Below are 56,509 nucleotides of genomic sequence, written 5' to 3' on the forward strand. Positions count from 1 at the left end.
CTTGGCCAAAACCATTCAGTGATTTGTAGACTAGTAGCAGCACTTTAAACTCTATTTTGTAACTATCCAGAAGCCAGTGTAAAAATGTTAAAACTAGAGTCATAGGCGCTGTTCTTTTAGTCCTAGTTTAAAACTCTAGCAGCAGCATTCTGAATGAGCTGTAGCTGTAGCTTTAGCTGGTATTTTTGCTCAGTCCAGTTAGAAGACAATACTAAAAGAAGTTACAATACTTCACACTACTGGAGATAAAAGTGTGGATGAGCTTCTCTAGAGCTTGCTGGGATACCAGGCCTTTAATTGCGGCTATATTTTTGACATGATGGAAGGCCGCTTTCGCGATGACTTTGAAAGGGAGATCTGAATTCTATTAGAACATCAAGGATTTCTAACATGGTTTTTGGTTTTTAGAGCCAGAGAATTGAGGTGTTTATTAAGGCAAATTGTCTTCTTCTTGTTGCCAAACACAATAGTCTCTGTTTTGACCTTATTAATTGTAGGAATTGTTGGCTTATTCAATTATTTATGTGATCCAGACATTGACACAGTGAGTATATTGAGCTGTAATCATCTGGTGAGAAAGCCAGACAAATCTGTGTGTCATCTGTGTAACTGTCATAATGCTGTTCTGTAGAATTGTTCCCAAAGGCAGCATGTAGAGATTAAAGAGAAAAGGTCAGAGGATGATCGCTGGGGAATCCCATGTCATAGCCACTGTCACAGCTGCCAATAGTGACAAAGTAACTCCGGCCTTCTAAATAAGACATGAACCAATTAAGGGCTGTTCTGGAATGTCCTGCCCAATTTTCTAACCTGTCCAGGGTTATTGTATGATCTACAGTGTCAAATGCCAAACTACGATCAAGTAAAACCAGAACTGATCTTAGCTAGAAAAGACAGACAGGTCAGTTGTTTAACGGAGAAGCATCCAGAGTTCACTTTTTTTGAGAGTGGCTTAATAGCAGCTGTTTTAGTGACTTTGGGAAAATGCCTGATAGTAGTGAACCATTTTCTGCAAGGCCGTTGCTACAGAGTTGAAAATAGTCTTAAAAAATTCAGATGGTGGTGTGTCGAGACATGTCGATGATATATTATGCTGCACTGTTTATTCTCTAGAGTATTTTGGTTATTGTATTAAATTGTTACATAATAATCAAGTTTTTTCTAGGTAGCTGTAGAAATGGCATAGATTCATAGTTTGTCTGTGTGGTGTTGATGGTCAGTCTAATAGTTTTGTTTTTTTCACTAAAAAATTGCAAATTCATTACATTTCTCCATGGAAACTATCAACCATGACGAACAGCACGCAGTTGTTGTTGCTGTTCCTGTTAATAATCTTAGAGAAGTGCAACTGTCTATCCCTGCCTACCTCAGAATTAACACTAAAGTCTTTGTCTCTTTTCAGAGTTCTTCCCATCATTTTGTTTCAGCATGGTGCTTTCTGTTTGCTCAAAGTTTTCTTGGGTTTTACTGTTACAAGAACATCCATGACAGTCAAATTTTCAAGTTAAAATTATCCAGGAGTACATCAACTAACTCATCAACTAGCACTTACGGTGGGCAACATAGCTATGGTTTCCATAAACTGAACACCAATTCTTTCATTTATGTACCTTTTCTTAACAGTAGCAGATCTTGTTTGAGCATCCAGAATGATCAGTAAATCAAAGCAGACACAGAAGTGTTCAGAAAGGGCCACGTCCTTGATCACACCAAATTACATGTCAAGACCTTTACAAGTAACTAGATCCAAAGTGTGGCCTCCAGTATGTATTGACTCTTTCACATGTTGCGCGAGACCAAAAATATCAAATAGTGCAATTCTTTAGTATTGCTACCCATGTTATTATCTATGTGAATGTTAAAATTCCAAGTTATGATGAAAAAGTACTCAGTGGAGATAACTGACAGTAGTTATAATAGAATTTCTGGATACCCTTCAAAAGCAAACAGAGGTATTCAAAAGAAATATAATCACCAAGTTCCCCCCCTGTGCCTATGGCAACATTTACCTGACGCTTTTATCCAAAGCAACCTACAATTATAACTGAGTACAACTTGAGGGTTAAGGGTCTTGCTCGGGTGCCCAAGAGTGGCAACTCAGTAGTGGTGGGTTTGAATCAGCAACCTTCCAATTACAAGTCAAGTACCTCAACCACTGAGCTACCACTGCTGAGTATAGGTTTGTCCACCGCCTTACTTACCAGCTTTGCACATGTTCATAAACCTGAAGTTACCTGCTACTGCCTTGTTGACAACAGTTGCACTGCTGCCGTCTGTTAACCCAGTTTCAGTAATAAACAATCTAATTTGTAGGATATTATAATGTCATTAATTAAAAGCGATTTGTTGACTAGAGATCTAATATTAATGTAGAGCTAGCTTTATAGAGATCATAGGATCCCCTGAGACAATCTGGGGTTGTCATGACATAGATAACAGATTAGACTGGTTTACCTCATATGCTGAATGCACTTGATTCAGTCTATTCTATTCTAATCAACACAGGACTAGAGAAGATTACAGGCATACTAGTTCCCATCTTATTCTCAGAACAGTTTTCAGTACCATCTCTATCTCTAAAGAGAATATTAAAACTATTAACAGATTTTTAATAAAGACTAATCAGTTAAAATATATGTTATGAAGACAAACAGTTGTGCTGTTTTCCAACCTGCAGATACAGTAGTTAATAATTTTGTCAAAGAATAAAAATGACAAAAATAAAAATGTCTCATTTATAGATACATTTTCCATTCTTTTGGTTCCTTATGAATTTTAAAGATGGAACACAAACATCTGGTAACAGTGTCATGCCTTTCTCAAGGTTAATTATATAACATTTATATCATTATATCATTTAAATCATGGATTCATAATACCAATAATTTTCTTTCTTTCAGTTTTAGAGCGGGTCATATGCTGAGCAGCCTTATTGTGGTGTAATTATTCCTCATAAAACATTATCACATTATGATTATATATCACATATCACACCTCTTCTGCTGCTTATAATCAAATGTGTCACATTGAATAAAATAACTTGGTTTATGATTTAGACTGTAGACAATGGCGTTTTTGACCTTACCCTAAAACATTTTTACTCAATTTATAATGTTTGCTTCAACAGAACTCCAAAGGTCAATTGTTAGTAACCTAAAGAAACATTTGTACATTTGCAGCTTTGCAGCTTATCAGCATTTGCACTCATAATGTTTATTGAGCATGTAACCACAGGATCATCATGGGTTTTTTTATTTATTTTTTTTTTACTCTAATGGGGTTAAAACATAGCTTTGTGCTCCTTAAAACATCTTTTAAAGATTGCTGGCAAAATGCGTGTATTATCTGATGTAAGGCTCATGTAAACAAAAGGCTTTAAAAGTCCCAGCGGGGAAAGGAAACTAAGTTCTCTCATCATTGTTAATTGTTCATCCACTGTCTCGGTCTGTGTGTGTGTGTGTGTGTGTGTGTGTGTGTGTGTGTGTGTGTGTGTGTGAGAGAGAGAGAGAGGGAGTGGGTGAGTGACTGACGTCAAACAATGGTAAACAAAATGATGGAGGGTTCAAAGAAACCTATATTGACTATCCTCCTGCTTATTCTCTCATCACTACCTTTTTATTCCATTCACTGTGAGATGAGTTGCTCATCCCTCTCTCTCTCTCTCTCTTTCTCTCTCTCTCTCTCTCTCTCGCTTTCCCTTCTCTCTGTCTCTCCCGTACACATGCATGCAGTCACATGCCATATCAGATGTGCTTGTTCTTTAGGTTTTTTCCATCACCTCCCACCTCAAATATTTTTATATTTTTTTAATGAATAGCCAGTGTTTACTTGTAATGAGACAAGACAATAAAAATTAGAAGTCACTTTATAGTTCTGTTTAGAGACAAAGCTCTCGAAGTCTGCACAAATTCAGGATGCAATTCAGCTCGTATTGGCCTTGAAAATCAGGTGATGTGGTCAATTATTCATATTAGAACAAGGAAAGCCAGGAATGCAGGGTGATTAATCCCTACTAGAATAGAAACCCCTAATTTAGAAAACCTAGTCTTGAAAGTTACTTGGTGAACAAAGATCAAGTGTGTTCATTGTATTGCTTTGCCATGTTGCAGTGCTTCCTGGCCAAGACTGTCCAGAAGAAAATGACAAGTGTTCTCAGTTTATTTGACCAGTGTAACACAGGGAAGCTAGGCAGGATGCAGAAATGAGCCATATAAAACAAAGTGATGTTTGTTTACACACAACAAAAGACAATGTAGCACACAGGCTAATGTATAATTAAACAGACAACCAGCCACAACTACACAAGACTTTATATACATAAACTGTAATGACAAGTAGCAAAGAACAGCTGTGGTACATGGGGAGGGCATGGCCTTGCAGACGAACACACACGTCTTGGAGGAGGGGGCCATACTGTGACAACCAGTTGCAACTTTGATGTTGTAATTGGATATCCTTCATTTTGCATAAATAATTTCCTTGAGGTTAAAATGTAATCTTAGTTATTTTCCCATGCACTTTACCAATCCAAATCCACAAAACAAGTGCCATCAGAAGCATAAACACTCTTCAAGCTGGTTTGTAATAAAGTTGATTTTGTTTTTAGTGTGACTGGACTGCACTTGAAACAAATTTCTATATCTCACCAAAATTTGTACAACTTACAGCAAGCGAAATGTCTTTAGATTTAGGATGAATGACATCATAAGAATGATATGAATGGGAAACCTGGCACAAGATCTATTCCTAAATAGGTGTTATTTTCGAATGAGTTTGGTTGTGCTTTCTTATGAATTTGCAGTTGTGAGAACTTGTTGCTGTAAGCCCCTTTTTCAAGAATACATGTGTGTATACTGTTTACGAATGCAGTAATTAATCCTATTGTAAAAGTTATTTTCCCCTGCTCATGTATATAACCTGTTCATTTTACATAGCAGGGCATTTGACATTTAACTAGCCATCTGAATAGTCATTTTAGCAAGGAGGCTTAACCTGCCATGAAACTCCATTTTGCTGAATGCATTGTTGATATTCTCTAGTTATGGAAATCTCATGTGAGGTGTGGCAATTATGGAGTCTGTCTTCAAACTTGGATGCCACCTGTGTGACTGTTGTGACAGCTCACAGGTACAAACTCATTCATATGTTAAACTGAGTCCAGGAAAAGTTGGTCGTAAAGCATGAGCTTCCCTTTAGAACACGCGCAAAGCTCCTCGAAGAGTGCAGGCTTAGATTAGGAGCAGCAGGCTGAAATGGCGAGATAAGAGCTGTTTGCTTGAGGCTCTCCCTTGCTCTGGCCATTTGACAGACGGCTATGGATCAGCTTGAATAGAGTGAAAGCTACACTTTCGCTACCATTTACTGCTCAGCTGGAGAGACACTCTGGACTTTTTAAAGGTCCACTTGGACAAGAATAAGACATATGGAGAATGTGAGGTTAACCTATTATTTTATAGTTTAAAGTTCTCTGTGTTTATGCGGTTGTGTGAAGTCTTGTTTAACTTTCCCCACTGCCTATATTCCAATATATTTGCCCTTTATTCACATAATACCTACAAACTTACACCTCCTTTTTGAACTTGTGATACAGAACTCACTAAAGTACAGGCTTATGTAAAAAAAAAAAACAAAAAAAAAAACATTTAGCAAGTTTAATGAGGCATACAGAACTTGCTAGCCATTTTTGGGATTTATTGACGCCGATTTATCTACAAAGACCTACTTTATTACACAGAGATTTTCTGTTTGGCTTCAGCATGAGTTGGACAAGGAAAACAAAAAGGGTAAGATTAAATATTTTCTACTGATAATTTATTTTTGAAGATGTCATTGATCAGTTCTTTTTTTTGGGGTGGGTTTTTTTGGTTACAATACCTAACTAGCTAAATAAATAAGTTTTGAATTACTGTAGAGGCTGCTGACTAATCCATGATCCAAACTTTAATGAAATAATGATCCCCATAGTTACACAGTATGTCTTGTATGCATGTAGATGCTATAATTTGACCCAATATGATCAGTTTTGTTTGTTTTGTCTTCATGCTTGTGGAATAAGGGAACACTTCTCACATTCCTTATATTTTAACTAAACTGGCAGGAGCACCACGCTGTTCACACTTTTCAAAGCCCGGGTTACACCTATCTGAGCTGTAGCTTCATTTAACATTGCACAATTAGGAAAATTCCAAAAGAAATTTTATATTTTTTAATTCAGATTTATTTGTTGTACTTTGCACACCAACATTACTCACAAAGAGGGGATCCAGTCACTAAGAGGGGATCCAAACCCACATCCAATCTCTCTGTCAGTTCAAAATACAATCTGCCTTATCTAAATACTTTGTAGATGCTGTTTTCATGGACAAAGAAACAGAACTGTTCCTGAATATATTCTTCATTTATTTTTCAGCAGATGCAAACACAACACATGCTGTGTAGCTTCACAGATTTCTTTATGTGCACAAGAGGGAAAAAACAGCATACATTTCAACTATGCCTTGATAACTGTTAAGGGTCCAGATATGAATATTTTCTTGTCCCTTTGTTACCTGGAACACATTATCTATATCTGTCTTTCTATATCCAGATAAATAATTAAGTAATTTCCTTCCTTCCTGATGGTACAAGAGGTAAAGATTAGCAGTGTATAGGTATGTACTTCATTTGGAAGGAGGAACATGGCTTGCAGCCTCATGTACTGCTTCATAATCTTGAATGAAATGTAAGTGAGAATCACCCTTACGTATCCTGAACTGTCAGAGCAATAAAAAACATTTTTCAATCATAAATTGTTATGTACAGCTAGGCCGTTCTTGTCATAATTGAAATCAGAAGATCTGTTGTTTGAAATGCCTGAGCACATTTGACCCAGAAGTTCATGTTTTGTCACAGAAATGCCTTTTAAGTAGTTTCTATCAACAGAGGTTATAGTAATGTCATCAACAAGTACTATAAAGAATGCCAAAGTGCCTACTGAGTCTGTGTTTACAAAGCACTTCAAATACTTACATTCTGTGGTGTATATATGCTTTACATTATGATACATCACAGCATTTTCTGTTCTTTTCACCAAAGGTGAAGCCTTTGTAAGAAGTATGTATTTGTACAAATTTGTAAGCATTCTCTTTATTTCAGAATGTCTGTAATGTAACAGCAGCAATAAGACCAAGAAGAACATAATGTTAAAATATAATTCACCTGCAGTCAAATATTACAGTGACAAGAAAGTAATATTGGTGCTAATAGAACTTCCAATTGCAGCTTCAGCTGCATTTTCAGAACTGTCTTCATCATGTTCGGTCAAGCTCCCATGGTTGTTTTCACAAGAGTGTGTGGAATGGAAGGACACATGGAGCTCTAGTCAGGGAAGGTTCTCTGCCTGTTTGTGTGACGTCACTTCTCAAGTCTTTGTCAAGACCCCCTTCTTTTCATGATGAAATCTACAGGCTAAGTTTAGAATTGTTTCCCCATGACTGGTATTTTAGCAGTGTCATGTTAAAGGTGATGCGCACACATACACACACACATCTTTGAAACTTCTTTTCGATTATTTGCTGATTTGTATGCCTACATTTTATTATAGGCCTTGAGTACAGACTGGCTGTACAGACCAGTACATTCGCTTTTCTCATGTATTTCACAGAGCAATGCCTAAGAAGGCCACCTCGGGTTCGCTCCAGTCCATTAAAATTTAATGCAGTCATCCCCTCTCCTGATAAGCATAATCTCTCCCACGCAGGTGTGCTAAAGGGCACTCATGTATTCACCCCTCAAACTTACTAGGCCACTATCATTTGAGTGTATTAGTCAGAGGGAAGGATTAAAACTGAGCTGTTCGGTGCGTATTTATTGAGTTCTTGTGCAATTCAAATTGTTCAGAATGTAAAAGGTCACAAATGCTAATTGAGGACTGTTTTTATGACGACAGCAAGGATCAGCAAAGATCTTGTGAAAACACGTTTTGCCGTCTCCTGTTTTATAAAGTTCCACTCTGCCCAAGGGGTGTTAATGGAGTTCAAGTGTTTTGATGTTGGTAGGTAGGCTAGATAGAGAAAGCATAGGCCAGCTTGTGACAAAGTACATATGTCATGATGGTCAAGCCCTCTGATGATGATAGAAAGCTAGCTCATAGGGGTGGTATTGGCCTGACATTTAGCTTGTCATGGCTTCAGTATGAGCTTTGCAGAAAGCACAATGACTTCCCACACCCTAACATTTTTTAGCCCTTTGGATAAAGGCAGGTGGTCAATTATCTTTTTTTTCCACATGCATACCATGGTTATGAGAGGAGTTTATGTTCTTGAGCCATGAAAAACAGACTTCTGAAATGCCCCATCACTGGGAAAATTAGTGTTGCTATGGTATATGTCATTGTGCACATGGTGTTATCTCAGTGATGCAGTTCAACAGTGTCCTTTTCCTTAGTTACATATGAGCTGGATACATATATCCTCCTAAATCCAATTTACTTTTGATCCCAGTAGTATGATTAGCCAGGCAGAATCTACTACTCTTAACAAGGTATTCTGCCATAAACAAGTAATCATGTTGCACCAAAGTCCAATATAAAGATAGCTAGTGTGGTGAGACCTCACTCAGCCCTGAACAGGTTCACTGTGAGGGCTAATCCTGCAAATAGCCTCATCAGAAAATACTTCATGTAACTGGTAGTTAGGCTAGAGAATCTGCAGTACAGTTACTTTCAAGTTAAAAACATGAAGCAGTGACCTGGTCATGGGAATTGTCCCCTTTAATGTAGCACCCACAATAGCTGTGCACTGCATAGTGCTGCGTTACTATGACAATCAGACCTGGTCATACAAGTGATCACACAAGTAATCACTGCATGTTGCTTACCCAGTGGAGATCCAGTGGAGTCTCTTAAAATTGTCTTGTAAACAAACATAAATGCAGTCATAGGCATATGGTGCATTTTCTCAAAGCTTTATTCACTAAGTGGCAACATTAGAAATTAGAAAACCAACATTTGAAGGCAGTGTGTATGCACAATGTGTAGTGTATTGTGTATATAACATATGGATTATCACCACAGTATGTGTCTAGCAGTCAAAAACAAAAAGAGCCTTTTTTAGTTTCTCAGATTATCAGTAAAGCTTTGGTGAGTTTTTGAGCTGTTTGTGCTTTGCACTTTTTGTTCTGTTTAAGTGTTGGGGGGGAGTGTTGTGAAAGACTGAGTGCTCTTTTCTCTACAGTGTGCTCAGAGTATCCATTAAGAGTGTCAGGATGAAAGGAGTCCACTGGGTTATTATAACATTTGCCCAAAGAGACTGTGCCACTCTGAATCCATCTCTGCCAGAGAACAAGCCTTTAGACTGGTCAAGCAACCATGTTCAGGAAGACAGCCATCAGTCTGCCGTGATGGGAGAAGACACCTGCACTAACCCCCACAATGATATATCTACTTGAAAATAAAGTTAATGCAGTTATCCACAACATCAGCTTCATCTTCCAATGTGATCATGACACTTAAGCAGGTTTTGTGTGTATACTGTGCAAGATGTATATAAAAAAAATAATCCTTTGTTTTTAAACTGGCTTACAGTCTAACACAAAAATGATACTTTATGATGCATTACTTTATATTAGGCATTGTCATGCTGCCCTACTTCACCCAGCTGGACACCAATTGCCATCAAATTGTCTTGAACAATTTGAGTTAGGCTATCTGGTATTAATGCATCATCAGTAATTACTTGTGTAGTTAAATAGCCATGTCTTCTTCAAGGAATAATCCATAACATATTTACTGTAATAAATCATAATACGACCACGATATATCAACAGAGATCAAGGAAATATGATGATTTGACATCCAGGATTCCCCAAGTGCTATAGCCAGTGTGTTCTCCTTTGTCATTTCCATTCCGGTGTGGAATGTCTGTGTTTTGCCTGTGATCCCGGACACTGCCCAGTTCCCACTATCATTTTGACAGCCCTGGTTGCCACAGCGTGCTGCAGCTTTAAGCAAGCCAACGAACGGGATCAAGAGAGTTGGTATTATATTCTAGCCAAAAAAAAAAGCCTCCGCCTCTTTCTAAACAGCTCCATGAACAGAGACGTAGTACAATGTGAGTAAATATCGGCAAAGCATTTGAAAGTTGAAGACAGCTTAGAGCCGAGAGGACTTTAAAACGGATGCCAAGTTGACTTACCTAGCCAGCTCATTTCCACCTGAACAGGTAGCTAATCATTGAGCCTCAGCTAAGGTTTGCTAACCTTAACTAATTTATCATGACTGCTAGTGTTGTGAATTTAACGGTTTTCAACATTTCGTTACTCCCGTACTCTTTACTCAGTGTTTAACTGTTATCAAGAAAGAAATGTTTGAGACTGCCGGTGAAGTGATCCCGACTAGTGCTAACAGACATTAGCTATAACTGCTAATTTAACCGTTAACTGCTATAACTAACAAACGTCAGCTAGCTATATAACTGTAACTGCTATACGTTAACCTACGTCTATGGCTGTTTACCACCTCAGCCACAACCAGCGTGTCACGAATAGTCCCTCCCAGCTTCCATGTTCCATGTTTTCCCAGTCGTGTGTCTTTTAGCTCCATGCCGTAGTTTCGTTTTCTCCGCCCCTCGTTTCTAGTTAAGTTCATGTATTTAAACCCAGTTGTGTGCCCTGTGTTTTGGCTGGTCATTGTTTATTTGAGTGGTTGTGTTTCTGTGTTTGGTTTAATGTTTGAATGTCAGAATACCTGAAAGCCTGTATCTAAGTTTATACTCCGTGCCTTTGTGTTTCTCCTAGCCTTCGTGTTTGTTAGCCTCTGAGTTCTTTCTAGCGTCTTTTGTTATAGCCTGACTCCCCTGTTTGCCTTCGTGTGTTTTTGTTTGTTGGATCATGTATCCTCGAACGCTCCGTGTTTGCTCTATGACCCTGGACTATTCTGACTACAACTCTGGATCTGGAAATCTCGCTCTTCTCCGCACATGCGTCCGCCCCCTTACCGCTCACCGTTACACAGCGTGACAGAAACTACATGTTTGACTCCAGATTACGAATGCGATCACTCTTTACGTTGAACGAATCCCTTGACAGGAAAGATGCATAATTCACTCTGTCATCTGATGCTGCAACAAGGAAGAGCGCTAGGCTACTACTAGCTGTACTAACTAGCTGCTTCAAAACACGTGCGAAATGATTTATTGCTGGCTGCATTAGCTGTTAAACTGAGCTGTTAATGTGATCAGTTCCTGGGAAATATGAACTCCAACTCCAGAGTGTGTACTTTTGAAGCAGTAGATTACTTCGAGCTAACACTGACGGTTCTAAAAAAAACATGAGATGGTTTATAATTTTTAAAAAACAAAAACACATAAACATACATTGGCTGATGAACTGATTTATGGTTGTTGCAATGTCAGGATATCACAATATGTACTCACAAACACAGATGTGTGTTAGTACACAATATAAGTACGCAAAATGTATGTACTGTAGGATTAAGTAACATGAAGTGTATAACCTGTAAATAGCTCATTGTACTCAGGTGTTATAGACATTTAATATAATGCAGAACCTATTTTAGAGATATGAAATGCTTTTTAGAGGCTCACATGGTATTCTCCAATCCATGGGCACAGCTAAAGAATAAAAATGTATAACCCAATTCATATTAGAATGCAGCATGTTGCCCAACCTTTTGTAATGCATTGCACGTACGCTGCATGTGTGAAGATCAAAGAGTGTACTGACCTTTTGCTAAAACACTTAGGAAAATTAACTCTTCTTGTAGTAATGTGAAAAACTCCATTAGGCACAGAGCATGATCATTGTTGAGTGCACTTGAGCTGATATTCTCTGAGGGTAGGGAGCACTGTTGAACTTGGTGTTACCTGTCTGGAAGACGGTGCATACTCACATTGTGGAATATAGGGAATGCTAAGGTTTAACGCTGTCATATACTTTGCTCATCATCTTATGAATATTATATGAGAAAACAAATAATTTACTAATGTTCAATTTGGCACGCCAGCCTATCTGGAGTAGCCTGAGGACTGAGGGCCTGACGTGGGCCAATGTGGACAGGACAGAGGGGAGGAAGACAGGAATCATAACAATGACAGACACAGGGACAGGCACAACAGGAGACAAAGGGGCTGACACGGTAACAGTGACGGGGATAGGGACAGTAATGGGAACAGCTACATGTGAAAGGGGATCAAACAAGGAAGCAGGAAGGAGTGCAATGAGACTGGAAGAAAGACCAGCCAGTCCTCCAATCTCCAGTTGAGGTGAGGGCCAGTTAGTCCAGGAAGAGGTGCTTGCCATTGGCTTGGGTGGTGCCGGCATCTCCGCTTTTTTGGCAGACAAGCCTGAATGCATGTCAGATGATATGCCTGCCTTGGGATCAATTGCTGGTGATGCTTCCACCTTTCCTGATTTTGGCTGACGGGCAGGCACACAGGCTTTGGGGTCTTGTGTTCTGGGTAAGGAAACATCCCATAACAACTCAGGTGCCGCGGTGAAGCCTCTCCGAAGGACACATGGAAATGCTTGCAGGCTCTAGAGTGGCATGCTCTGGGTGTAGCTTTAGCCACTGGGGGCATCCTCATTGTCTGAGTCCCCTGACCCTGTTTCTGACCTGGAAGTAGGATCCTTATGGAGGTCCTCCTTCTTTCCTTTCTTCCCTTTCAATTTAGCTCACAACATCCCTTAATGGTGGGTGTTTCTTTAATGATGGGGAAGTGTGGCAGGATGTAGGAAGGAGCCTTGTTGCAGATGCACAGATGTTTATTATAACGTAATAAAAAAAAATGAAAGCTAAACACAAATAAGGATGCTGAATGTAAACAAGACAAAAATGTAACAAGCGATAAACAAGTCTAAAAGCATGAAAAGTGGCTAACAGCATCTTACATGAGATCAAACACAGTCAGAGACTAACAACTAAACAGGACTTTAAATACACATGTTAACATGGGAAGTGACAAGGGACTGGTGTGACACAGGGGAGGGGTGTAGCAACAAACACACACATACACACACAAACAGGACATCACTAAAACTTAGAGAAAAGTCTAGGAGGATGGGGCTGTGCTGTGGCATTTTTAAACACTAGTATTTATTCAGGTATTTATTACCTATTTGCTATGTATGTATTTTTTTTACAAAATAGCATCCTTTTTTAACATATTAGCTATTGACCACTACGTTACTGATGTGATGAAGGGTAGTGCTGAAGGATAGCATTATTTTTGTTTACTAAGTACACTACACCACAATTGAATGGGTAAGTCTTTGGTGACTTTCATGACTTTTGGGAATTAAAGTTGCATAGGCCAATGTGGCAGAGAGAGCAGACCCCAGGGACTGACCTCAGATCATCCCCAAGGCACATTGGGTGTCTGCCTACTGTCACAGCTGTCACTGAAGCGTTTACTGGGATAAGAGTCTCTGTGGCTTGTCTTATGGGGGGAATGGCAAGACAGGTGTCTGAGTGCTGCATCAAAATGGTTACTTATTGTCATTCACCATCTTGAGAAGCATGCTGAAGTGCCATTCAAGGGCTATTTCCTAACCTCAATTCTTCTAATTTATAGGGTGGTCCTTTGCTGTAGCAGCTTCCAAGGGTGTTTCCTGGGCAGTGATAAAAAGAGCATAAAATTTGAGTCATATGGTCTAATCAATGAGAGAAATAATAACATTGTCAGCTTTGGTTTGGCAACATGCCAGTCATGGAATGATATCATTACCTGCATACACTAGCAGAAGGAGAAATTTGTTTTTTTTTTCATTGATGGACTTGTAGTTTCAATTTTCTCTAAATCATCCTCTTGATTGGTTTGACCCTAGTATTTTGACATCTGAATAAAAATAAAAACTCACAGGTGACATGAGCAGGGAGCTGCTACAGGATGTGCAGATCTCCACAGAAAACTGTTCAGTCCAATCCCACAAGGTCTTCTGTTTTTTTTGGGTTTTTTTGAAGATAAGTATAAGTGAAGTGCTTTCCTTTCCCTGTTTGGCCTGGGGCTGATGGGAGCATCACTGAGCAGGGCTGCAAAGAATAGCATCTCCCTGGGAACCCTGTGCTCTGGTGCTTGCACGCACTTGTCTAATCCCAAGCTCCATGTGTATGAATGTGAACATTTGTTGTTGTTTTTTTGTTTAAAAATGACAGATATATGCCCCTTCCTTACACTTAGGATGACTTCACATGAAAGTGAGCAGTAACTGAGATGTACACAAGTATGGTGTCAGATCAGAGTACTAAGACTGGCTTGTGTAATAATCATGTTTTCATATGATTTTTTTTTTTATTTTCTAATATGCTAAACACTGATCTGGCTCCATTTCTCATGCAGCAGTCCCTGTTGTTCAGAATGGATGAAAGATACACCAGCAAATGCCAGTAGGTTATTAAAGAGAACAGTGAAAGATAAGATAGTCAATGCAAGTAGGTTATAAATGAGAATGCATTGTTTCTTGCTTAATGAATATTATGTCAGTATGACAAAGCACCAGTAGAGTTAAATGCCTACTATTTGTCTCTTGATGATTGGTAAAGCTTATTACAACGCATGGGGCTATTAAAATATCAAGTCAGTAATACAGTGATTCATTTAAAGGGTTAATTGAAAATGAAGCTGGAATCAATATTTACTACTAACTGGTATCATTTAATTTTGGCACTCTGTCTTATGTGGTGACGTGATGTATTCTGTGCACAGATTTAGCACTTGGAACGAAAACCTCATCACATCGAAGGTGTCAGCCTTCTGAGACAAATCTCCTTATATTCTCATCTTTCCAAATGTATAACTTCACTGATCCACAAAATCAATTCCACCGTCAGCAGTTTGTCCAGTTTTATATTTATTTACTGTGAAATATTTCATTAGCAATAATAATAATTACTTTAAACAGAATTAAATGCACTTATAAAGTTAAGCTAAATGTGTACTTACAAGCCGAAGTTTCTCTCATGCAGTTATTTATCATTTAAATCCATATTTGTTTTGTCTGTTTAGTGTGCATACATTGACGGGATGTCCCATAAGTCAGTCTGTCTGCCTGAGTACACCACCTAGTTTTGTGCAGTAAAACAGAGAGCAAAATGAAATCAGTATATGATATAATTCACTATGATAAATGATCAGAGTTTAGGGTGACACCATTTTAGGCTAGAGATTCATGAATCCCAGACTTATACAGCTGCATGCCTCCTCTAAAACTAGAAAAAACACATTTCATGTGAGCATACTGCATGAGATGATGCCTATACTACCATCCTTAGTGGTACATCTGCTGTGCTGCACTGGAACTGTAAGCTCCTGGTATTAGCAGAGATACTATGCTGTTTGGCAATAGCACAGTGGCCTGGAATCAGATTTCAGTTGGGGGTGCATGCTGCTTCCATGCTGATGTGGACTAATCTGATGCGGCTAAGGTTAATTCCGTGAACTGTGAATACAGGTGCATCTTAAAGTACATGACTAATGAAATTTCTGCTTACACTGGACAGCAGAGGTTTGAGCCAACAGAGGTATCACCATCATTAACTGGTAGTTTATTTATGTAACAGACTAAATGGAGTTTATTTCACTCACCTTTACAAAATTGCTCTTATCCTTATTTACTTGTTTTTGGCAGAGGCCATCTGCTTGGAGCTTGGGCTCAAATCACACAACCTGCATTGACCCAGTTTTTTTTGTTTAACTGATCTGAATAAAGATACTATAACTTTCTGGTAGATTCTGTATATTATGTATAAGACATAGGAGGAACCTAAATTTACATTTCTAATGAAAATGACATGTGCCAAACATTCCTCAATCCGAAAACATTGTAAACATTTATAACATTACAAAAAATGTCATTAGATTTTTTTTATTTTTTTTACCAGAGGTGGGTAATGGCAGTAGAACCCATGATAAATCCACTTTACAGCCCTCTAAGAAGAGCCATGTGAATCAGAACCTGCATTAGTGTTGCCATGGCAATGTGATATCATTAATAACCTTGCTAGAGTGGTAGAGCTATGAAAAAACAGGAAATGCTCCTATCGCTCTTCCGTGTCCAGACATTGGCATTGTCTCTCTCTTTGAATATGCTTTTAGAAGATGTTTTAAGAGAAACCTTGGTTATATTCCTTGTCTTTTCTGGAGTTTCATTCCTCTAACCTTCAGCATCTAAGCACTGTGTCAAAGACAAGAAGTAAGAAGTTTTCTGTATTGGAAAGTAAATTAAACTTTTCATTGCCATATCTGTGAAATACAGAAGCTTGAGAAAGTCCATTGCTTATCTGCACTGCAATTTGGTCATTCAAAGGAGTATTAACCCTGCTGTGACAAAACATTGTACAAAAATACAAACTCCTATTATTTTAATGTCAACCTCAAAATAAATATAAGCTCTTCACAGGAAAAAAAATCAGTCAAAAATCTTCTTTAAAAAAGTAAGTGTAATTTTTAAATTAAGGATTAAAAAGCCAACAGTCTACCAATACATCCAAACAAAACTGGCAACAAAATTACTGTTGCTTTTACTAACTACACAAGTTCTTGCAGGTTACCATCAAGGTTTTATATGACCTTTTATATGTCCACATATATCATGTTACTCTCATCTGCCATTAGATAAAGTGAGGATCTTTAAATTATAGTGCAGTCCATAAGTAGGACAGGGGCTCACCTTTTGTTGTTTTGGTTCTCTACTCTAGCTCTGCACCATTTTTTTTATTCACCACATCAAGTCTGCTAGTTCCCCTATTAGTCCCACATACACTACATGGACAACTACACATTACACATATAGGAGCTTTTATGACATCCCATTCTAAATCCATAGGCATTAGTTCCCCCTTTGTAGTTATAACAGCTTCCACTCTTTTTTGTGAAGGATTTATACAAGATTTTGGATTCTGTCTGTGGGAATTTTGGCCCATTAATCCAGAAGAGCATTTGTGAGGCCAGACACTGATGTTATATGAGAGGGCCTGGCTCGCAATCATTCTATTTCATCTCAAAGGTGTTTGATGGGGTTGAAGTCAGGGCTCTGTGCAGGCCAGTGAAGCTTGTGACTGTGCAGGCCAGGCAAGTTCTTCCACACCAAACTCAGCCAACCATGCCTTTATGGACCTTGCTTTGTGCACTGGGGAACGGTCATGATGGAAAAGAAAAGGGCCTTCCCCAAACTGTTCCCACAATGTTAGAAGCATACAATTGTCCAAAATGTCTTGGTATGCTGAAGTATTAAGATTTCTCTTCACTGGAACTAAGGGGCATAGGCAAACCCTTAAAAAAACAACCTCATAGCATTATGCCTCCTCCTCCAAACTTTACAGTTGGCACAATGCAGTCAGGCAGGTAATGTTCTCCTGGCATTTTCCAAACCCAGACTCCTCCATCAGACTGCCAGATAGAGATTTTTCACTCCACAGAACACATTTCCACTGTTCCAGAGTCCAGTGGCAGTGTGCTTTACGCCACTTTGTCTGATGCTTGATATTATGCTTGCATCACCACTCACAATATCAAGCATCAGACAAAGTGATGTAAAGCACTTAAAGCACTTAGTGAGCTCTTTACAACAACCAATTATTTCAAAGAAAGCAGTTTGTAAACTTTGTAAAGGCAGACTAGTTGGTCGATTTATACACCTGTGACTGAATGAAACACCTGAATTGTGTCCCTATACTTTTGTCCATATGTTGTAGCTATGATTCCATGTTTCACAAAGCAGTAAGTACTGGATCATGACCACATCCTTTTTTTCTCCACACTTTCCTTATTCTGTCCATCTGTAAGACCAACACTACTCTAAAGGCAAATTATGTAATTTTTTATGAAAGTGGAATTCTTGATCTTCTGTTCTTGAGGTAAACCAGTGGTTCACATCTAGTATTCTATCCTATAATGTCATTTTTGTGCTTTTTGATCTGTTCAACAGTTTATGTTTATGACAAAGTATTCTTGTGGTGCTTTGTTATCTGGATATAAGGTCATTTCAGTTCTTGCTTATTAACAATGTACTCAGCTGTTGATTTTGACACACCTAATGTTTTATGGCATTTTCTACTGGCAATAATACTTCTTTAGCATTGAGGCTTGGTCTTCATATAAAAAAACAGCAGCATGTTGTGAAAATGACATATCTACAATCAACTCTAATCAAAACCGTTTGTAAGGTATGAAACAGTGATACATTTATGGCATTTAGCTGATGCTTTTATCCAAAGTGACTAACAATTATGACTGAACACAACTCGAGCAATTGAGGGTTAAGAGCCTTGCTCAGGGGCCCAACAACTTGGTGGCAGTGGGGCTTGAACTGGCAACCTTCTGATTACTAGTCAAGTTCCTTAACCACTGCCCACAAAAATCTAATGGAATATTTGAACATCTTTGTTTTTAGTTAGAATACATTACATCTAATCTATACCTAAAGTTGGTATAAATAGGAGAATAATTTAAGAATAGAACTATGCAGAAGAGCTTTGGTGATTAAACAGGAGTAAGACATTTATAGTAATCCATACATTGTTGCATCTTTCCTTAAAGATTTGCTGTTTGAGTTATGAATTCCATATTTTAAGTGTGTGTATTCTTGTTCTTGTTTGTGTTATTAGTTGGAACAGACCATTTTGACAAGTTACTGCATAACTTATTTACTCCTCCAGTGCTTGTATGTGTTTGTGTTTGTGTGTGTGCATGTTTGTACCACTACTTTTTCAAATGAACATAGCTGTCACCAGTAAATGAGTTTGGTTAGAACTGAGCTAGATTACTTTTTTACTTACTGGACATTATTTCCTTGGCAAAAAGAAATGGTTGACAGGGTGAATGTGTAGATATTGAAGTCTAACAGGGTGCACTAATGGTCTTCTGTCCTGTTTCTAATGGGATTTGTAGCACAGTTGGCCAAGCTAGACAGATGATCAGTAGTCGTCTATGGACTCAGCAATAGCTAGCAGAGGCAACCACAGGTACAACACTCTGAGGGTGTTTTGACGGAGAACTTCCCCCAACTACCTCCACCCCGGCAGGTGACAGCAGAAGTGCCCAGCAGGCAAGGTCTTTCGCCAGTGAACAGGGACTTTGCTGCAGCAGGGGTTTATTAGATGGTGATATTTTCAATATATTTGTGTTTCCTAAACGGAAATTTGTACACCTTAAAATGGTGTATTCTGTATATCCTCCAGACATATCATGGCATTTTGTGCCAAAAGCTACAGCCCCACAACAAGAGAAGTGCAATTCCATACATCATAAGACATATCCCCAGGCTGGAACAAGCATAGCAGTGTGCTCCACAGTATGATCCTAGTATGCCACAAGGTTAATGGAGAGTGGAAACTACTGTTATCGAAAGGCACACTTTTAGCTGTATTGAGTTAAAAGCAATCTCAGCACACTTTGTTCTGGAGAAAACAGGTAACATGGCATAACAGCTGATGCTTTGTTATTTGTAATAGGCTGTATATGGGAAGATATTGATCTTGTCTAGTTGAAAGGGAAAAAATAGCACCTTTAGCCTAAGGACAGGGTCCTGGCTGGTGTTATGATCATTGTACTGATAAGCATGTAGTATAATGACCTTTAGGTGACCCAAGACAAGAGCAGACCAGGTCACTCTCCTCTCCCAATACTACTAGAACTCATTCAATACTGCTGTTCCTGTTTACCAGGCTAAGAATACAGCCTTTGAAAATAAATGGGTGAGGCACATTTTTAGACCAACCACTTACCAATGATGAGAGAGAGAGAGAGAGAGAGAGAGAGAGAGAGAGAGAGAGAGAGAGAGAGAGAGAAAGAGAGAGAGAAAATAAATATGAGCAAAACGCAAGGAGGCTGTAAAATTTAAATAATCTCAGGGTGAAACAGTGATAAGGAAGTTTCTCTAATGTCATGGAACATTACATTGATGATAGTGAATACTAATAAAATGTAAAATTGTATTGCACAGAACACCCAGGGCAGGAAAGTGGCCGCCAGCATATTGGTAGTCTTTTTTCTCCACAGCATCACAGAAAGAGCTAAAGATCAGACATTAAAGCTTCGTTCTTTCTGCTTTCTGCCTTGTGAACCCTTAGATATACTTTTACTGTGCATTTTACTCTCCAATTCTTTATTTATTTACTCACTGGTTTTTATGTGCTTATGGATGTATTGATTTTATGTTGTAATTCTTTATCTGTCTTTACCACTGCACGAAATAAGTTCCTTACGGAAAATAAAATATTTGAACAATTAGCCATCGTGTGCATAGAGTGCAAAAGCCTAGTTTGTCATGTAGGTAGATGAAAAATTACAAAGTAACCTCCATCCTGATTAGGTGTTCAACATGGGGCAGTTGGGCCAGTGGCATTTGAATGTAATAAGGAGCAGAACTAGAAAATTAAATGGAACAGTGATTAAATGGAAGGTTATGAAAACAAAGTTTATTTCACAAATGACACACTTGGCCATGTTGCAGTTTAAATAAACAACTAAATGCAAAATGGACAAAATAAAAGATTATAATGAATTACTTACAAACCTTTACATACAGTTTTAGTGCCAAACTGGGAAAATATGCTTTTTTAATTATGGAATGTAAGACCTTTTTTCAATAGTCTATTAAAATAAATGTAGTTTCTGACTTTGCTTTTGTCCATTATTTCTCTGTGAAGGGATTCAACTAGAAAGGGTCTACAGTGTATATCCATTCTTTACACTGTATCTCGCATTGTTGCAGGTAGCAGTGGCTTAATCCTACAGTTGAATCCAAATATGACTGTGGTCACTCACAGTTGTATTCCCAAATGCAATGGTTTGTTTAACAGTAATGATGCCAAGCCAAACATTAGCGGTACAGTTCAGAAGGACTAATGAGCACATTAACTGTAGAATTTCTTAGGTTTTCTCAGCCAAGTAAACACTTCCACTGCAGAGCAGCAAAGGGCTGCGTCATTCTCTGCTTTCCATTTAGACTGCCAGTCTGCAGCAGCCCCACTTGTCTTTTTGGCAGAACAGCACACAATTAACTGCATCTGGCACATCCTACATTATGTAAATGTCTTATGCGCAAATGAAATCACAGTTCAACAAGTCCATGGTGCTGTACCATGTGGCCAGATTCAAAACTCTTGTGCAAAAATGAATCATGTATACAAACCAAACCTTTGATCAAACAATGTACATAGACAGGATTTTGCTTCTTCTATATGTATGTATATATAGTGAGAATGTTGTTAAGTGATGTGGCCCCCCTGCACCACAGAGCCTCAGAGCGATACCCCACCTCCCCACCTGCCATCCCTGGTAGTTGATTTATGCATCATTAAGTTTTTGTTATTTGAGTTATGAATCTCCACATGCTCAAAATAAAATGGATGATATTTTACTTGCACAGCTGTCTCCAATGTGCTAAACAGTGGAAAACCATAATTTTAATAAGGTAAAACACAACTAACAGACCAATCACAGCTGTTGAAATTTATGGCACGAACTAGATAAGCATTTCATTCTTGATCGATATTATTTGTCATTGGCTCACCTAGGTTACATGTCATAAAAAAAAACAACTTGCATTCGCCGTGGCATGTGATATCATAGCTTGCAGATCGTTCGCCCCGTCCTCTAAATGCTAGTCAGAGTTCATATTGACCTCGGGAACACTGAAAATGCCAAAATGAAAAACGTCTTACTTTTCTGAGTGGTCAGCATAACATCTTTTCATTTCAAAGAGCAGAAAAGGTTAATTTGATAGTTTCTGTACAGTATGCAGATGTGATGAAAGGACTCTACTGAACGGCATACTGATACAGATTAACACCTGTAAGATACAGGTCCAACATCACTACCATCGGTTTTAGTACTACTCGGTCACCCCTAAATGACAAAAATATCTGCTGCTTTGCAAAAGTGGATCATGCAGTGAAGCACCATCACTAATTAGTTTTTTTTTCATCTCTAACATGTTAAACTCTAATAACCTATATAATTTATTGTTTTCATAATGCATGTTGCGTGGTACGATGTCCTTTTTGGGGTCATGAAAGTGGACATCCTGTCAGGTGAAAAATGCAGTGTTTACGTATCCAACCACAGTTATATGTTTGTGCCTGCCTTTAAGGAAATTTCAGTTCTCCCAACAAAACGGATTTAAATTAAATGTCTTGTCAAATGTCAATCATTTCCACTTCCGCGACAAGGAAACTAACGTTAGCTAGGAGCGATTTAGCAAGCTATGGCGTGGATAGTTCGTTAGCGAGCTACTCTAGTTAAGCTAGTTGTGTCTTGCTGATTAACTAGTTATCCTTAAATACGTTAAAACATTTAGCTACGTGGCAAAGGAACTGGCAAATATACATCTGCAGATATTGCAGATTTATATGACAACACAGGTTATCTCTTTGAATGAGACAGGTATGGAAATAAACGAAAATCCGTGTAACTAAGATAGCTGGCAATGTAATCATACTATAAGTTATTTAGCTAGTGAGTTAGCTAACCTAGGTTAGTTACGTAGCGCTTGCTAGTAACTAACGTTACTGGCTAGCTATATAGCTATAGGTTGTAGATGGACTTGTGATGCTAAAGTTGGAATTCTCGTCTTTTTACTGTCAAACAGAATGAAACTTTCACAGAATGAAGCCTTACTGATGCTATCCAAGGCTTGATAATCTGTCTTTAGTGAACTGTGCAGAGCAAACTAACATGAATGCTTACCATATGCCCATTGTTTCGTTTGGTTCTTCACAATATTTTTACATTTACATTTTACGGCATTTAGCAGACACTCTTATCCAGAGTGACTTACAAAAGTGCTTTGCCATTTACTTATAGAATACATCCTAGCCAGTAGAGTAGGTTAGAGTCCAATATACCAATTAACTTGAATACTGTTGGAATACAGGGATCAATGTTGATGCCTAGTGCAAAATACACAAACTCTATCCTAGATAACAATAGGTGCAATAACCAAGTACTAGAGTTTGTTAGTCAACAAGGGAGCAGTCAGAATCAGTGTAATAAACAATACCCTACAATATGTACTAGTTTCAGTTAGTCAGCATAGGGTCAGGCTCAGTCATTTAAATATTCTACAAATAGATGGGTCTTCAGTCTGCGTTTTAAGACTGTGAGGGACTCTGCTGTCTGTAAAGTAAGCAGAGGTTTGTTCCACCATCTAGGAGCCAGGACAGAGAATAGTCTTGATGCTTGTCTTCCATGATACTTGAAGTATACTCAAGCCAAGCCATACTTGAGGTTCGAAGTACTCGAGGTATGGATCTGGCTTTTACCATTGACATTAGATATGGATGGGCTGGTCCATTTTTGCTTTGTAGGCAAACATCAAGGTTTTAAATCTGATGCATGCAGTTACTGGAAGCCAGTGATGGGAACACAGCAATGGAGTGACAAGTGAACTTCAGAAGATTGAAAACTAGTCATGCTGCTGCATTCTGGACAAGTTGGAGAGGTCTGGTGGCTCTTAAAGGAAGATCGGCAAGTAGCGATTTGCAGTAATCTATCTTTGAAATTACATGAGACTGCATAAGCACCTGGGTAGCTTCTTACAAGAGAAAGGGCCAAATCAGATCAGATTTGAAACATGAGTTGAGAATGACAGCTGGTTGTCTAAAGTTATGCCCAGGCTACAAACAGCCTCAGATGGTGATACCAGCGAGTTCTTGAAACTGAGATGATGGTAAGGGTTGGGACTTCCTGGGATGTACAGTTTTACTGGGGTTGAGCTTCAAGTGGTGGTCTGTCATCCATGACACAATGTCAGTCAAGCATGCTGAGAAACGTCTGGAGACCTGCCTGTCGGAGGGTGGAAAAAAGAAGTAACTGGATGACATCAGCATAACAGTGGTAGGAGAAGCCATGAGAAGATCTTAAATCCCCAAGACTACAAGTATACAAAGACAAGAGGGCCTAATACTGAGCCCTGTGGAACACCGTTGGAGAGTCTACATGGTTTGGATGTGGATCCTCTCCATGTTATCCGGTAGGCCCGTCCCTCCAGATAAGACTGAAACCATCTCCATGCAGAGCCAGTCACACCAAAGTTGGAGAGAATGTTGTGGTTTACTGTGTCAAAGCCTACCAAAATGTCCAGAAGAATTGAGACAGGTGATACTTTGGCAACTTTAGCAGCATGAAGTTTCTCAGTGACTGCTATGAGGGCTATTTCTGTTGAATGTGCCGGTTTGTAGCCAGACTGATTGGGAATATGCAGTCGGTTCTGGGTGAGGAAAAGAGATAATTGATTGTAAACTGCGCATTCAAGGTATTATACCTGCAGAACTGATGAAGTATCAGCTGTACCTGGAGTAGAACATGGGCTGGGGTATGCAAACATTAGGGCCATAAATATTATTCTGTTAAGACTGTTAAACAACACTCTAGGATTTTTAGAATTGGTCCATTTTACCACCCTGTTTTGCTTATGCAGGATTTACATGTGAAAGAGGTGACAACAGAGTTTTAGGTTCATGGAATGTCACAGTATGTAGGTTCAATATCCCAAACAACTGTGCCTAGGTAAACAGTTTTCCATGCTGTGGCACCTTTAAGCATTTCAGTTGCTGCCTTTGTTTGAGATGTCCTGCACTGATCTCTTGCACCAACAGCACAATAGCTGTTTGGGTAAATTGTCATGCCAGTGGCTCTGGATCAGATGAAATACCTGACTTGAATTACCACAAACCATTGCATTTCAGTTGCTCTGAGTAGTCTATAGTAGAAATATAATGCTGTTTATAGGTCTTTAATATGGTCTAATGGTTTCTGATATATAATCCTGTTTAATTCTAATTTAGATTTGTCTTAACAATGATGTTAAGACAGTCTGATGGATGTAAAACAAATTAATCCCATGGATATCCTTTGTAATTTTGTGTGAATATCTTTATTACTTTGCTAAATCTTATTTTCTCCTGATTATCTGTACCAGTTCGAGCTGACTTTTTACATGGTGAGTTAGATAACTATCATATTGTCATGGTGCGTCAGGCACCCAGCCAGAGGGACACGTACACTACCCCTCCCCCACACCTTCCCCCATTCCCAGTACCCTGATTATTGATCACCTGCACCTGCGCCTTGTTTACCTTTTTGTTTCTCCCTCTATTTAAGCCCCCAGGACCGCTCGTGCAGTGCTGTGTATTGCTCATTGCGCCCTGTGCCTGTGCTCAAGTCAGACACACTGAGTATTACCAATGTTCTACTGCATCCCTGCTACACTTTGGGTTTTTTTGCAACTAGTGCTATTCCTTTCTGTTTTTGCCAGCTCACTGATGTGCTCTTTGTTCCCGTTTTGCTCCTATGGTGAATATAGAGACTTCAAATATGCACTTGTGTCTCGCTCGCTCGCTCCCTCTCTCCCTCTCTCCTTCTCTCCCTCTGTCACACACACATTCAGTGGGAATGTGTTCATTACCTGTGTATAAAGTAGAGCCATCCCTTTTTCACTGTGATAGTGGCAAGATGTTTTTAAGGATGTGAGACAGGTATGCAATTCACTCTCAAAGGGAAATATATGCGGAAAGCAAAAGGAATGTAAAACTATTCCGTTACAAAAATATACACAGTGTAAAGATATATTCACCAAATTGCAAAACATAAATTTATAAAATGAAATACATAGGCATAGCCCATAAAGACTTTGGTTAACAGTCTCTTATAACACACATCTGCTTGTTTGTTATGTAAATTCAAGGGCTGTAAAGGTTCACCTTGAGGATATCTTATCAAAAAGGCGTCTAGGTAATTTTAGCTTCTGACACTTGCAGAATATTTTCATATTCCTTCTTTACTCAAAATCTAGCATTGTAGCGTTTTCAGAATGCTATCTCATGGCCATATTAACAGAAAGCACATACCTTTCACATGTCATGTTGGGATGACAAATCTTCCCAATAACCATTTCCATTCTTACAGAACAGGCTCCTTTTAAGCTATTTGCATCCCAGCAATATATGATTCTTCTAACATGCCTAAATAATACAAAAGAGGGCAAAGTGGTACATATAGTTGTGCATATGGTGAAACTGAACATGACAGGCTCATTAAGATATACTGGAATGAAACTCTCATTTCAGACATTTAAAAATAAACAATGTCTGAAGTCAGTGGGTGATAAAACATAAAGGAATTTGCTTTCAGCCTCTTTCATATCACAGAGCAAACAAAGGTTCTCACTCTCAAGTATATTATTAAAGGACTTGTTTTTATTGTATATTAATCTATTATTTTTCCTTCCCCCATAAAAAAAAAATTCATATTTATTCACATAGATAAATTATTTGGAGTTGAAGTTCCCCATATAATCCTGGGAAAATGCAAGTATTAATTATACTATAACATGATCCCAGGATTGCAAATTTGTACAATTGGATATATAGGAATTCTTAACAAATGGTTATGGTTAGGGCTTGTGTTAGCTATGGCATTTGTACCTTTTCTTATCATCAGTTTGTACATAATCTAATAACATCCCTTTTGCTCGTATTGTCTATTCCACATTTTCAATGTGATCACACTAGTAATGCAATGAAAATATTTTGATAACTTTGGTGCAGTGAAATTCTATTCTTGAATGTAGTATTTCCACTGAACTGTTTTAGGTTTTCTGGATAAGGCAGTTGGAGGAGAGGTCAGAGAGCAGTTGGCCATGAAAACCTGCAGCTGTGACACCTGACACCTGGAGCTATCTCATCTAAAACCCCTTTGCCAGTGTGCTCCTCTCCCTGATTCTGCCAGAGAATGGACCATCTTCCAAACTGTTTGTTTTAGGGCAGATGCATGTGTAAATGAACTCTTGAATGTATGAAATTATTATGATATGATCATATTGTGAGTCTGCATCATTTGACAGATTCCAACAGTTCTACTAACACAGAAAACACCAGCTCCAGAAAACACGATAAAAAATTGGGTATTTAGAATAAAAGATTTCATTTTGAGAACAGATTTGCACAGATCAGTAACCATTTAAATTAAAATGAAACTGAGTCTGCGATCTCAGCAGGCATTCTCATGTACTGAAAAATAATAATCAAACATAAATATTGAAAACATATTTGTGCAGTCACACTTTATCTATTTATAAACATCATGTCCTAAGAATAGACATTCTTCACAGTCATGATTAATGAGCAATGCCTCCATGAATCTTCTTCCTAAATAATGCAGTCTTTTTGTAGCATGGTTCTGGCCTAAATAACATACTTTTGTTGCAGATCAGTACAGGGATAGAGCATTTTATCAGAGGCTTCTTTCTGACATTGGCTTGGTCAGGTAAGGTCTTTGCTAGCCTATCATTCTTGTTCCAGTTGAATTATTCTATTCTGGTGGGTGATCCCTAGTTCACAAGGAACCCTCTAGCTAGATCTGCTGTAGCCAAAATAGGATGGTTGCCCAGCAACATTTGTGGATTTGTGATATGACATAGCAGCTTTTGAGTTCATTTTGTTCAAAGTGGAAAATGACTGAGTTTAACTATTAATCTGAGTCTCACCTCAGGCTATTCACACCTGGTAAGTCTCCCATCCTATGTAATGGGTATGCTGTATGCTGGGAGCCATAGTTCACTGTGTGTAAATTCAATGGCCATGGTTAGCCGCAATGAGATCTATATGTGGTGCTTGGCTCTTACTGGGCTGGTACTATTCCTCTAAGCATGCTGTCCTCTTTCAAAGGCTATACAAGCCCACCATAATACAGCTCTATATGCATGCTCACTTTGTAGGCCTGGCTTTTTTTGCATGTTTCTTTTGCATTTTTTTCAAGAAGAATGCCATCTGAACATTTCCCAGGCCCTTTCACAATAAGATAATTCACTGTTTGGATTAATTTACTGCATTGTGCTTATGTCTCCTTTATTATTGTCAATCTATAATTTTCTAATTATTTCCTCCATCTATTTAGTTTTTTTTTAAGGTGTCTTTGCCATTTTGTGTTTAAACTGGAATGAGGATGAAAATGAAGTTACATTGCTAATACATTAGCCTTGAGCTGTTATATGCTGGGTACATAACCTAAAAGGTCATTGAACATCCATATGTCACTTTTCACATTACTGTCACAGAATTTGGGGCAAAAGTAAAAATAAATCCCCGTAGTGTAATGCAGGAAGCCAGACAGCCCAAAATCCCAGAAGATGTGTCTTTTTTTATGAACTCATTCGCATGAGTCACTCAAGGATAGCACTTTCCCATTGCCTGCTCCCTGATTACATGGTCTGTCATGCTTTTTGTTTTTGTCCTTTGGTTACACTGTGGCTAATGTAGATAGAAAGAAAAACAGACTGTAATTTTGTGCATTTGGACATGCTGATTGGACATGTTTGCCCTGTGGGTTTGATCACACAAATGAAGGTATATCAGTCCTAGCTATGCAGTCCAAAAGAGGGCTTGTTCTATGTAACATGCTGCATCTACTCCTGTGAATTTTTTTTTTCAAAATCCTTTTCTAAATTGGTCATGTAGTATAAACTGTTCAGTCTATCAGTTGATGCTAATAGCAGCAAGTGCATATCCTACGTGTACATCCCTTATTCAGCTCCTAGCACATTCTCAAATTTGTTCAGTCATAAAAGTGCAACTTTTCATCTTTTCCTCTAGCAGAAATTGCATTAATATCACTCAGACATTTTACTTAGTCTTGTTGTTACAGTAGTCTCATAGTATTGCTGTGGTTTGGCAGTGTCTGAGTACTTGAAACGGTCATCACCATCTTTTTTAATGCCTCTTTAACATCACACATGCTTGCAATGATTCATGTAATTTTAAATGAAAGTTTATGAAGAAAATTTTCAAACAGCTCCACAGATCCGTGGGCAGTCAGAATTTCAAATAGACAATGCAACCATTTCACCAAGTCCAGGTCATTGTAAACAATCACACGTATGTTATTTTATACTGTATTTAATTGTATGCACTTAAATATGTCAGTATTAGAAATACAAAAATTCAGTCATGTTTGGCATGGATTTCTGGAAGAGCATCACTCATTGGCTGTTGTGTTACCTAGGTTATGAGTTAGAAATTAGGCAGCACAAACATAGCAGTTGAATTGAGGTACCCAGAGCTGCCCCCTGAATCCAATCAAGATAAGAGTAGGGAGAATATTAGTTAAAGACGTTATTGGTTATTATGTTTAGAGGTATGTACATTGATACAGTTCTTAGATTACCTGGTTTTTTTTTCTTCATTAGTGTGGTCTTAAAGATGGACTCTACTTTAAACTGTACTGCCATACATTGAGTAGACTGTGCTTAAGTCTCTTTCTGTTATAATGTAATTAACTTCTACTCAGAAGGTAGGAATGACTTGAATGATAACTTGGAGGGCTTTGAATGCCTAATTCTTTTTCTCTTTGTGTGTGTGTGTGTGTGTGTGTGTGTGTGTGTGTGTGTGTGTGTGTGTGTGTGTGTGTGTGTGTGTGTGTGTGTGTGTGTGTGTGTCTGTTTGTGTGTGTGTTTGTAGATTTGTACATGTAGATTTGTATATATGAAATTTGTACTATTGAGACCATGATTTGCTAGTATGATTTGTAGATACCCCTTTTTGTCCATATTAAGGCTTAAATTATAACTCCGGGGATGGGGGGTGGGTTGTAAATTTCAGCCTATTTTTTCTGTTTCTGTGTATGTGTGTGTGTGTGTGTGTGTGTGTGTGTGTGTGTGTGTGTGTGTGTGTGTGTGTGTGTGTGTAGATTTGTATATATGAAATATGTACTATTGAGACTGATTTGCTACCGTAGACACCCTTTTTATCCCCAGGGGAAGTGTGGAGATATTTTAATTAATAAGGGAGATTACCACTGTTTCACACTTGTGCATGTTGTTTATTACAGCAAAATGGTTAAATCATTCATTTAAGAGTTTGATGTTATTTTAGTGTGTTATATTGATACAGATCACACATTTTCTCAGTATTGATCACTATTAATGTCATTCAGGTGTTTAATTAACTATTGGATCTTAAGCCCCCATGTTTGGCAATACATCACCAAACAAAACTCAGAAAGGTTTCTCTTTCAGAAAGTCTGTCTCACTACTGGCAGCTAATCTAACGTTAGCCCTTAAATGAGTGAACAGACCTTGAGGAGATCTATTTTGATTTACTGTGGAAACTAAGCTTTCCCTGAAAAACAGCCTTCTTTGGGTTTCTCATTGTGCTGAATATCCCATGATGCTGATGGATGACAGTTTTCCAGCTATTATAGAACAATAAATAAGAAGCTGCATTTGGTTTAGCCATGTGATTGATATAACTGTTAAACAAGGGCCTTAATTAATGAAAAATAGTGAACCAACAAAGAAAAAATATCCATCTTAATATTTGTTAACTAAATATAATTCAAGGAGGTTTTTTTATGTTAAGAATAAATGATGAATTCATAATTTTCTTTGCATTCTGGACAGCAGAAGCTGTGCCAGAGTTAAACATGTTGAAGGCAGAAGCCCATTCCACATGAGGGACTTTAGTGGGTATTCGTAGTCCTTTCTCATCAGCATCTCTTTCTCACCCAAACAGGCATAAGGACTAAAGTTAGATTTGTCTATGTGTTTTTCTCTTGCCTCATACCCATACAGGAAACATTAGTTGGTCAATGTCATTGATAATATTGAAAAATATTTGTAGCTGTTTGCAAGAGGTTCCATGCATGATGCATTATGTTTCTTTTTTTTCTAATAACTGCAATAATTATTCAGATTCTGTATTTTTCCACAGGTTGCCAGGAAATTGTGCTAGTGTGATTCTAGTTGCCTTCAGTGTTGCCTGATTTATTTGAGGGCACTTTGAGAGGTAGTGCCACCTTGATGGATTTTTTTGTATTGCTTGTGAGGTCAACTAATCTTTCAAGTTGTCACATTGCCATCACTGTGAACTACTGCAATTGATTTTTGTCATTGATATTTATGAGATGGTTGAGACAAATGTTTAAAGGCTAAATATAATATCTGACATGTGCATAGAAAAATATTCCTTATTGTACATTCTGTAAATTCTGCTAGCATTCATTTGTTTGGGCTGTCTGTATGTCTGTTATGATTACTTATGGTTTTAAATTGATGAGGTCAGCACAAACTATCCAGCCTCCTGATTCTTCAGCCCCTAGCCAGTGTGACCAGTTTCTTCTCCTCTGGTGTCATTGTAAGGGGACTGCATAGTGCCTTGAATTACAAACTGAGAACTTATTTTCACTGTCTTTTCCAGTATATTTTCTGGGTTTCCTTAAAATATGGGTTTGTGTGAGAAGCACATGCAGTTTTGTCACTATTTATTTATTTATTTATTTAGATAGATAGGTTGTGGAGATTCAGGCCTTTCATCATATCAGACTGAATGAATTATCACTCATTAGTTATGACTATCACTTTTACACTGTACTCATTGAGAAGTTCAAGTAGTTAATTTGAACAAGTAGTTAATTTGAAATAGTTACAGTATGAAATTGGACAGAATACGATATTTCAGGAGTCCTGAAAATCTCTGCATGCTACCAATTTATTCAAGACAAGGCACAACTTTACAAAATATAAATACACAGCATTACAACAGCAAGAAATGGACTACAAAAAAATCACCTTATGGACTACAAAAGTTTGACAGACTACAATAAATTCTTAATCATTTCCAAAGTCTGTGCAGGGAGCAGGTATCCATTTTACATTTTATACATTTTACATCACTTTCACTATTTTTCAGAGTGAATCATTTTTATTCTTCACATTTTCTGAACCAGTTTACATGAAGTATTGTAATGAATACTACATCAAAAGCCACATCCTGGATCAAAAAACTTGCATTACACATCAGCTGACTATATGTAATACTACACAAATCCCAGTCAAAAGAGAATGTTGAACTTTTTCACTAATATACCATAACAATATAACAGGAAGTAGTGTTGAGATGATGATTCTTCCTATCATTCTGAAGGAAACTGAAGAAAATCTATACCTTAAATTGCAAAGATTTTATGTGAAAATGTTTATTCAAATGTTTCTCTGCTTCTGTAGTTATATTGGTAAACACAACTGATCAACTGTTTTTGGTTATAAACACACACACACACACAAAGCCTGTGCTTGTACTGAGCCCTCCTTTAGTGTACATAACTTTTTTTTTTTTTTTTTTTTTTTTTTTTTTTTACAATTTAAAGCCTTATAGACTGAAGAATTTATGGCTATAAAAACACTAAATAAATAATACCTAGGATATAGGCTCAATAACTGTAGGCCACACATTTCCACAGTGACTAGAGCAAACCAATGAGAAACCCATTAATGTAACAAGTCTCTTGGGGATGGTGCTTTAACAAAGATATACTGTGCAGTAGCTATATTAACCAATGTGGGTTGTGCTCTGAGCACGAGGTTGTAAATCTTTTGGGCAGGACAACTGGAGGCTTGATGTTTGTCTTCTTGGCCTTCTCACTTAACCAGACACCAACTACATGGCTTTGACATTGAAACAGTTTGGATGCAAACCATTCTATTCAATTAAGCCTCCTTTTTGCTACTTTCTTCAAAACTATGTCTTGAAGTGTAGATTGGAGAAGCTGGGTTAACGAACACGTCATTAGCCTAGTTCCTACCGAGGCACCACTGTAAATATATGGCCACTTTTATGAAGTGGTCAAACCAACGCTCCCCTCTCCCATGGACCTAGGCAGTCGCTATAATTCTTTTAGACAATGAGGGCTCCTTGAACGAAACCCTCTTCTTTCCAGGCAAGAAGTCTTCGGAAGCCCCCTGCATCTCTTCCATTTCCGTGGTGTAGTGATCTGGGCTCTCCCCATTCGACGTCTCCTTGATTACACTGTAAGTCAGTGCCGCGCTGTACGCCGGAGGCTTCTCCGAGCGCTGCGCTCCGCACTGGCACAGCTTCCGAAAAGCGGCTCGGAACTTTTGAGACATGACGTTGTATATGACAGGATTGATGGCGCTATTAAGATAAATGCAGAGTCGACAGAAGAGCAAAAACCAGCTGCTCAGATAGGGCTTCGGTAGGAAGGAGTTGACAACCACCAGCGTGCGATAGGGCATCCACAGTAGCGCAAAGAGGATCACCACAACTACCAGCATCTTCGTTACCTGCACCACAAATAAAAGTCTGAAACAAAATCTGCTCACCTGATTTTAATGTTTCTTTTTCTTTCTTTCTTTCTTTCTTTCTTTCTTTCTTTCTTTCTTTCTTTCTTTCTTTTTATTTTTTTTTTATTTTTTTATTTTTATTTTTTTACAAATCCACGTTTAAAATAATTCTATTGACATTATACAATGGTTTACTCCGGGTATAGAGTCTATGGGTCGTCGTTAGGCCATAACTAGGCCAATAGCACATTACATAATGAATGATATTTACAAAGTCAACATTCAAAAGGTTTTTTGTTTGCGCTTCACGACTGTTTATTGGCAGTTAACTGACTAGTCATTTAAAGGTTAGCCTATAGTAACGCACCCTTCGACTTTCCTTTTATCACCGAAAACTCAAATCTACAATCGTGTATTCTTAGTGTAAGTTTTAATGCAATTGAGAAAAATAAATATCACATACCTGCCTCCGCGAGGTTGTTGTTGTGCTGAAGGAAGAGTTTTTGGATAGATGTTTTTTGTTCCCTGCGCATGAAGCTTTTTTCCACGTTTTTGTATTTTCCTTGGGATCCGAGGGGAGTGGGTTGAGAAAAAGAATTCTCGCTATCAGTCCATATAGAACGGTGGCCAGCATAAGCGGAATAACATAAAACAAGGCAAAATCTGTAAAGTATATCGGCATGTACAATTTTCTCGACACTTTGTAAGCGCATATGATTAAGGTGACGTTGTCGTAAACTTGTTTTTCTATGTCAGAAAGACAAAACCACATAACACAGTACAAGGTGGTAAAAGTCCAAACCAAAACAATTATCTTTTTAGCTCTCGAGAGAGTGCACAGAAACTGCGCCTTAATCGGATGACAAATAGCGATGTACCTCTCAATGGTGAAAGCAGTAATGGAGCATGAGGATGCATTAATACCCAAATACTGAAGGTATGTTATAGAAAGACAACCGGCATATCCGTAAACCCATTGTCCGGCAAACAGACTGTCGGTGATGTTAGGCAACCCCGCTGCCGTTAGTACTATAAGGTCAGCGACTGCCAAGCTCACTAAGTAGCAGTTTGTGGGTGTCCGCATATGTTTAGTAGTTAAGACTACGAGGATCACCATAACGTTACCTACAATTCCAGTTCCGCAAATTACTATCACCAGTAATATGCTCACAACTTTGTACTCGACACTGTAATCGGCCCATGTGCCTCGAGTCTGATTATCTGGAAATAATGTAATATTCTCCATGCTTCACCCCACTCCTTCGTTCAATGGGCAAAAATGTTTTGTTTTGTTTTTTTACCCCAGATTGATCAAATGAAAAAGCGACGTTCCATCATTGAGACAGGCTAAAGAAAGTAAAATGTCCATAAAGTTACTATTTCCAGATTTTGTGTGACCGGAGGGAAAAAGTCCACTCTGACGTGCGTGTACAGAGGCGGTATCCACCGAGGGTCGAGAGGATAATGTAATTTTACTGAGCTCCCAATAGCCCTAAAACGAAGAGAGACCGTTAGTGGGGTAGGCTATGCAGCGCGTGGTGTTATTGCAGGCAGGACTGAGAAATACACCCACAGTTTTGAGTAGCGGACTGCTGTATGATGTCCACTAATCACGTTAACAGCGTTCATATATGTAATTCTAGTCACTGACAAAAAAGGTCTGTAGAATAATTTGTTTGAAGGAATTTGACCTAAATTGACCAAGACTTATGTGGTTTTAACAGTTATCTTACAGTGCTTGTGTAGCGTATGGATGCCTTCACTATCCCTCACTGTTCTGTAAAGTGCATCTTGGATTCAGGACTTTAACAGTTTTGCCTTTTGATCGTTAAACATTATTAAGTCGCATGGGAGCATATTCCCTGCTACCTAGTTTCCACCTGCAGAGAGCGTAAAACCATCATCTGAATGCCATGCAGCTCATTTCATGGAGAAAAAAAGGTCATAGCTTATTAAATAATGGATTTTGAGTGGAATGACCCTGAAATGTGAGATAAACTGTTATTTTTTATTTTGCTTTAATATTAAAAATGTAATGGAACTGGAACTACTCAATGAACAACGTAACAAACCTGGCATGTTTGAATAGCAAAAACAGTCCACAGAGCAGTGGGTTTGCACACAGGAGCCTATAGAATACTGCATTTGCCCTCAAACATAAGATAAGACATTAAAAAAAACTACAATTAGTGTTACACCTCGTGAGTTAAACAATGCATAAGTTCATAAGACACATAAAACATAAATGCTCTTTTTTCATGGTCTTGAGTTTCTACAGCACCAACATTTTGTTTGTTTTAAACAGTTTGGCAGTGATATGCATTTTACATAATGCATTTGGATCAGAAAAATAATTTCTGTGTCAATATTGGCTTCTATTTTATCAGCAGTAGCATAATGATAGCAGGCTGTGAGTATCTCAGTTCATGGAGAACACCATTTATGCCAGCACTGAAGCTGCCAGAGCTGGAAAAGTCAAGGGGAAGTCACCGCTACACCTAACTTGTGAAAGTCACTGCAATTTAAGATAAGATATGAAGAAACCAGTTGTAATTCATGTCACGGAGGCAGGCACTGCATTTATGTGTAGGGAACGTGCACAATTTGTTACAGTGATGGTGACAGACAGTGATGTTACACTGCCATCTTGTGGACCCCCCCTTTCTGCCTTAAGTGTCTTTTAAAGTGCCTCATGAATATTTTCACTTAATTCTAATATTCGTGTAGCTAGCTACTGCTTTAAATAACAGCAAATTGCACAAAATTACATTAGGTTTGTGTAATAAACAAATATAGCCTACCACTGTAAATGTACCACAAACCTGTGCTGAACAGTGTCTTTAACTGGCATATTTGAAAGCTTTACACAAAAATATAATACAAATGCAAACATCTACTGCACATTTCTTTCTTTCATGAAGGGAGCGATTTTCATTTCATTGTAGCAGTGAATATTCACTTCATCGGACAGATCCAAAATGCATTTTGTAAAGGGAGTCGTGGGCATATTAAGTCTAAGAGAAACTTGAAAGCCTTCTCAGCAGGCTAGAAGCTTCCAAGCCTGCTTTTACTGAAGTTTTATATGGTTAACCATGAGGAAGGAAAGGCATAAAAAAAATATAATTTACATATCGTAATTTGCCTGCAGTCATGCACATGTCAAGTTCTGCTGAACTTACTTTGTACAGGGAGTGAGATGAATTAGTATTATTTCATATTACACAAATTAGAGAGCCTGGGCAGGGGGTTGTGTGTGACTATGGCTGTGGCTGTCACTTGGCTGTTATTTTAGGCTTTTGCTATGGTCACTTATGAATAATTTATAGTCAGGAATTTTTTTGTATGGTTCTTTCATTTTGTAATTGAATTTTATTTCAGGTACATTTTAAAAACCAAGATGTTAGGTTTTCCATCAGTAACCATGCCAGCAGACTACTCAGAGCTTGGCAGCCTGCTTTTCAAGAGAATAAATGAAATGCTCACTGAGTCTCAAAGCGCTTTCATTTTCATAATGATGAAAGCCTATTCCAATCTATCACCTTGCATGACTGCCATAGAAAATGATCCTCCATCTCAGCACAAACAAAAGTGGGGGATCCTGCCATTTTGTTAAAAGACTTTTCTACTAGGCGCTCTGACTACAACCCGAGGCCTCACACGGAGTTATTCATGCTAATGTGGCTAATTGAACCATTCTACTTTCTTTCCAGTACATTAGCCCTTAATATTTTAAACCCCTTCAAATGAAGAGGTTCTCATACAGGACTTATCCATGGATAATATTGCAGTGCTTATGCTGATCTGAAACTGAATATTTGTATATGCACACACACACACACACACACACACACACACACACACACACACACACACACACACACATATATATATATATATATATATATATATATATATATATATATATACTCTCCCACCCTCCCTCTCTCACTGATTCATCAGATGAATGGAAAGTTGCCGTTCTCAGTATTAGTAGCAAGCACAATGTTGAATTTCTTCAATAATGCATACTCCTATTCAACTTGATGTCTGGATTTGGCCTATAGCCAGTAATGCACGTTGTCTTATTACACAAAGAGGTTGTATTTGTTTTGTTTGTTTGTGTGTTTCTTTGTTTTGTATTATATAAAGCTACTAGAAGGTTCATTTGTGCCGGTAAATTATGCATTCCTCGGTGGATATTCGGCTGAAGTGACTGACCTGTACCAGATTGACCAGTAATCTTCAACTCTTATGAAAACTAGCCAACAGATTTTCCATTGGGTGGGGTTTTCGGTGTATAGCAAACATGGAAATGGATGTCACGTCCGAAATTATGTAGTAACTCCGCTAATATGTGTAAAACAGGTAGCCTATATCTTCGTGCACGACTTTTAATAATATTTCTTTACGCTAAGCATTGCATGCCCCATAGTTCCACTATATTTTTTAAATCCCCGGGCACTTCCCTCAGTAATGAAGCGATCTAATATCTACGGAGGGTTCATTTTAGCACCAGTGTGAGACAGCTAACGCTGTGCGTGGGTGGGACATCGCAAAGCCATTCTTGCAATCACGCGATGCAGGGCTGCGGGTACGCTATCACATTCGGCCAGGGAGAAGGTATTTACTGAACAACGATTACATTTTATAACCAACTGAATATTTTAAACCCTGTGTCGAAAAGGCGTGTTGAGAAACCAGCCTGTTTTACGTTTATTGTGTTGTCTAGTTTCTCTCTCTCCACTGTAGCATGCAGCATTTTTAAAATCTGCTTCCTCATTGACACGCAAAAAAGTATTTGTATGCCAGAAGCTAACGGCCCGTGTTATTTTTCAAATACGTGCCTGACGTATGGGACCGTAAAGTAATCGTTTTAAAATTATGGCGTTACCGAAGCCAGATGTTAGCTTTTTCAGATGAGAGGCTAACGCTGTTGGCGATTATTTCAAATCCTCGTGGCTCTATGCGGGAGTGTAACCTAGCCTTCCTTACACTCGTTTTATATGTGCCTTTTAAAGAGTTTTGAGATTTCTCTGGGTTTTAAATACCGATGTAGTAAGTTAATTAGTAATTATATTCGCCTTTCAGAGTGGGACCATGAGTCTTTTTTTGAACACAGTGATTAACTTTGGTTATCACATGGTCTTTCCGAACTAGTAGGCTAAATTGAAAGCATGGCTCAGTTTAATCTTAAAAGGGGGTTTTAGTATGTTCACGTTGTTTGTTATACCATTTCATGAGAGATTTGCTGTTTTGTATGATACAGCTTTATGTGTTGGTAGGTTTGATGTGTCTTAATGCGGTGGCAAATTAAAGTGTTCTGTGGAGAATCTGATGGCCTCCGTGGAGCTGCTTTACGTTGATCATGAAAGGCGACGACCTGATCCACCGGACGTCCTTGATTGGGCTTCTATGGCTGTACACGTGCATAGGTCAAACAGTACAAGCGAAGAAACGTCTTCCAGGGAGCATGAATGCAGCCCCACTCGCAAGGCGCCTATCTCCGAGGGACAGTGTAATTCAGCACCAAGGACGGCTCCCATCAAAGGACTGCCTGGCAAGCATTGTCAACAACCAGCCGAGAAGGTCAGAGTGTGCTGCGACGAGGAACTGGAGACTTCTTTCACTTATGTCGATGAAAATGTCAATTTGCGATTGGCCACTCCGGATACAAGTGAGAAAAACCTCCGCAACGGGTCGCGCCTTGACTCTTCGAACGAATTTCGACTGGATGGATTTCATGAGCTTTCGTTAATGTCTGACCTGGCGTCGGAGAGCTCTGGAAGAACAGTGGATTACGGATTTATCAGCGCTGTCACGTTCCTAGTGACAGGGATTTCTCTAGTGATTATATCCTATTCTGTCCCCCGTGGCGTAAAAGTAAACCCAGACAACGTGTCCGCGCGAGAGATGGAAAGGCTCGAAAACGAGAGCGCTCAGATAGGGGCGCACCTGGATAGGTGCGTCATTGCTGGGCTTTGTCTTCTTACGTTAGGCGGGATAGTGCTTTCTACTTTGCTAATGGTTTCAATGTGGAAAGGTGAGATGTACAGAAGAAAGGCATTTGCCTATTCAAAGCACTCAGCAAAGTTGTATGGCTCCATTAATTTTAGACCAAAGCCAAGCCCCGGTCGGTCGTCGGCACACAGTTTTGTTGAGGAGAATGGCAACAACATAAGCTGACTGTTATTTCTGCCTGTAAGAATTTATCCAAGGCCACTTAATCATCATCAACTTTACAGCAATCCAAAAAGCTTGTATCTCAGTTAATAAACATAAAATGTTATTTATATATATATATATATATATATATATATATATATATATATATATATATATATATATATATATATATATATATATATATATATATATAATGGAAACGTAACACATTTGATAGTTTAATTGGTAGTTTCATTTTAATTGAACAAATAACAGCTAACTATTAACCCAAATATGCAATATCATAATCTTGTCACATCCTTGTGATGCATCGCCACATCTTTTCTGCTGTTGCCCTTACAGGCCCTCCCAGCTTTTGATTTCTTTCTTCTTGTAGAAAGCCATAAAATATGACACATATCTTGCCTTAATACATTCATCATCTCACATCCATGTTCAAAGCAACGACCACGTCTTCTAGATGTCTCTAGTTAGTGACCCAGGTACCAGATCCAGAGGAGCACCACACTCTTATGTATTGTATGATGATGTAAATTGTGAAACTGATTTTTGCTGCTGGGTGTCTCTTCTTGACCTAAACATGATATGCAATTTCTGAATTTCTTAGCAAATATAGCTCAGGCAGAAATTTACAGAGTTTGCCTAAGCTGATTTGTTAATATTTCATGGAAATGGACAGCTGCTAAATTTGTTAGTAGTTTTGAGTTTATATCCATAAATCTTCTCCAATTGCTCAGTCACATGAAGTGGTCTTTCAAGCATGGTATAGCCTGAGTCACTGTTTCATGAGAACATATATAATATGCTGCATGCTCATATAGACTACATTAATATTAGCTCCACATATTACATTAAAATCATAGAAGAAAAAAAAAACTAAACATGAATCAGTGAACCTGTTGTATGATCACTAATATAAAAAAGTGATTAAAACAAATGAAGTTGTCAATTTATGCTTTATTTCTAAACAAGACGAGATATCTTTGTTCAGATTTTCAAAGTAATATTGTTTTCACATGTAGTTTATTTTATTTAATTTAACATGTGCTTTTATGAGGCAGCTGACATAATCATTGTTGAACTTCTTGTCCAGGTTACATAGCAACATAGGGAGACATACATGCCATAGTACCTGAATAAAATGGTTGTCTCTATAAATGCTGCTAATTTAGCAATGCTTACAAGTTAACTGACTGATAGCTTCTTGTAAGTGCCTGCTGGCTGTAACTGTATTTTAGCATTCATTTGTGACATTACTGACTTTCATTAGTCATGCTCGAATGACCACTGTAACATAAAATCATAAGCTAATAGCAAATGCAATTGTGTATTATCTAATGTAAAGGTTGCTGTTTTAATCTTACAATTAAAATGTATTACTAATAATACACTTACATGTGGGTAAAATGTGTATAAATGTCACTTCTGTCCATGGTACACTCTCGATGCAAGAAATGAGCACTGTAATTAATTTATGATGCGTCCACTTACACCCACTTTTGATAGCATATGTTTTAGGGTTCTGTTTCTAACACAATAGAAATCAAATGAAAGAATGAAATTCTTTAGAATTTCCCACTATTTTCTACTACCCTACTGCATAATGCTTGAAACACACATTTTCTAATAACCTCAAATGTAATAATAATATAACATTTTAATAATATCAAGATATTCCTTAATCAACTTACAGCAGGAGCTCAACATTGCTATGTGTTCTGTGAGTGGCTGTGGGAGTGTGGAGCACAGTCCTGACCCCCTTCAGAGAGGACACTGGCACACTTGTACTGGGAGATGACAGCTGTTGACACTGTGTAGCATTGGCACTGACCTTGTCAAACCTCCCTCCACCACCAATCTGTACCAACACACACTGAACTCATTTTGCAATTTTATAAGACACAATAGAAAACCATAGCAATGTGAAAAATACATTTTCAGGCATTACACAATCCTAAAACACTGTTATTCTACAAGGGATTCTTCACCGTAATTCTTTACCTCCTCATATTAAAAAATGGTGTGGAGTATTATTATGTAATTTTACCTGTCTTCAGTTTGTACTACAGGGCAACAAAAAACATTGTGTTGACGTTGTGTTTACTGAACAGCAGCAAGAAGCTTTCCACAGGACAGGCAATGGTTTACGGTAACCGGACTTAACCTCACGGGTCACTCGCTCTGCAATGGCAAGTGTTAGTTTTAATGTCTTGTGATTGCTATGGTCTGTTTATGCATTTCAAACACTTACGCCAAAGCAGCGATTTTCCAGCAAAAACGTAACGGTTTGTGGTGTGGGAAGCTGTGTAGTGATTTCCCAGCTCCCAGGGGACCTCTCTCTGAGCACATGCATATCTGTGGATGATGCTGAGCTGTGCTTGGGTGGACTCCTGGGGCTTTGTCCCTTCATGATTTATGCCTGAGCACTAAAGTATGCTTACTAGCCTGTGGAAAGTTTCCACTCATTGATTTGTAAGGAGAGCACTCTTGCCGCCGTAGCTCCAGGGTCCAGAGCTCAACCTGGCCTGCATTTGCTGCATTTATGTCGGAGTATATTTTTAGTAAGCATGCCCCATGGACAGTTCAGATGGCTGACCAGAGCTTATTTACTGCTCCAGAGTTTATTTATTTATTGTGTTATTGTAATGTAATTTTAATCCTTTTAGCACTTTCACAGGAGTGGAACTATGTAGGACCGCATCAGACTTTAGTGCCCAGCTGCCTGCAGTTTCACAGTTGCTGTTCCACTCTATTTCCTCACAGCATTTGTCATCATGAAGTGGAACACGGGTATTTAAAATTGCCCCTTGTGGATTATGGCTAAACGCTACTCAGTTTTCAGGTTTAAAGCTTCCTGAAGGTTGATGGTTGGAAATCAGCTTAATGCAATCAATCCACAGTTCAAATATTATATGCAACACATCAGCTCTTAGGTAACTTCCTTCTGAAATGATGTTGTAAAGTACTGCACTACAGTATAAATGACCAGTTTGGCTCCATAAATAGAAAATAATACAGTATATAATTCCTAACTATTTTCTAAAGACCTGTTGATGAGGGCAAATTACATTGAGTTATAATAGATATGCCATATCACCATGGGAATTGAGATGAACTACATATTTAAAGCTAGTAATAATATGAAGTAAAAATAATAATATGAAGAAATTTAACTGCATGGTTCCTGTCCTATTCCTGACTTGGAGGAACTCTTTCAGCTTGTTTGCCATTGGACTCACCAAGCAGAAAGGACATCTTTGTTCAGAATCAAGGCCAAAAGTGGAGCTTGCCCATGCCACTGTTTCAGCGCTGGGTAAACGGACTTAGAAGCAAGACATGACAGTTAGCAGGTGAGAATAGTGCACTGCTGGAACACAGGAAGTGGTGAACCATCCTGCCTAAGAAGTTGATGAGTACTAGTCTTTGCACAAGCTCCCTCAGATGTTGAACACATGACTCCATAAATATGCATAACCATTTTGCATTTCATGTTCAGTTTTTGCACTGATATTCCTTTACAATTCATAATTTAAATAAAAACTATCAAAAACCTTTTGAGAATTTTGAATTTGTTATTATTGACATTCAAAATTTTAAATTTGAAAGGAGCTATTCTTTACAAAATTCTCAGCAGTGCAGTGCAGCTAATAAACATCAAAAACTGAACTGATCTAATCCTTACTTTAAAATGAGCTGGCTATAATAAAACATGCAGGGTTTAGGCACTCTGGAAATGCATTTGATCAGTTGCCCCTCCAACAAAACAGCCTCTTCAAATACCAGCCACAGTGCTGTAGACCTATGTTGAAATCTTAATGACTTATTATGTAATGGGTTGCTTTTAATTATTGTAATCCCTATTATAAACACGGGGTGGCAGCATCAGATGTAAAATATAGAAGAGACTTATCTGTAGTGTGCGCCATGTGGTTCTATTTCATGGCACTGTGCGCGCTAAATCAGCGGGTGTTTTTTGTTTTGTTTTGTTTTTTCTTTTTGGAATGTCTGTAGTAACGAGGGGAACCCTGGAGAACATCTTCTCCGTGTTTAAAAAGCATTTACTATGCTTTTTAAAAATTATTTATTATCTAAGTCATATTGATAATCAGCACAATGAGTGAGCTATATAGCGTGAATCAAGTAATAAAATTACTAATTTCACTTCAGCCTTTGTGTACAGTGTTTTATCCTAGTCTTTCCTTTCCTTTCATTGGTCCTAAATGCATACCAGTGCAACAAATGTACTGACAACTTCTGACAGTTAAGTGAACCACCGTTATTTAGAGTTGGCCAGTGTCCATTTTCCATCAAATGAACTCCCAATAGACCAACAGAAAAGCGACTAAATTATTTATTCATGCTGATGGTCCTTCAAGGTTAGAAACCATCCAGGCTGTATACAGATTGCTGTCTCGTCTTTAACATAAAAGATTGTGTTGTTCTCGTCGTACACACACTCCTCTTGTATGCTGTGTTGGCACCTTTGTTGTCTTGTAACGATTAGTTGAGCTGCAATGTCAGTGAGGCTGGTGTGGCTGTGCTGAGCTCTACGTTGGGCTTATCACCCCACCCTTGTCATCACAGTAGTAGATTGCCTACATAGCAGAGAAGGCTGTTTGTGGGAATCACTAGTGAGTGCTCATATCTGGGTTCATTAGTGAGCACTCATATCTGGGCTCACTAGTAAGTGATCATATCTGAGTTCACAAGTTAGTGATCATATCTGGGTTCCTCTCAGATTTCTCAGCTACACAGAGACCTGATGCACTGCATCACTATCACTCTTAACCTTATCCTAGGACTCTACTTCCTGTTCCTTATTATAATAACGAGTGAGAGATAGAAAGGGATGGGTTTGGTAGTGCAAGTGTATGGGTGCGTGCACATACACACACACACACACACACACACACACACACACACACACACACATACACACACACAACACTAGTGAGCCTGAGAGGAAGAGAAGGCGATGTGTGTGCTCTGTGCTCAAACATAAAAGCTCTATATGAGAGATAGCAATGAGAGAATGATGCAATTGAGTGACTGCTTCAGGACTGACATCATGAATGAGCTAATGAGTGGAGATTTGTCATAATGGAGCCCTTTTTAATGATGGTCTATTCATAGCCCTGCCCTCAGAGAAGAAATACAATTGGAATCTGGACCTCAGAAAATAAATCCATTTGGAATAAGTAAATCCAAAGACCCTTCTCTACAAGCATCTTTCTGTTTTTCTCTTTTCTCTTATGTTGCCTGGACAGAGCTTGAGTGTGCACTGTGATGTTCTGTTAAAGTTAATGTACCCAGAAATAGATCCAGTTAGCCACTCTGGGGTGATTTGATACTGTCTGTCCACTTGTTGAAGGTCACAGGGGTAAACTGCAGTCTTACCTCACAGAATGTTGACAAAGTCTGTCCTCAACTGTCAGCAAAATGCAGACAGACTGCAGCTTTGAAACTGGTCACTGAACTGAATTTACTGTGCAGTATCAATGTTACTCATTGTATTTCACTTGTGCTACATTAAATGATTAGTCTTTATGATTGCTTGTAACAGAGTGCAAGCTTAGTTTAAATTATATCATATTACTTGTGTTGAATCAATCAATCAGTTCTTAATACAGCGCTTAATGATGATCTTCACACACTGCGCATGGCAGATCAAAGGGATCCAAAGTTTACTTGGAAAGTGATGAGGGAGATTCACAGGTGCACTGGTGTGCTCTTTTTTTCTCCCGTTTGTTTGCTGCAGACACACCTAAAACTAAGAATGAGTCATCGCAGAAAGGGCAGTGGCTGAGGTGGCTACCTCTAACCCTCTTCTAAGATTAATATGCCATTGCCCTGTTTATCAATATAAATAAAAGAAGTCATCCTCACGAGTCCTCTAGGAGAGTTCTTCTTCATCCAATCCTGGGCTCAAGGTTAGCTTGAGGTGTGCCAGGCAGAGAGCTATTGGGTGGATGGCTGGGAGGGAGCTGTCTAAACAAATCTCTGTCTGACAGGTGTCCTCTTTGCCAAGGTTTGTCTGAGGGTGCTGGTGGACAGGGGAGGGGGAGCTGTGAATGAGGATGACGTGATCCCCCGTCTCCCAGCCAATAAATGAGAGTGGCCAGAAAGATCCAGCTCTGTACGTGCTGTCAAATTCAAAGGGCTGTGCCTTAATGTTTTCTTTTAATCAGCCAAATTGCATTATACACTGCTGGCCTAACTCTCCCCACTGTAGCCTGAGCAGAGGAAAGAAGAGAAGAGAAGAGGCTAGAGGTGAAGGGAGAAGTAAAGAGGGGAGATGAGGAGAAGAGAGGAGAGCAGAGGTGACAAAAGAAGAGGAGAAGTGGAGAGAGAGGCAGAGAGGAGAGGAGAAGAGAGGAGAGAGAACAGGGGCAGACAGGTCAAAGTGTTCCCATTCCACTATAGTCAGAACAGTTTGGATGTTGGGTTAAAAAGTTTATTTTAAAGGGTCGTGCATGCCTGAATGTTGGTCAGAAATGTGCTCTCCCTTCCCCCGGGGGGTTGACTCTGCCCTCCACATTGAGTAATGGGTGGCATAAGAGAGACCCAGAGCACTGTACTGAACATGTTCTGTTATGAACTGGAATTGGATGTCTGTCAAGCTACAGAGAGAGGATCCTGCAGCAGGGCAGTCTGCGTTTTGGCCTGCTGCAGAGACAGTTGAGTGAGTGCTGCTGGCAATGCTCATTGTTCACTCTGTGGATCAAAACCAGCATGGTGTTTGGTGGAACACCCCTGCCAATCACAATGACTTCTGGTTTTGATGAGCTTTTTCTCAAGAAAGCTCCCAAAAACATCTGAGTAGAGCTCCCATAACAGTTATAGATGGAAAAACAATTCCGCGTCAGGCGGCAGAGCCTCTGAATCATTGCATTCACGCATGGAGTTTCCACATAAGTTATGTGCGGTTTTCTACCTTGGAAAGAGATGTACAGAAGATTATGAGTTTGTGCTCTTTCAGGATGAGAGAGAGATACACAGAAAGAGAGATCGAGAGAGTGGATGAATAGAGATGGATGGATGTTGCAAATGTGCCTGGGGTGAGAAAATGCAGCACTCTGTAGTTCTTGAAGCCTGTGGCATAACCTGACTGATGCTCTCAGTGTGATATATCAGCAGCAAGATGATGAAGCATGTGTTTCATCCCACAAACGATGCTACGGCAGCCAACGTCACACTCAGCACTCAGCAAAAAGTGGCGGCACACTGGAGAAGAAGCAGAGGAGAGGAGAAACTAAAGGGATGACTTCAGCCACAAAGTCACTTTGACACAGTAAATGAGGAATCAGGTAACGGGATCAGGCTTCATTATGCGACTTCAGGGGAGCTGGCAGGCGGCCAGGTGAGCTGGACGCACAAATGGACATTGATTTTTCAATAAGGGCCCTCAGAGCTGTCAGCAAACCACGCCACACTGATACTCTCCCTGTGGGGAGGAGGCCACCGGTGCCGGGCAGCTGGGTCCGACTGGCAACCACACGCAGCCTCCGTCAGTCCACTGCCTCCCGGCCTCGGCCTGCTATGCTAGCAGGTGTGCACAAGTGAGCAAATGCAAGGACCATAAGAGCCCTGAGAAAGTAATATGTTCATCACTGGGCAGAACATAGACCAGTGGTCAGTCTGTGGGCACAGGCTAGCTTTTGTCTTTCAGGTGAGGGAGGTTATGATCTCCTCTCACTGACAGCACAAGTTCCCCATAGGCTGTACTAAGGGACCCCTTTTCCTAGGCCAGACACATTTAGTGCTCTCCATCCATCAGAACCTCTCCCTGAGCTTTGAGGCCCAGCCTGCACAGACCTGCCTGCCCTGCTGTTGAACCCTGTAATGTTAGCTAGTGCTTCATGAGGACAAAAGAGAGGATGTACAGTATGTCACAAACCCAGAGAAATACACTTTTTTCTTGTGGCATTTTCCATTCTAGGCCAGCATTCCTATTGACCAAATTTAAAATATTATAAAATGTTATTATTTGATAAATATTCTTTCCATTTTCTTTCCAGTCTATAATATTGCAGTGAGACAAATAGATGAGAAGTCAATATTTTCAGTACTGTAAAACGTACAAAACTTAAGTTAGTTACCGTTACACATAATTCTCAGGTTTCAAAGCCATTTTCTGTCACCACTTACAGAGAATGAATATGTATGTTTTGCAAAATAACCACAGCTTTTGACATCTATATTTCTGCTCTCTTGTAAGGTCATCTTTTATATTAAAATGCAATAGAAAATGTGTATGCACACACACAATGCGTGTATCCATGTGTATGAGTGTATGCATGTGTATTTAAACCATTTTTGAAAAAAAAAAGTGTGTGTATCTGTGTGTGTGTGTGTGTGTGTGTGTGTGTGTGTGTGTGTGCGCGCGCATGTGTATTTGTGTGTTTGCAGAGAGGTATGAGTCATCAGGAATGTAATAAAACTAAAGCTAATGCTTACTAAGAGGTCATTACTAATGAAAGTGCACTTGTCAACGACTATGAAGTCATCTCAAGTCAAAATGATATTACCCACTTGTGAGGGGGAAAGTTTGTTTGCTGTACTTTGGAGAATTGTAGAGTTTAGAACTTGTGAGCTTAATAAAGGGACTGTGGGTTATGTCTAAAGCTGGGGATCTTTATTTCTTGGGCTATGGTTAGGATCAGGGTTAGGAAAAACAGAATATCGTGCACCAGCCCCCTCCTCTCTCACTTAGCAAGGGGCAGTTGTGTATATGCCCCTTCCGTCTCCCTCACTGCTTCCTATGCTGTCCAGTCACATTCCAAACATACTTTTTAGGACAACACACAACAGGAAGCATCAATCACCTGATATTTCTCAGCAGCCTGGGGAATGTGCCGTCCCTCTACCATAGTTCCTCTGTGTGTTTGCATTGGCCAGTTAGCCCATTCCGAGTGAACAGCGTGGCAGAGCTAAGGGATGTAAAACCTAATAGTGGCTGATGGGTGAAAAGCAGGCCCTCCTTCTGACACATACAGGTATGCCACTTCTCGTCTAGGAAGCAAGCAGCATAAATGTCAATAGTTTTCAATTCTTAAAACTGCAAACTCACATTAGATATAAAGCCATAAAACAATCACCTGCAGGGATTTGGGACGAATTGACAAAACTGATGTGATGCAAAGTGCAACACTCAGTTCTAGTCAGACAAGGATTTTTTACTACATTGTATTTGAATATGAGATGCAAAGTAGTGTCTCCCTTCTCAACTCCCACTGCTTTCAGTAAAAGTGTAATGGTCATGTTATAAATCACTCTTTGACTTATATTGCATTACTGAATCAAACATATAAATCTAATTTATAAGAGAATGTTGTATCCCTTGTGGTTAAAATGGCCAATACCCCATGCTTTTGGAAGCTGGTCTAAAAACAATGTTTTTTGCAGTGCTAGGTATTCCAGTTCTGTACTACTGATGCTCTCCTGACCTCTCTCAAAGCAGAACTCTATGCATAATTTATTCAGGACTGTGCCCAGGGAGCAGATAGATCAAACCTACTATTTCAAAAGCTATGCAACACAATCTCCTAGAGTGATCTCAGGTCCCGACGCATCAAAAAGCAAAAGGATGCTTTATGTTTTTGATGAGGGCGCACTGGGAATCAGGGAACACTGGGTTCAGGGCAATGGGTATGCGCTTCACCAGATTCTCACACTGTTTTAGCAGGCTGAGGTCTTGGGTGTGCCAACATCAGCAAAGTCTGCCATGGTCTTGTATCTCCAGCAGAACATCCTGCACAGTGTGATGTATGGAAACACATGCAGCCACATTAAATACATTCAGGTAATGATTCATAATGCTCCTGTACTCCACAACTCTGGGACGGCATACAGGATCTGGATCAGGACAGCCACTCAAGCTGGCATGAAGCTTTTGGATGGGGCCCATTTGCCTTATTTCTCACAAATTTCTCAAGCCAATTTGCCCCAGAGCTGTCTATATTCCGCCAGCAATTAAAGCGTTTCTCCCTTTCCCCCACTGCTTTTTCCTGCTTCTCTCTGGCAGGATAGGTGGCCATGTTGGTCAAGTTGTCGTGAGACTTGCATGCCAGAGCTGCCAGTGTTGCTTTGTGGAGGCTGCCATGATTTGCCCAACAAAAAGGAGCAGCAGACGGTGCATAGGGAATGTCTGGGCTGGGTGTGCAGTGAGAGTCATGCAGGACTGTGTGTGCAGGGAGCGTCTGGCCTGAGCGTACAGCGAGGGTCATGCGGGGTGTGCCATTGTTTCTCAAACAGCCATGCTTTTTCTGGCAGCTTCTCCAGGCTGGGATTTTTCCTCTGGGCTGAAGGAGCCGGCCCACTCTATCGAAAGCCTCACCAGGGAGACATGCTGAGGGTAGAATGAAAATAAGAAGCATTTGTGGCCACTAAGGGATGTTGGAGAAGTGAGGGCTAGAGAAAAGGTTTGACTGGTATGGCTGTACAGGGTTCTCCCCACATCACAAATAACTCCCATCTGCATGACAAGCCAAGAAGCAAAAACAGAGAATCGTGCAATGACTGATTTTCTCCATGTATGATGGTGTGCTGTCACTGAAATTGGATTCGAGGACTTTTTAAAATTGTGGGTTCTTTAAAATTGTTTGTGACAAGCAAAGTTGGACAATTGTAACAGAAATATATTGCCATTGTTCATACAAGCTCTAATGATACTTCACCAGGTAGCCAGATACTTCACCTGGCTTTTTGAGGAAAGATTACCCAAGTTAGGGATTAGAAGGGATGTGTCATTACTGAAAACAGTCTCTGTGTAAAAGGTCTATAGGGATTAATCTTACACCAGCAATGAAGAGAACAACATGCATATTCAAGGAACATAATGGGACTATGGGTAACAAATGCATACTGTGTTACAGTACCATTGCTGTATAGACTATTCATGTGAGAATTAATACTAAACAGTAAAAGCTGATTAAATCATAGCTTCCTAAAATTTACCTAGGGAGACCATTTATCATCTGATGATTGCCATAAGGAGTAATAATTTACAGAAAGTAATGAATATATTAAGAGAAGTTTAACTGTCCCTACAGTTAGGTTCTTGCTAGATTTTGACCATATGCAGGTCAGAAACTATTCCTTCCTTATTCTGAGGCCAATAATGCACTGTGCATGGTATTGCTTTCTGAGTTTTAATGTTTGGATTGTGTTTCTCTTTCTCGTGGGAAAGCCTAAGCGCTGAAAAACATAAACGTCCTTGTCTATACCAGAGCTTTTTAATGGACATTTTGAAAGCACTAAAAAACGAGTATGACCTTTGAAAAGTATACATATTTTTGATGAGTGGTATAGCGGAGTTGGACCATAGAGACACACATAAAGGAATGCAGCAGCAGAGTTGTGTGCAATTAGGGAGAAATTAAAAGCTAAGCAATATTGACAGTGCTGAAGCTCACCTGGTACCATGGAGTACTCAGCAGTTAAATGCTGCGAGGGTGCTATGAAAAACATCTGTTTCATCGTCTCCGACTTGCCAGCGCAGGGTGTTGGAGCTGATTGAGTCATGAGAGCTTGATTGTGTTCAGCTTTTATTTGGCAATTGGGCCTGTTTAATGCAAGTTCCTGTAGCTTTAGCTGGCAGACTGGTTGGATTTTTGTTCATTCAGTCATTCCTCACTGCTGTAGCAGACATAAGATGCTTGAAATTCTAACAAACGTCCTAATGAATGGAGAAAGAAATTAGACTTGTAGTAGCTTGAAAAGAATGGGGCTAATTTGTGCTGTAGATGAGCCTCCATAGGATAAGCAACATTAATAAGTTAATATATAATATATAATATAATATAATGTATTGTACAATATTTTGCATTTGTATTTTGGGGTATCGTAAATGCAACATAACACACTGCACTGTGTAAAATGTAAGAGAAAACTAGCATTTCACAATTAAGTTATGGTTGTAGGGCCAAAGGTTTCAGAAACTGCTTAAGTCAGCCTTCCTCATGATAAATCTAGTGTAGGCTCCACCAATAACCCTGCCTCTCTTCTGCCTGACAATTCCCACAGAAGATAGGAAAACTGCCTCTGTGTGTGTATGAATGCTTGTGCGTCCACTACTGCTGCTTTGAAAGGTGCAGCAGGCAAAGGGAATATGAAAGACAGTGTTTCAGGCTCGACAACTTCTGAATATTACATCGGAGCATCAGCTCTTCAACGTTTTCACATGCTGCCCTTGGACTGCAGGAATCTCTGCTCAGTCAGAACTGCCTCATGAGCAGGAGGAGTCACCCAGAAAGCCAAATATTATTGCTTTGCAACCTCCGGGCAGGACTGTGACAGCTAATGTCTTGGCCCTTCCCTGTGTGCAGCACCACCCATTGAAGGGTGGTGGTGGGTATGTGTTGCACCACCCACTGAGGGGTGGTGGTGAGTATGTGTTCTCTCACAGTCCATCTTACTTGCCATCATGCTGAGACAAAGTCATGGGTCACTAGGGGTCTTCAACAGGGCCATGAAAGCCTGCCCTCCTGCTAGAGCAATCTGCCGATTCACATACTTTTCTGACCACTATTTAACTCCCCCTCTGAGCTGTTAATATGCCTAGTATTCCTGCTTGACTTTCCTAATAATGTGAGCCAGCTGGGAAGCAATGGCTGTAGGTGTGGCTAAGCTGATCCCACCATTCTTCCTCTTTGCTGTTTCAGCGCTTAGGACAACCAGTATTCTCTGAACATCAGCATGAAGATGTGCTGATGGTGTTACTAAAGCACCCCCTGTCTCTTATGGTCACCCACTTGATCCATGGTTGCCTAGCAGAGCTTTTAATCAGAATACATGGAGATAAAATGTCCTTGTATAGAGTCTGCTGTGCTGAAGGACTGTGTCGACATGAAACTTCAAAGATGAGGGCCACTTCTGTGCAAATGACTTCTGTGCTCTTGGATCAGTACACCCATAAAACATATTTGCAACCAAGGATAAAAGCCACAGTGGATTAAAAATAGACTGAAATAAATATAGTATGTATTACTGATATATCTTGCTTTGAATACTTGTGCAAGGTTGATTCAATGCTTTGACCTGTGACCACAAGCTTGTAGTGTTAAAGTGTTTATAACCCTTGAACAAACATTATCCTTGTGAGTTAGAGGACAGTTACAATAACTTGCCCAGAATTAAAGGCATTTATTACATCATTTCATAAATCTACATAAGTCCATCCTTAAGAGTGTTATCTGTAGTAGTATACCTTTTCTGATTGTTAGGCATATATGTATGGAAAAACAAAATTTATTCATAACAAATTTATTCATAAGCAGGCTGGTGCATATTTTCTGTAATCCTGGCTTCAAATTTCTTAGCATGTGTGTTATACTTTTTCTATAATCATCCTAACTTTTAAACTGATTTGACTACAAATATATGTTAAGAAGTTGGGAAACTTGTTTTTAATGTAAATGATAAATGGTCTGGTATCGCTCTCTGTGAATGCTCAGTTATGGTACCTGCTGTACATTTACAAATGGAACCAGCATTAAAATATTGATAAATAAGATATAAAAGATATAAAAGATTTTAGCTTTCCATTATCAAAATTTTTCTTCCTATAGCCTATTAACTAAAATAAATCAATTAGGGTAATTTCTATGACATCTTTATGCTTTGTAAAATGTGTATTGATTGATAATGGCTAGACGTATGCCAGGGGTTGGGAGGAGACGCTAAATATAATCACTATCTGAATGATCAGTTTCACTCCAGTCACCTCCCCTTTGGCCATGAGAGAGGAACATTTATCTACAGCAGGCAGTAATAATGTCTCAGACAGTCTCTTGCCATATTTCACTTACACATCAGTGATTATAGCAACATTTCTGCCTTTTAAGAAATAGATGTTGGGTTTTGCCTTCCCTGTTCCTGCTCTTGGCATGTTTTGTAGTTGGACAGTTGGCTGAGATGGGGGTAATGGAAGCATGCAGGGCAGAGATGTCCTGATGCTGGTCATGGATGTCAATACGCAGTAGCGAGCTGAGCTGGTATAATGAGGAAGCTTGTCTGGCTTCTAGGTCAGAGTTGATACTGAGGAGGTGGGACCAGGGCCAGGTCTGGAAGTAAAGCAGGATTAGGGCATAGCAGTCTGAAGGTGACTAATCAATCTGTGTGCCACTTGACAAGGACTGTAAACCAAGATTAAGGACACCCAACGATGATGTAAGACTGATGCTATTGGCATGGTAATCAATGCAATCAAGCTATGAGATAAAAATAAAATTTAACTTCAGATTGCTTCAGTGCCCATCATTTTGTGTTTGTCAATCTGTACACAAAATTGTCTTAAAGCTTTAGTTTATGTGCATCATTTAGTTTTTTTTTTTTATTATTTGACATGAGGTCCTACATATTACACAGTAAAAAAGTATATGATAAAAATGTTTTTGTTGTTTTTACCTTTTTTACATTTAAAAAACCTTTATAATGATCATGTACTTTTACTAACACTGTAGCTAAACATTACATGAAATTGATTTGATATTTATGTGAGATTTACTGTAGGTTTCAGCCCAAAAGTGTCTATGCTGGCCAGGTACCAGACTCTCCCTTGGGATGTTGATGGAAAAACACATTTGCAGCTAGCAGAACATTTTTCCACTCCACAGATTTATCAAAACCTTCACCTTTTACCATTTTTCCTGCTGGCTGTGTCTCAAAATCAGTGGAATATATGCATTCCACGGTTCACTTCAGGCTATGTGAAAACTCGGATGATTTGATGCTGTGCTCACTGCAGGCACCTAAGCAGGCCTGAGCAGCAGGATGAAAAAAAAACAGTGAATATGTCCAAGATCTCTGGAAGAGTTCTGAGGAAGAGGCATGCTCTCTGGGTGATCGCTGCTGCCTATGTCCAAGTCTGTTAAGGCTTGGACAGACCAGCACTCTTCAGTGGTTTTGACTGTGTGCCATGTGAGAAGCCTTCATCTTAAACCCAGGTCAAAATGGCCTTTTACTGACATGATTGGGTATTATGTGTCCCGACCAGCTATAAAGCTATGTATATAAGATTTTACTGAGTTCATAAACCTCTCATGGATATAAGAATTGTCACTTACATTAATTATTAGGTTTAAAAGGCAAAGTCATAAAACTGAAGCTTTCAGGAAAGACTATCTTTATTAAAGCGTTAAACCTGTAAACCACTCACAAGTACACAGATTCTTGATTACAGAGAGTTTTGGATTCAGTATATAACTCTGTAATCAAGTCATGAGAGGCAGTCTTCTTACTTTAGAAGAATAAACAGGTCCTCTAGTGAATGTAGTCAGTATTACAAATGAATATTTCTTGTGCTCTCTGTTACTGAAGAACTTGAATTGTATGAAGGACTTTTAGCAATCATCCCATCATCATCTTCTTTAACATCACTTTAATTTAAAGCACATTTCCTAAAATTATGTTTCATTTTCTTGAAATAATAAACCAAAGCTACAGACTAATAAACACAAAACCTAAACTTCTGTGACTTAATTAAGTTACCTCAAACATATTTTCTCTTACATCTAAATCAAGAAATGGAACATGACAATCCACAAAACACAGACTGTATAAACTGCATATCGGTAAGATTTGTTTAAAACACTACTGTAAAAATCTGCCATAGCTTATTTCAGAACAATCTCTATACTTTTGAACTGCTGCAATCACTATAAATTATGCAGGAGAGCAGGAACAATAAACGGAAACAATTTCAAATTTAAACAATTATGTTTCCTGACTGTACAGAAAACTGATGTTGGTTGAAAAGAAAACAGTCTAGTCAAAAGGAAACCACTGCCAATTAAAAAAAATAATAATTATATATATATATATATGAAAATGTTATTTTTCTTACTATATATATATATATATATAGTAAGAAAAATAACATTTTCACTACTCTTTCCCAACATCCTATTTCTGAGCTGGGTCAGGCCACATAGCTTCATCACACACAATATTAGGCCTGGCAGGGCAGCAGGGGAAGCACCCTCTGCTGTGCCTCATCCACTCTGGATACACTCCCTAAACACTCTGAACACTAATGTGTCCAAGCGCTTCCTCCATAGCCAGCAGAAGATTTTTCCGCTTATCAAGTCACCTCCATGCTGAGAAGAACTCTTCTGTGGAGTTGAGCAATGGGAAATAAGCCAGTCCTAGTTTTTATAGAATCTAAGAATGTCAGAGACTTACAGCAATGTGGTGAAAACTGACATTATCCCAAATAACAACAGAGTCTGAGTGCTGTTGTTATCCTGGGTGAGGGAAGCCAGCAGATGTTCATATTGAGATGGAAGTCATGACTGCTGATGGCAGCACACATCTCCTCTGCATTACACAGGGCTGTCCATCATAGCTCAGTATAAAATTATATTACGTTACTGTACTATAATATGTAGCAGTAAGTGACCAGTTTTCTCATCCAAAGATCCAGATAACAGAAGTGAATTTTGTTGTTTGCTTTATCCAGAATTCTTGATGAATATTCTAAGGAGAGACTAAACTAAAGTAGCATGAGTTTTCTTAGAGAAATGGTTCCTTCCATGGTCTTGTCTATCTATGTTGTACTCTGTTGTACTTTTTCTCTTCCAGTATAATGTGTATTGTTAAATGCATGCGCACACACACACCTGTGGCCATTTGGATTTGTCCTCAGGTTTTGATTTGTATGTGGTCAGTTTTGCATTTTGAGAATCGTGTTCAGGTCCTGCTGACTGCAGTTAATCAGACTGAATGCCAGTGCTTTCCAAAGGAGCAGAGTGAACAGCCTCTGCTTTAGAAAGAGATTTGTGTGTAGTACAAAAGTTTCACCAGATCTGCAATATGTAAAAAGGTAAACAGTCTTTATATTTTTGAGACGTGAATATTCTTTTGGTAGCAGGTTTGGCATGTTTTGCTCACAGAACCAGTTAAGGGAGGTAAGTGATTGATAAAACTGTAAAGCTTTCCAGTCTAAGGCAAAGAATAGTTTGTCCTGATTCTCATTTTCTTTTTTCTAGATTCACATTTCATCTTTTTTTAAATCAATGAAATGCATAACACCTGTTTCACTGATTTTCTCTCATACCTTTGTCAACATGGGAATAGTGAATGGCAGAAAAGCAAAGCAATTAAAAAATCTGGGCTTTACACACATAAGGAATTAAGCAGATATCTATGATAGCACAGAGAGTCATTTATCTCCATTGTGGTATAGTCAAGAACTGGAGGCCTTATTGGTATTCAACTGTAACCCAGTATGTGTCATGCTCTTCTGGGCTGCCAAAAC

General features: G+C 39.0%; 2 protein-coding genes across 11 annotated transcripts; one reads left to right on the forward strand and one right to left on the reverse strand.

The window, feature by feature from the left end:
* Positions 1-5,315: 5,315 nt before the first annotated feature.
* On the forward strand, positions 5,316-39,329 carry LOC113586269 (transmembrane protein 74). Of its 10 annotated transcripts, none has more exons than XR_003411594.2 (3): positions 5,316-5,431; positions 5,735-5,783; positions 32,706-32,771. XR_003411594.2 is itself a non-coding variant. In XM_027024272.2 (3 exons), the coding sequence occupies exon 3, from the start codon at positions 38,404-38,406 to the stop codon at positions 39,250-39,252; it is 849 nt and encodes a 282-aa protein (XP_026880073.1). In that variant the 5' UTR covers positions 5,316-5,431; positions 5,735-5,783; positions 38,352-38,403; the 3' UTR covers positions 39,253-39,329. The 10 variants fall into 10 exon arrangements, 3 of the variants coding, with proteins under 3 accessions (XP_026880073.1, XP_026880074.1, XP_026880075.1); XR_003411597.2 differs by lacking the exon at positions 32,706-32,771 and adding an exon at positions 30,701-31,115; XR_003411593.2 differs by lacking the exon at positions 32,706-32,771 and adding an exon at positions 26,588-27,180.
* Positions 32,142-34,510, reverse strand: trhra (thyrotropin-releasing hormone receptor a). Its single transcript, XM_027024270.2, has 2 exons — positions 33,533-34,510; positions 32,142-33,069 (listed from the first exon to the last, which is right to left on the reverse strand). The coding sequence occupies exons 1-2, from the start codon at positions 34,313-34,315 to the stop codon at positions 32,641-32,643; spliced, it is 1,212 nt and encodes a 403-aa protein (XP_026880071.2). The 5' UTR covers positions 34,316-34,510; the 3' UTR covers positions 32,142-32,640.
* Positions 39,330-56,509: the final 17,180 nt, after the last annotated feature.

This window comes from Electrophorus electricus, chromosome 10 (genome assembly GCF_013358815.1).
Source record: "Electrophorus electricus isolate fEleEle1 chromosome 10, fEleEle1.pri, whole genome shotgun sequence".
Lineage (NCBI taxonomy): Eukaryota > Metazoa > Chordata > Actinopteri > Gymnotiformes > Gymnotidae > Electrophorus > Electrophorus electricus.

Bases quoted from the DNA above. Each gene is read 5' to 3' on its own strand.
- trhra (XM_027024270.2), bottom strand. From the start codon at position 34,315: ATGGAGAATATTACATTATTTCCAGATAATCAGACTCGAGGCACATGG. The intron at 33,070-33,532 runs GTATGTGATATT...TTTGTGGTGCAG, and splicing joins CAACAACCTCGCGGAGGCAG to GTAACGAAGATGCTGGTAGT.
- LOC113586269 (XM_027024272.2), top strand. From the start codon at position 38,404: ATGGCCTCCGTGGAGCTGCTTTACGTTGATCATGAAAGGCGACGACCT.